At 42.1% G+C, this 72,089-nt stretch overlaps 1 protein-coding gene across 1 annotated transcript; it reads right to left on the bottom strand.

Annotated features, from left to right (window-relative positions):
- Positions 1 to 28,087: 28,087 nt before the first annotated feature.
- Positions 28,088 to 63,265, bottom strand: LOC122129286 (guanylate-binding protein 1-like). Its single transcript, XM_042704301.1, has 10 exons — positions 63,034 to 63,265; positions 62,297 to 62,374; positions 60,565 to 60,614; positions 60,079 to 60,188; positions 48,495 to 48,685; positions 47,692 to 47,934; positions 46,148 to 46,428; positions 45,469 to 45,681; positions 45,256 to 45,358; positions 28,088 to 28,542 (listed from the first exon to the last, which is right to left on the bottom strand). Exons 1-10 carry the CDS (start codon positions 63,224 to 63,226, stop codon positions 28,169 to 28,171), a joined length of 1,836 nt encoding a protein of 611 aa, XP_042560235.1. The 5' UTR covers positions 63,227 to 63,265; the 3' UTR covers positions 28,088 to 28,168.
- Positions 63,266 to 72,089: the final 8,824 nt, after the last annotated feature.

Raw genomic sequence — 72,089 nt, 5'->3', positions numbered from 1 at the left:
GAGAAATAATTATTGATAACAAGAAGGGAACTTTAGCCAATACAGCCATTCATTACTGGTTGTTACTTTTAATAAATTGTTTATTTTAGACTTAAACAATTGTCTTGCCTGTTATTGTTCCAATATCAACTGAAAGGCATTTTCCGCCAACCAAGTACTCTGATTGCCTTCACTTGTCTAGTTGTTTTCATGAAGATTGTAATACGTTAGTATTGTAATACCATACTAAGACTGTAGCATACTGGTACAGCTAGAGTTTCCCATTATTATAGTAATTTAATTATGAAATATGAAATACTAAAATGAATGTTTATTACATTTTATTTAAACTAATGTAACAACCCCGGTTTCATCTACATCGTAGAGAGTACGAGGCCAGACCAATGAACTGACGGACCTCCTGGACGGACGTTGGTGTAAGCCAATCCTACACTTTCTGTATTTTAGCAGGGTCTGTGGTCACCCCTTGTTCAGATGCAATGTGGCCTAGATAGGCCACCTGACGACCGAAAAGGCAGCATTTCGCCGGCTTCAATTTTAAAGGCCCCGTCACACCAGAGATTTAGGTGAACACACTCAGTGAAATCTAGGTCTCTCTCCTCTGGTGTACATCATTGAAAGAATAAACCTGGACTTGGTTATTCATCACAATCTGACTGAGTCTCCGATACATTTGGGATATAGAAATAATTCCTTTCACCACCTTGCTTATTTAGACCCCAAGATACATCACTCTTTTTACTTTCATGTTTGAAAAGACACCCATTAATATAGGACAGTTCTAATATCAACAATATAACATTTTATTTTCATTTGCTTTGTTTGTTGTCTAACTTTGACTTCTAACCTGCTTATCGCGGGTACAGTTGAGACATTGTGTCTCAACTGTACCCCGCTGACTACCTCACGCTTTTCGCTAGATTATGCAATGACCTTGCATGACATGATAGCATGGAATATGTAGACTTATAGTGCACAGAATAACGTTTGCAATGATGTAAGTTGCGTTTGTTGATCACGTATGGTTAATAACATATTAATTGTAGAAGGAACATGATAAAATCAAGATCTTCCCTTGGTGAAAAAACTTTCGCCGATATCTTCATACGAGAGATGGGTTAGGTGCTCAAATTTCCCTGGATCAAAGAGGACGTAAGTAGGCATGTCCAAACTAAAAATCACGTCTCAGGATTGCTGCGCACATCATTTATTTCAGGTGTATCAACTGTACTCAGTCTACCCTACCCACATGCATGGACGTTCGGGTGACTTTTGTTAGACGTTAGTCACCCGCTGCGTGTGCTAGGGGTCCGGTCAGTGGTCGTTGACAGGTCGCCAGTGAGTTGTTCACTGCAAGGCAACCGATTAATAACAACCAAGTAACGCTAGGGTAACGACTGACTAACGATAACCAAACGCGTGCAACGTTAGTAAGACGCTCCACGAACGTTCTCCAGCGTTTAAATTAAACGTTGAAGAATGCTGGTCTCCATGAGAACTTTTGTGCATGTTCAAAAATGTATTTTCGGACCAGCGATCTCTGCCGATCACCGCCGATTTCCCGACGATTACAGCGTTCACCAGCTTTCACACAACGCTGTTCATAGGTGCGCAGCTGTTGGGCTAGCTGAAGCTGTTCGTCTTGGCTAAGCTCAGCTGCACTCTGGTCCGACAGCTCTTGCAGGTGCTGGGGAACAATGGGATGTTCCGACGGTTTGGCACTGGCTGTGATGTTGGCAGGTGCCAGGACTTCAACAGGCTGGAGAAAACCTGCGATAGCTCCCCTTCTGATGGTTACGGCTGAGTTTCCAGGATTAAAGATGCGGAGGGGCACACCTTTGGAGGGTTGGACTTCCACCAGAACACGGGCAACTAGCACCCTATGTTTCTCTACAAAGCCCTTGGTGGGCTCAACATGAATTTGCCTGTGAGATGGTCTTTAAAGCGAGTGTTGCCTCTGACTACGTACACCAATCCAGCCTCAACCACCACCGTCTTGGCCACTCTCACCACACATGTCCTTGACAGGCCCATGCTGTGAAAGTATGTGTAAGGCTGGTGACATGTGACACTGCCCGCTTGGTGGTTTCATAACGGCGGGCAATGTCATAGGCTTGGGATAGTGTGTGTGGCTGCTTCTCCAATAACTTCTGCACAATCTGTGTATCCCCTATAGCGTGAGTGAAAACTCCTACACCTATGGCATCTTGCTCTTTTTCAGTCATGTCACTGACCAGGCCACAGACACTTGGAGAGAATCACCTGGTTTGAGACACTGCAGCGGCATGCTCTGAGGATGGGCCATAGGCAATTTCAACTTCCTCCACCAGGCGGCTGTAATCCCACTGAGTTGACCGTGGGTTCCTGTGGACAATGGCCCCTGCTGCACCCACTAGGCAGAACTTTAACTGAATGCCCTTGGTCTCTTCAGTCCAGCGGTTCGCCTTTGCACAGCTCTCTTTCCCTGGAGTCAAATTCATCCTCACTCTCAGAAGAAGCATATGGAACAGGGCCGGCGCGCACGTGACTTATGTGACTTATATGGGGAGAGGGGGCTGTAATGGATGAGCACAGTTAACATTCTTGAGTGAATTGCCATACGGGGTGTGCGACTGGTGGCCATTGGGATGTGGGAGATGACAGGAGACAGGAGTGCTATGAATGAAACTCCCTGAGTGAGTTGAGGCAAAGGGGTTTGTGCTGAGAGTTGCAACAGTGGCAATTAATGGCACTGCCGGTGTGTAACCACCATGATGATTCATGTGAACATGGTTCTTTACATCTCACATCAGTCCCATAGTCTCTTTCCACATCAGCTTTAAACGGGTTAGTGTATGATAACTTCAATGGCCTAATGGGTATATAACATGTTTCACTTGCATTTCTTGTAAATGCATCAGTCTGTCCATCGCATGAGAAAAGGTTGAGCCCCTCATATTAATTTCTCAAGTGCAAACAGTCAGTTTTTAATTCAACTTCCTCCATTGCAGAGAATGATATAGGATGGGTAGACACTTTTACACTTTCCCGTGTAAACTTTGTTTATGTTCAGTCAGAGGCACTGACCGGGGGCCGCCATCTTGGCCAACGTTCTAACGTTGTATGGGGAAAAGGCACAGTCAGGGGCGAATCTAGGTTCCCACTTTTGGGGGGGCTAAGCCCCTAGATAAAACCTATTATTTTTCCTGTGACCCAGCCAAACTAGGGGGGTTTGGGGGCACGCTCCCCCAAGAATAAAAAAAAAATCCTTTTAAATAGTGTCCTCTTGTTGGTTTTAGGAAGAGATATTAACAAATTTAGATTTAAAATATGGCACAACAATACACATATTGAAGACATCTGCTGAAATAGGTGCTAATTATACTGTAGCATGGTAGGGATTTGCAGCTCAAGTGAGTAGGTTAACGTTGTAGGCTAGAGTTCACTAGCTAGTTATAGCTGGCGGAGCTACTGAGTAGGGTAGGTAGCATACCCACAGGATCAATGAACCGGCATGATAAAAGAGAGACACGACATCTACAATTAACTCGTGATGATTTAACCATTTCGTTTCTTTTACTATTTTAAACTTCATGTGCTATACCTTTATATCCAGCAGCTGATTATGGCAGCTTTCACCAACTTGGGTCAGACAGTCGCTCCAAGTCTGTTTACTAGACGTTATCACCGTCTGTCTGCACGTTCACGAGGCTCACTCACTCACTCACGACCAAACAGAGCCATGCGCTTGCCACCACAGTCTCAAACAGTCGGGATTCCTGTGCTACTCGAGACTATTTTATTTCTAACTCTAAAAATTAAACAAAAGAAGTTCACTAAATCGGTTGTTAGGTGTGAATTTGACGATCTCAAAATAAAATCAAAAAATATTTTTAAAATAGGGCTAGATACGCCACTGGGCACAGTTATGCTAACTGCTCCGGTTTATCTCATCAGTTGTTTTCACAGTGTGCTCAACAAGAGATATAGTATTAATTGTATTTTTCGGTCTCTTCGTATTGGCCAGTGTTAACCTTTCCTGCTCTGTCTGTCTCTGATCGTAGTCAGGGATTACAGGGGACACTTTGTTTACTGCTCCAGAGCCGAAGCGTTGTGTAGTCTTAACTCTCTTTTCTGTCCGCAGTTGATGAGTAAATAAATAAACTAGATTCTTTCTGAGGATTTATTAGCCACACTGATTGCACAGAGTTCGACTTACATCAACATAACTTTACATCAGCTCTATCCGTATGCATCTCTTAAAGGAGCCGCACCATTATACAACACTAAGCTAAATGTGGTCATCTTTTTGGTCCAAACAGATTGCAAATATTCTCTAATTTAGGGACCGATTATTGGAATTGTTAATTAATGGAAACTTTAAATCAATGAACCAGTATAGTTGTGTAGGTTACTCCTCACTCTAATCCTTAAGGGATTTTACACAAGCCCAAGCAAGTAAACACCCTGGCAAAAATGAAAATGTTAAAAAAAACCTAGCCTATGTGTTTATTAAATTGCAACCTACCTTCGGTAAAGAGCTTGCTGACGGAAGATTATCACACTACTGCTGTGAAGTCGTCAAAGAAAGTTGGGATAACTGCAAACCTTTAAAGAAAACGAATGGTTATAAAACTCATTGTTACTGTCAACGACCAAATTTCCATGCCTCAATGATACAAAGTGACGATACAAAATCATGAACGACGTTACCATATTAGGAACCCTTCTCTCTTTTCCCACGATATAACTTAGATACCGTATCGGTTAACTACAAAGTTTGGTTGCGTTAACTTACGTTTTTAATACAACCTTAGCAACAAACGACACGGAGATAAGTTAAAACTTTTAAAGAAAACGAATGGGAATTAAACTGCGCTCTTTATAAAAAGCATTAATACTGTCAACGACCACATTTACGTGCTTCAAACTATGCCTCTGACATACAAAGTGATGATACAGAATCACGAACGACGTTAGTGTATTAGGAACCTTCTCTCATTTCCCACCACAGAACTTAGCTACCCCATAGACCTAAAGCCTGTAGGTTAACTACACCGTTTGGTTGCTTTGACTTACTTCGTTAATACAAACGACACGGAGAACGCAGCAGAGCACTCAGTCAGTGCGAAACCTCCACCCCCGTTTAGTTCATCTTATTGGGAGGACGCTTTTGCACGTAGTCTAAACCTCAACATATTTCACGAAGAGACCTGACTTCTCGGAAACCATCTAGCTTTCACTTACGACATACACATGTCACGTACTTACATCCGCTGGAAAATCACCAAACCTTGTATGCTACCCGACGACCCCATAAACAAAAGCTACACGTGTAGACACATTTACACTTTCCCGTGTAAACTTTATTACGTCCAGTCACTAGGCACTGACCGAGGGCCGCAATCTTTGCCAACATTCTAACGTTGTATCAAAATAATTTGATTTTATGAATGAAATGTATTTATAATAAATATATTTCAAGTACATGATTTAATTTCTTTCAAAATACAGCATCTTTCCATCTATAGTGATCTAAAATTAGTCTACTGATATGCTGATCATTGATGGTGTGCCGTCTGTAGTTATTCCTCGGAGCGACTTCCATGGCAGACCGGCATAGTCAATTGCGTCACACAGTTGCTCAAATACATCCTTAGCTGTGGTACGGCCTTGCATTCCAAACTTCAAACTGGTTGTTAACACCGCAAGACAAAAATCGCAAGCTGAGCATCATCATTTATGTCAATGCTCTCGTCCAGAGCCAAAGAATATGCACTGAAACTTTTGCCTTTGACACACAGCTATACAGGACTATACATTATCCCGTACATATCAAGTGGCGGGCAGCACAAGATCAATTGGTGGGCCGAATCTGGCTTTGAGACCCCTGCTTTAAAGTTAGGCTCATCTAACTCATCTAAGTAAGGTCAAAGTTAGGCTACACTTAAAGCTAATTAAAACAGGCACCTTTGACAAAATTCCAGGCTGCAATACACATAACCCAGTTTAAATAGCAAGTGAAAGAATAGGCCTGATTGCAGTTTCTGATAACCGCCACTAGATGTCCTGATGGCCTTTTGAAGTCACATTATGTGACAATTTTGCCTTAAAATTCAAAATCATTTTGGTGGTACACTGACGGTAATGCTGAGAATGGCGCCTGTGCCACTTTGTCAATCTCTCGCCAAATAAGCCTGGGAAGTATGTATGTATGTCTGTATGTATGTGTATATGTGTGTGTTTATTTATATCAGTATAGCATGTATGCACCTATGAATGTATGTATGAATGTATGTGAATGGACACTAACAAGGCCACCAGCCTGTCCTTGAAGATCCCCTCCCTTACCTCTGCATCTTCAAGTACATACAAATGAGAATAGTCTGGATTGCCGTACTTGCACAGACGGCAGTGCCAAACGACGCTCACTAAACGAGCGCAGCATCCTGGTGTAGTCCTTTTATTTATTTTATGACATCACGATGCCTCGTAAAATCATGACTATAAATGTGAACGTAATTGTTAATGATACAAATAGTCTCATATTTATTATTATTATAATTATTTAAATCCGAGGATGTCTGTAGAGTTGATGTGAAAGCAATCACCAACAATTTCAAGCCCCAAAGCCCCAAAATGGAGTTTTTGTCTTGGAGCTCCCCCTAAAGGTTTGGAGGTATTTAAAGTTTTCTCCGAATATTCAAAGATTTTACAGAAATATGACTGCATAGTTTTATTCATTGTGATATCGGAGATGAATGCTAACATAACCAAAAGAATGACAACATTTAGTTTAGATGAAATACTGATCGCGTTTTCAGCCTATATACATTGTTTTCCAAGTTTTTGAATGTGGAGTAATACAATATTGTTGACAACACCAAAAAGCTACATATTCATAATTTACATTGGAACGTGTAATTTATTACAAGCTAGCAAAGTTAGGTTTCCAAGGTTGTAAACTTCTAAGGCTTACTTTGCGTGTGATTGACTAAGACTAACGTGTGAAATCCTTGGCCTGTCAAAAACGTATTTGCATGCTAGTCTACTAAAACTACATATCTCCGTGAGACAGGATGGATGACACTGATAAGGCTACAGCCTATTCTTTCATAAATTACATTGGCAGGGATGTACATCACAATACATCAATTTTCGTTGTTTTATCGACATAGAACAGATCACAATAGCTAACGTCAAAGACAGTAGAAACTGTTTATTATAACACTGTATTAGCTAAATTCGAAAGGATAATTCATGCATGGCTAATGGTGTATGAGGTTTGGATGTCAACAACAGTTTTTTTCTAGGGGGAGGGGAGGTAGAGGCAGAGGCAGAGGCGTTAGGGTCAGAGATATTGACCCAGATGACCTGATAAGGCTACAGGAGCTAAAGGAAAGAAGAACAGCTGAATTACAGGTTTGATTATTTGTCAACAATCCTCCATGGAAATATTTATCAGTTGCCAAAAGTAAGTAATAAAATAACAAAAAAAGGCTTATGTTATAGACAAAGGTTTGTTCCCTGACCAACCCACAAAAAGATGTGCTATTGGACAACTTAATATCCAGACTACCAGGCCTGATGTTTGACATCTTGACCTTGTTAGAGGTTCCCGAAAGACCTGATGTGCCAGATGGAGGACTTTTACATTGGTGCACCTGCAGTAATCGCGGGAAGATGACAACAGACCGAGAAAGGCTCTGCTGCCGCCAGGCCCCTGAAAACTGCGTCAGCAGCATGGCACATATGCAGCTCTATATTCTTGACCAGGGCGCTTTACGGCTGGCACGGGCTGCATGGAACGATGTGTTTGCTGTTGATGGAACGAGGGGTGGAGCAGCGACAGTACAGACATGCGGCATACCGCCAATTTGTACTGTGGCAGCATGGCCGCTTGGGTGAAGGCAATAGGGTCATTATTCGATTATTCGTGTTTGGAAAATAAGGACTGCATTTCCTGACCCCTTGGGTCAATATGTTGGCTTCAGGGTGCGCCGTGTGATCTAAATGTGTCAAAATAGTTTTGTTATTTATGTTCAATGTCAAAAAACATGTACAGTTTGATGTTCGATGTTCATCGTTTTTTATTTACATATAAATTAAAACATTTCTTTTTACCCCTCTTGAATTATTTGCAAATTATTTACATACACAGCTATGAAAGAATGGAATAGTTTAGCATTCACTTTGGGCACCACCCTCTTCCCGTGAAACTTGAGCCGCGATAAGTTCATATGTGGTTGGAGGCTGCGTTGCGGCAAGCAAACCCAAGCGCCTGGGATCATCAGGCCTTAGACCCTGTATTCTGGAAAGGTCCATTCCACTTCCCAGCCTCTCGGCAAGGATGGCCTTCTGCAGGTCTGGAATGTAGTGGTAGCCTTTGCTCTCCTTCAACACATATACACTCCAGCGCTTGGACTTCTTGTTGAAGTACCGACTGTACCTAGTAAAGTAAGTGCACAATTCCAGAACTGTTTAGGTAAGAACTAATTAATTATTTTTGGTAGTACACTCCTGTTATAACAAAGCTTACATTCGGTTTCCATCCCTACCATGTGCAGGAATGCGGTGGTTGTGATAGTTGTAATCAATTGCTGCAAGCAATGTCCGGGTTTTGTAAACAGGGGGGCTGTAGGCAAACCGCTTTCCTGCATACATGAGTATATGGTTTTGAAAATTCTCCAAATCTGAAGTTGTCCCGAAAAACACATACATAACCCGAAAGGCCCAGTCAGTGACACACTTCTTACCACTAGATGCTACTCCAGGAAAAGTATCAGATGAGGCTTCATTTCAATTTCTAATGTGCTTAGCAGTCAGGCCTAAGCAGCTGATTTTGCACACAAAACAAACATGGAAAATCAGCCAGAGTTATACAATACTTTACGGTGTGCATCATCCAGTTATTTCAGAATTATTGTATTTGTAATGGTTCTACAAGACAGACAAATAAGTTCAGAAATATGATCAAAGTGCTCGTGTGTAGGTATGTGCAAATTTATGACAAATACTAGCATTTGCATAACTATAGGGGCATACCTGAAATTGAGTTAATTCACAGTAACAGAAACCACCCGAGCATAATGTTTTTAATTACCTTGCTTTATCCACGGCTTTACTTGGCTACTGTCATCCAATGGATCATGATCACAGCAACCACTTGCCCACATATGTTGATTGCGGACATGATGCAAGACACCATGCCACATCATCTGCAAAAACAGAACATTATATACTCAATATATACACATAGTATACCGTACTGGATAACAGTCAGTATAGTGACCATTTATCCTGAGTGTCCCTTTGTTTGTCACGTTGGTGGCGTTGACTGGGGGTTCTTTGACGCTTGTGTTGTGAAAATAAATGAAATCCAAAGCGGTCCAAGTACAGTTCCAAGTGGTTGGTTTATTAACAAAATGGATGGTACAACTTGTGGGTAGTAAATAAAGTTTCAGAGCACAAAAAGCAGCGAGGGTTATCCTCCAGCAAACTAATCAATCAGCAAGGTCAAAAGCTGTGTGCTCCTAGTCAGCCGCACCTCCCACAGGTCACCCTCCTATTTATTTGCCTTTTGACCTGTAGAGGGCACAAATTCTCAGACAATAGAAATAAATGCAAGCATTAAAATAACGTATAAAATAAATACAGAAATGGCTCCTACAGTCAGAAACCTCACTTTTCAGCATGGCAAACAAAATAAAACAGCATTATTGTTTTGGCTTACGGCTACATTTCCTCCCAACATACCTTGAACTGTTCCTCGGTTTTTGCTTGCTTGCAGCAATACCAAAAGTGGTTCACAATGTGTTTCACCCAAGCCATGATAGCAGTCTGGTCCTTCACTGTGCCAGCCTGATTTCAAGATACAAGAGTGTTAAACAGGCACTGCCTATGTGCAGCTGTGAAAGGTTATTATTCTTGCTAAGACTGTAAGGTGTACTCATGTGAAAATCCAAACATTTGAAGAACATTGAGATTACAATTCATCTTATTTGAGAGTGTAAAATAGGTTTGGTAAATGGCATACCCGTCATAGCTTTTTGCCCAAATTCTTTGGAGCATGCCAGATGTCCAGAGAATGTTGCAGTCCCCAAGCCTTATATTTGCCACGCTCTGGATCTGTAACAAACAGTATAGCCTTTACAATCACACAACAACCAAGACAAAATCAGAAATCAAAATAATACATCCGTTTTCCTTACTAAGCAATGCAGTTATTTGAGGGTGGGCATCTGTGACCACTTCTTTTACAGGAATCTCCTGGAGTAGTACGTCCATGGTCCTTATGAAGCACTCCTTCTCCATAATGATAGATAGATAGATAGATGGATACTTTATTAATCAATCACAAACATACATAGATAAATCACAATAAAAAACAAGACACATAGGGAGAACATGTTCACATGGGGAGTGGGGTGTATACAGATACAGGATAGATCTGGCCCTATATTACAATGTGCATTGATTGTGACAGTGTTGATGTCAACGAGGAAAGTAGTGCAAAGAGTGCAGAGAGATAGTGTTCATGTGCTTGTGTGGATAGTGCAAAGATAGAGTACTTGTGCTTGTGTGTGAGGATAGTGCAAAGTGATATAAATAGTAAAGTCTGTGCAAGGGGCTTCTATAGCCAGTAAAAAGAGGGACAGTGGGATGGAATATAATGAGGTGAGAAGAGGAGGGGAGACTGAGGTAGACTCAGGCAGAGAAGTCCATCTCCCTCCCCCTCCCCTTCTGCGTGGCGTTATAAAGCTGTATGGCCCTGGGGACAAAGGACTTCCTCAGCCTGACCAAATTTCTGTCCTTTTCCCGCTTGTCAACAGTCACTATATGCACAATGTCCCTTGATTCCTGCTCAATGGTTGTGTATGTGCAGTACTGTGCACAGTGGCCTGTAGAATGAAGAGTACAGATGTCAATGTGTGAACTGTCTGCATCCTGAAATTCTAACCCACATAGAAACAAACATACCTGGGGAATCCATTCTGCCATCTCCTAATAAAGAAAAATAGACATTGAAATATTAGAGTTGAATGTAGCATATAGTATTCTTGACTTTCATAGCAGACCACAGACATGTCAATGTAATCGTGGATAACTAAGTTATAAAACATTTCCTCACCTAGGACAACAACGCAACCCTTTTTAATGTCACTAAGGCTGAAGATGTATAAACAACTTCACTGTAATTGTTTCTCCATCTCTTTTTTCACATTGCAGTTTTGCCCATTTGCCCACGTCAGCTCTGTTCCTTTCCCAGAACTGTTTGACAGGTTCAACCCAGTATGTGTCCTGTATTTTGAAAAAAGTGGATTGAGCCACTGTTACGAAAGCTGAGAAGGGCCCTCCATCAGACGTAGCAGTGCTTTTATATCCACACCTGGTGCCAGGTGTGGATAATCACCGCTCATTATGCTCCGTTGCAGGTCCACAGCCTGCTGCCTCCATATGGCCAGTATAGGGACTGCAGGCAGGGTGCGCAGGGGCACAGGGGGTCGTAACACCTCCCTTCCCATTTTCATGAACTGGAAAAGGAGTGCAATTTTTCGATAATTGTTTGTGGACAGCATGAAGTCTCCACCCTGCATGCCAAACTTCAACAGGGGCTGTGAATTCCACTTCCACAAACTGTGTCCAAATGAGCAAAACTGCAATGTAAAAAAAAGAGATGGAGAAACAATTACAGTGAAGTTGTTTATACATCTTCAGCCTTAGTGACATCAAACCTGTAGAAGAACTTTTATTTAGTTATTGTTCTACCCAACCTAGATCTTTTTCAGTCACACCATAAAGTACTCATATGCATTAGCATTCTAATTGTCAACATCAACAGCTTGGTTCCATCGGCAATAGCTGTACCATTTGTATGCATGTTCTTCACACCTTTACAGACTAGAACCATTATTTCCAGATCTTCCCCAGTCTCCACTCAAATATATGCTAATTGTGCATTCAGCTCTAACACCTGTGACATCAACTTGAATTGTTTGCACATGATTTCAGGGGGGCAGCCTATTGAGAGCAAAACACACAGAGCATGTGAAGTAATTAGGCTTATCTTACCCATTCCAATGCCACTCCAGTGCCCCGAGGTTTCAGGGTAACCTGAAATGGCGATTTACCAGGGCATGCTGCCCCAGTTACTCTGTCTGAGTAATTGCACATCTGCATTGGTAACTGCATGTACATGGCCAGTCTATGCAGATGGTCATTGAAGGTAATACTGGTACTTTTCCCCACCAAGTCTTCCTCGCAGAGAACTTTTTGTTGTTCTGGAGTTTCTTGTATGTCCTCACCTGGAGGATTGGGTGTTGCCACATCAAGCACGGCTTCATCCATGCTTATCTCCAGGTGTTGGTTGATGTTGGCAGTCATAGCTGGGGCACTGCAAAGCAGCAAGATATGTACATCGAATCAATTTGAAGATAAAAAAGGAACAACTGAATCATGTTCTCCTAAAACGTTGTCTTCTCTTGACAGACCAAAATATTTGTGATTGTAACCACCCTTCAACATAGCAGTAGTTCAACCTGAAATGCAACTAGAAAATGAAACATACCATAGATGAAGAAAAGGACTCTAGTCTTCATCAGAGCTGTCCCGATCTTCTTCCAAGCCCTTCTGACTAGGATCCTCCCAGCAATCATCCATGTCAATACTGTAAATAAAAAATATTTACAAAATATACACACAACACCATAAACTGGAAGTACAAAAGAACACAAACTAAGATGGTTTCATGTGCAAAACTTACATGCTATTCCTCATATAATTCGCCTCCTCCTCATCCAGAGAGTCATGCTGCTCCTCTTCAGCAATGCTCAGGGAGTACATGCTGTGAGTAGAAAACGAATCTAAATAGATATATTCATCAACAAAACAATGCATTACGGTCACAGTTGTAAGACGAACTCACCTGGATTCTAACGCACCAACCTCTTCGGTTTCTTTGCCCAACGGTTGAACACCTTGTATAGAAAATTCTTAAGTCAGTCACAACTTACAATGTCCTGCATGGCTGGTTTAGAAACGCAGTTATAAGATACATACCCATCTCGGTCGGACTCTTCTGAAATACTAGATACAGGTGTGAGGTCCATATGAATTGATAGCCAAAGACTGGTGTTTAAGTATAGGAAACATACGATCTTTAATTTACATAAATAAACTATTCAGAGACACGTCGGCTCACCAACAGTACAAAACAATATGCGAGACACAAACAGTACAAAGCAAAATGCGGCATACAAACAGTGGCGTACACGATGCCCAGCTTCTCCACTACGTCACCCAACACGACTCCAAGGCAGAACACCACGGCACTGTGTAAGCTTGGATCTCCAACACAACAAACAAATCACTCAGCTGGATGTCGATGGCAAGGGACTCGAGCACACAAAAGACAAAAGGCAGCTCTACCGATAGCTTACCTGACGGGGCTATATCCAGGTGAACTAATTCAGTATGTTTGCAGCTACAGCTTTATATATGTTTTCACAAATCACGGCACTCAAGTCAGGTAACACACAAGTAGCATACTAAGCTAACGAAACATGAACCACAGACCAGCTGGCTGTAAGGGAATGCTAACAGACAAAGTCAACTATCGCTAAATTCCTTGGAAATATCTGGAATATCCTGAGACTTGGAATATCCTGAGTGGAGTTTGGATGGCAAGTTAGCCAGATAGCGATCACAATAACATTACAAAGAAGTGTACGCGAGGTTATTACTAGCTACTCGATTATTACGAGCTCATTACTTAGGGTGACCAGACGTCCTCTTACCCGGACATGTCCTCTTTTCAAGACCTAAAAAATGCGTCCGGCAGGGATTCCAAAAACGTCCGGGATTTTGCCTCGTCGGATATTTGTGTTTCTCTGGGTCTTTCACAAACTAGTTATTACGTCCTTACATCTTCTTGCGCGAGCTCTGACTGTAGAGAGAACTGACATTGGTCGACCGCCTTCCCAGTGTTGCCAGATAGGAAAATTATCCTCCAAATGCGATAATTTTGTGCCTTTGATACTGTGATGTATGTAGCGTCAATTACGTGATGTCTTGCATTTGGTTGGTGACGTGATTGAGTGATTGAGGATGTGAGACACCTGGACAGAAACTTTAAGAATGGCATGGTGCGTAACCAGTGGCATATCTATTAGGCCGTAAGGTGAACACTGTTTTCGTTTCAACCCGCTCCACAGTCGCGCATCTACACAATATTTAGCTCATAAAAAAGAACGAGTCGTGCTTAGCTACCAAAAAAAAGTTCGTCGCTGACTTTCCAGACAATTTTTGGTGCGTCTATGTTTTATGCCGAACTAGTTTCTTCAGAGCGCACAAGGATCTTGCTTTACGTAAGTATTTCTATGTATGTGAGAAAAAAACCTCCTTCCTTGTATCAATAAAAGGCAGTAATTGTACTTATACCAATGACCATTTGTTTCCTTCGTTCATTCATTCATTCACAAATGAAAACAACACTGATGAACCATAAAAACAATCTTTATGAAAAATATGAAATATGATATATAAAACTGTACAAAACTAAATAAGAAATAACAGATTAAGGACACTCAGTCCTCACTGTCAGTGTCAGGACGGTTATCTTCCAGTTCCTCAGTTTCTTTTGTGTTGGCACAATTACAGCAACGACATAAGTCTGTGCAACACAATCCTGCAGAAAAACAGGAACATCTGCCTGTCTCACAGGCACCTTTGCAGCCGCAGTCAGGGGCAGGGTTTCTGGTCATCCAGGTGATGTGCAAGGTCCCATCCTCTATTTGCTAACCATATCCAGCAGGTGATGGAGCACTTATATTTTGTTTGAGACAGGACCTCATTATTGCAGCCTAGTAGTTTCCCCTTTTGCAATGCTGATGGAGGGCATCAGCAGTAGGGGGAATGCATAATTCTGGCAAGGCTGATGATGCTATACAGAAAGCCTTGTACCTAGCTTCATTTACATTATCGGCAGCTGGCTGATCATATAAGTGGCATACATACTGGCAAAGAAGTGCAAATGTTGACTGCTCCAAGTTAAAGTTAGTACCTAAACTTGTAAAAGCCTTTAGGTACTCATCTTTCTCACATGCAACAGAAAATGTCTTTCTTTTTCCTTTGCCTCCACTTGTGGAGTCACACCCAGAGAATGTGTGAATTCCGATCAAGGCTGAACACACACTGGTTCCGAGAGCTGATGACACCTTGGTAATGTCAATGATACGTGTCCTGTTGCCAGTCCCTGTGAAAACATATAAACTGCATGGCAAATCTGTCTGCACACTTACAGCAATGACTGCCACATCAGTGTCAGAGCTCTTGATAATGTCAATTCAATTCAATTCAATTTTATTTATATAGCGCCATAACAATACAATTGACTCTAGGCGCTTTACAGAGCCCAGAGCCTGAACCCCCTTAGTGCAAGCACATTGGCAACACGGGCAAGAAAAAACTCCCTGTTAGTCAGGAAGGAACCTTAAGCAGAACCACGGCACATAAGGGGGGACCCATCTGCTTGAGGTCGGCCGGGTGGAGATAGGAAGGGGGGATGGGGGAGGGTTGTGTGGCAGAAGGGGATGGGAAACAACAGGTGTTGTACATATCCTGCATTTGGTAGGTGTACATAATATATATACAGACATCCGGTGGTAAATACATGATACAAACAAGACCAATTTAGTGGGTATACACTGTGCTGATAGGGTTACTATTACAGGGGTAAGGGGAGTAGGAACAGAGAAACATGTCGATGGGGGCAATAATATATATTGTATATAAATGCTAGCATAGGGTATGAGGTAGAGTAAGTGTACGGCAGTGCGGTGGCGGTGGCGGTGGGTGCAATTGGCAGAGGGTTTCTACGGGTAGACCGGGTGGAGAGATTACAGCAGCGTCCCATAGCGAAGATAGTCTGGATTAGGAGAGAAAGAAAAAGAACAGAGTGAGTGGGTAGAGTTTGGCTGTCCATATGCGTAGTTGAGGAGTAGTGGGGGTGAGGAGCAATGTTTCCACTTCCATCAGCAATTGGAACATGCTACAAGGTAGAGAGAACATTTTTGTTAGTAGACATTTATTTCAGAAACAGATAAGGAGATACCTTTGGGTAGTAGATTTACAGTAGGCAATATGGCCATTTTATCAGTATTATTATAAGCATGAGCAATGTGATATGAGAGGAGAGGGAGGGAGAGAGAGAGCGAGAGAGAGAGAGAGAGAGAGGGAGAGGGGCTGCCTGGCTAGGTGTAAGGGAATATTATTTAATATATTATTTAGATTTTAGTCCAGTTTAGTTGATTAGGGGGGTATTACATGTGTTTAGATTTGTTTGGTTTATGTAATTTTGTCTTACACTAGCATCTGTTTACCTATCTACCAAGTGGTCAATGGAAAGCATCACAGGATTGAGAGAACTAAGAGGTGCGCCACCGGGTCTGGCAGGACAGCCTCCCTGCCGTGTCTGGCATTGTCTCTCTCACCCGCTCAGCCCCCAGGCCCAACTAAGCAGGACAGGGGCAGAGCGGGTGTGTATCTATTATTTTTTTTTTTTTTTAAAGTCCACCAATGGGTTTCTGATGTTCTTAATTGTCCCTTAAGGGTTGGCCTAGATTCTAGGTGTATGTTTCGGTTTTTTGACCTTTAAGTACACCTTTCTAAAGTGCCCTCAATGTAGGTTTTGGTTTAATTTTGTCTCACACTAGCATCTGTTTACCTATCTACCAAGTGGCCCTATGGAAAAGCATCACAGGAGTGAGGGATGAGAGGCGCGTCACCAAAATGGGCAGGGTAACCTCCATGCCGGGATTGGCCTTGTTGTCTCTCCCCCCTGCTCAGCCCCTAGGCTTAGTTGACGCAATTACTTATGGCTATAGGATGCACTGAAGAGGAATGTCTTTAGTCTCGATTTGAATATCGGTAGGGTGTCTGCATCTTGAATGGAGGCAGGGAGATTGTTCCAGAGGAGGGGGGCTCGGTAGCTGAAGGCTCTGCCTCCTACTGTGGTTTTTGATATTCTTGGAATTACAAGGAGGCCAGCACTCTGGGAACGGAGCGGTCTTGGAGGGCAGTAGGGGACAACTAATTCCTTAAGGTAGTTTGGAGCCAGGTCATTTAGGGCTTTGTATGTTAGCAGGAGTACTTTGAAATCAATTCTACTTTTGACAGGGAGCCAATGCAGAGAGGCAAGTACAGGTGAGATGTGCTCATATTTTTTAGTTCTGGTGAGTGTACGGGCAGCAGCGTTCTGTATAAGTTGAAGGCTCTTTATTGAGTTGATGCTGCATCCGGACAGGAGAGCATTGCAGTAATCTAGTCGGGAAGTAATAAATGCGTGGATTCGTTTTTCTGCATCTTGGAGGGATAGGACTTTTCTAATTTTGGCAATATTGCGTAAATGAAAAAATTATGTCTTTGAGATCTGTTTTATGTGTGAGTCAAGTAGGAGGTCTTGGTTGATAGTTACCCCAAGGTTTTTGATGCTAGTATTGGGTGTTGGGATGCCATCGAGTGTGGATAGATGGCTAGATAGTGTCATTCTCAATTGATCGGGGCCTACAAGCATAACCTCAGTTTTATCAGAGTTGAGGAGCAGGAAGTTGTTAGCCATCCAAGATTTTACATCTTGCAGGCAAGTTTCTATCTTGGGTAAATGTACAATTTCATCAGGTTTCATGGATAGGTAGAGTTGGGTGTCATCAGCATAGCAGTGGAAGTTAATGCCATGGTTCCTTATGACAGCACCTAAGGGTAGCATGTAAAGGGAAAAGAGCAGTGGTCCGAGGACAGAGCCTTGGGGAACACAGTAGCTTACTCTAGTGTGATTGGATGACTTCTCATGGACCTGAACGAATTGATGGCGATCAGAGAGGTAAGATCTAAACCAGGATAGGGCACAGCCTTTGATGCCAACATGATGTTCAAGTCTCTGTAATAGGATATGGTGGTCTATAGTGTCGAAGGCGGCACTAAGGTCTAGGAGAACTAGTATTGAGGTGCACCCATGATCGGATGCGATTAGTAGGTCATTCAGGACTTTGACTAAGGCCGTTTCAGTGCTGTGGTGGGCTCTAAAGCCAGATTGGAGGGTTTCTTCGATTTTGTTTTGGTGTAGAAAGGAAGTAAGTTGCTTAGCTACTATTTTTTCAAGTATTTCCAATATGTCCAAGCATGTTATAACAAGATTGCTAATATTGCTAACGAGATGTTGTCAGGGAAAAACCCTAAACTGTTAGTTAGCAGATTAAAGACACCACAACAAGTAAAGTTGAACGGACTGTTTACGCCAGGCCATCGGCGGAGGGAGCCGCTTAACCAAGCTCTCCCTGCCGTCTCCTGCTCAAACAAATCCCTTTATTCGAAAACAATGTTTACATAGTATGACAGTCAGGAAATGGGAGTGCCGTTAGCTAAATTTGACTTCTGCCCAGCAACAAGACATTTCACTACCCCCAAATCCTTCTTATCTTAAATAAACATATACGTGAGGTATCTGGGTTCACTCTTGGCTCTGCTAAGTGTCTTCCAAAGTCCAACCTATATGGAAAAGGCAGGACACACAGCATTTTGGAACAAGCCTTTTAGTTAAAACATTCATGATAAAATATACTAATACTTTCTTTAACAGATGTCTTCATGGCGGCTAAAACTAGCAAAATCTATTGAAATTTGCTTTCCTCGTGTATGACAAACTAGCGAGTCAACAACTTTGCTAACACAGTCAAACATCAAGCAAGAGCAGGACAGCAAATAAACTATTTACTAATCCAGCAGAAAGATGGCTAGCTCTGAATCGAACTTATATCCAAATGTGTCTTTCAGCTCTTGCCAACGAGTAAAAGCTGTTCCAATTGTGACCCTAGTTCGATCTCTTGCTCTGTCGGCCTCTCTTTTTCTCTTCCTTGCTTCATCAGACATCATCTTCTTCTGTTTCTTTGGTGCGTTCTCCATGATGAATACTGATGAGACTGCGCTAGCTTCGCCCTTATACCTGCGAGGGTGGACTGGCTCTATATGTCATTGCGTAATCACTGCCAGAAAGCAGGTCGAAATACATCCGCCCAGGACCGAGCACCATAGAATCCTACATAGCGCAGTTATTTCCCTACAGACCCCCGATGGCAATGGCGGAGAGGCAATTTTTTTCAAGCTGTTATTTTAAGGTACAATTGCTACATAATGCCACTTTAAAGTAGCATAACGGAACAATTGCTAATCGCTAACGATATGCTAGTGGCTAAAACTAACAAAATCTCTTGAAATGTGCTGACTTTGACATTATGACAAACTAGTTAGTCAACAACTGTCCTAACACAGTCAAACATCAAGCAAGTGCAACACAAGACAAAGCAAGACGGCAAATAAGCTACTTACTAGTTCGGCAGACAGTAAAAAACGGGCGGCTTCAGGCAAACCTACATAACCTAGTCATTTGCCTACGGACCCTGGTATGGCAATGGCACGGAGGCGATTCTCCATATTAAAAGTCATTGTAGCGCCCCAATTTTTTTAAAGCTGTTATTTTAAGGTAAAACTGCTTATCCTAACCCTAATCCTGAAGTAAAATTACTGCATAATGCCACTTTAACACTTCTAACACAGAGAGTTTTCTTAAATGCGATTCCTCAAAAAACCTACGGGGCCATCTTGTGGTTTTTTAAGGAATCGCATTTGAGAAAACTCTGGCCGATTTACGACTGCTATTTCGTGTTCTGAAAGTCTTCTGAAGTTCAGAACAAATCCCAGATGAGAAAACTTTCATGATTGCAAATGTTTTCCTAAATCCACCGGAAGAGGAGTTCAGAAGAAATTCCTTCTTAAATTCTTCTCAACTGCATTCGAGAATGAGGCCCAATGTTTGTCAAAGAAAGATAGAAAGGGATTTGGATATTTTACCCTCCACAGTGCATAACATAATTAAAAGATTATCTTAAAGATTATCTAATTAAAAGGAATCTGGAGGAATTTCAGTTCGTAAAGGGCAAGGGCGCAAGTCTAAGCTGAATAATCGCCAATGCCTCAGAGGCACTGCATCAAGAACCGTCATTAGCCTAAATGAGGCCCTTGGTGTCAGATAGGACAGCCTTTTTTTTACCTCTTTTAAGTGTTGTGAAAAGGAATGGCAACATTACAAAGTGCTAAATGCTTTACCGTCCCAACTTTTTAAATTGAATTAAGTGTTTATTTTGAAAAAAATATTAAATTCATGAGGTAAAACATCAAATAATGTGCTTTTGTATTGTTTTCAATGTAATACAGGTCAAAGAGAATTTACAAGTGCTGCACTTCTGATTAATTTAACACTCTCATCAGTTGTCTCCGGTGTTAACACCTCACTGGAGACATGCCACGTACCAGCCTGCTTCAAGACCTCTAGCATCATCCCCGTCACCAAAAAACAAAGATCACAGGACTCAATGATTACAGACCCATTGCCCTGACCTCTGTGGTGATGAAGTCATTTGAGCGCCTTGTGCTGTTCCACCCCAAAGCCATCACTGACCCTCTCCTGGACCCCCTGCAGTTTGCCTACAAAGCCAACAGGTCTGTAGACGATGCAGTAAACATGGCCCTTCACTTAATCCTCCAGCTCCTGGACTCCTCAGGAACCTACGCCAGGATCCTGTTTGTGGACTTCAGCTCTGCCGTCAACACCATCATTCCGGCTCTGCTACAGGACAAGCTCTCCCAGCTGAGTGTGTCTGACTCCAGTGGCGATTTTAGCCTGAAATTTCTGGTGGGGCAATTTTGTATGACTTCATGTCACCGTCAAAAAAATAGAGGTAGCTGATTATTATAAGCAGTAGACCAGTAAGATATGTTATGGGCTGCATTTTGAGTGCCAGCAGGGAGCAGAAATCCTATTTCAAATACATTTCACATGCTTCAGCGCGACACAAAGATGTTGCCTATAATACAGCATTAAAGTAAATGATTGCAACAAAGTAAAAAGATTAGACAGACACATAGCTCAAATAACTTGACTAATTTATTAAGCTTGTGGCACACGTGTGGCATACAATATGAAGCGAAAGGCACAACTTAAACAAATAACAGCAACAAAACATGCTGCTAAATGAACAAAACTTTGTAAAAAAGACGATGTCCTTGCAGATTGCATTGATACATCCATCAGCTCCAAAAAAAAAAAAGGTCTGACTCACCAATGCAGATCACTTAAATAGGAAGTTGGCGCGGTGGTTCTTTGCTTGAGCAAATCTCTCGATGACTTTGCTGTTAAAATCCACCAGTCCATGAACAAACGGGTTTTCAATGGAAAGCATGGAGAGGGCGTTCAGTCTCTGCTGTCCCATCGTGTTTCTTGTAAATGTCTCAATCCTTTTGTGTGGCCCCAAACGTTTAATTTGTAATTTATCTTCCAACTACAAAGTACTAAATTGCACCCTCAACAACTAGTCTAAATTATTCATTGTAGGCTGAATTAAAACACTTCCAAAATACTCGAAAACTAGCGATAGCTAACTAGCAGTAACGTTACTGGCATTGATCTGTCTGATTTTGATCTGACTGTATGTTTTTTTTTCTTAGTCACGGGGTACAGGTCGAGACGGTTTTCGCATTATTTCGCATTATTCCAGTCTAGTTGCCAGGCAGATTTCGTAGGGCACATCTGAAAGTGCCCCACCGCTCAATGTTAACTTTGGCCTGTGTGGTTCACGCTCATTGGGGTTTCCATGATAACGGTGGGGCAGCGTGGGTCGTTGCCCCACCGGAAAGGGGGGGACAGCGGAGAGCAGCATTTCACAGAGCAAGCACACAGACAGAAAAACACACAAATCAAATTACTCCAAAACAAGACTATAATGCTTGTGAGTCAAGTTTATTCACACACATATTCACGCTACTTTGCATTAAAAAATATATATATATATTTTTCCGCGAAGTACGAATGCATTGAGCTTTCTGCACAACAGCGCTATCTGGATCTGGTGGGGCAGTGCCCCACCTGCCCCTAATATAGAAACGCCACTGTCTGACTTCACCTGCAGGTGGATCACAGACTTCCTGTCTGACAGGAGGCAACACGTGAGGCTGGGGAAGCATGTCTCTGACTCCCGGACCATAAGCACCTGTTCCTCTCAAGGCTGCGTTCTTTCCCCTCTACTCTTCTCCCTGTATACCAACAGCTGCACCTCCAGTCACCAGTCCGTCAAACTCCTTAAGTTCGCGGACGACACCATCCTTATTGGGCTCATCTCTGGTGGGGATGAATCCGCCTACAGGTGGGAGATTGATCATCTGGTGACCTGGTGTGGACAGAACAACCTGGAGCTCAACGCTCTGAAAACAGTGGAGCTCCCTCACCAGAAAAGCTCAACAGAGGATGTACTTCCTGCGGCAGCCGAAGAAGTTCAACCTGTCAAAGACAATGATGGTGCACTTCTACACCTGCATCATTGAGTCCATCCTCACCTCCTCCATCACCATCTGGTACGCTGCTGCCACTGCCAATGACAAAGGCAGACTGCAGCGTATCATTCGTTCTGCTGAGAAGGTGATTGGCTGCAATCTGCCATCTCTACAGGACCTGTACGCCTCCAGAACCCTGAGGCGTGCAGGTAAGATTGTGGCCGAACCCTCCCACCCTGGACACAAACTCTTTGAGGTACTTCCCTCCGGCAGAAGGCTGCGGTCCATCAGGACCAAACCTCACGCCACAAGACCAGCTTCTTCCCGGCTGCAGTTGGCCTAATCAACAAGGCCCGAGACCCCCCCCCCCCGACATGGACCATGACATCCCGCCCCCACGCCTCAAGATCTGACTCATGTGTTACGTTAACACACAGTACATTACCTTGCACATTGCACCCTTGTTTTGCACATTACTGCATAGACTGCACAGCTCCTCCACTTCATATTCTGTAAATATCTTTTAATATTTAATTGTATTATCTTTTTAAATATTTCAATAGTTTCTAATATATTTCAGTTCTTATTATGCTTTATGTTTATTGTCTGCACCAATATGCAAAAACAAATTCCTGGTAGGCGTAAACTTACTTGGCAATAAAAACAATTCTGATTCTGATTTTGATTTCTAGGGCTGGCATCACCACCAATATATGTCCAAAGGTGGTAAGTATGAATATTAAATTATGTTGTTGTTATACAGTGTGGTTATACATATTTGTTCACATTACTTATGTACCTGTTGTTAAAATGAATTGTGTTGTGCTTCAACTTAACAGCAAGAACAGCCATGGCATGGAACAAAAGAGAGGTGGACAACATGGACAAAATGTTGTCCAAAATATACGCAAAGGTAGATACCAGGGGCGAATCTAGGTTCCCACTTTTGGGGGGGCTAAGCCCCTAGATAAAACCTATAATTTTTCCTGTGACCCAGCAAAACTAGGGGGGTTTGGGGGCATGCTCCCCCCTGCGAATGTTTTGAAAAAATCATTTTAAATAGTGTCCTCTTGGGTGGGTTTTAGGAAGAGAAATTAACAAATTTAGATTTAAAATATGGCACAACAATACACATATTGAAGACATCTGCTGAGATAGGTGCTAATTATACTGTAGCATGGTAGGGATTTGCAGCTCAAGTGAGTAGGTTAACGTTGTAGGCTAGAGTTCACTAGCTAGTTATAGCTGGCGGAGCTACTGAGTAGGGTAGGTAGCATACCCACAGGATCAATGAACCGGCATGATAAAAGAGAGACACGACATCTACAATTAACTTGTGATGATTTAACCATTTCGTTTCTTTTACTATTTTAAACTTCATGTGCTATACCTTTATATCCAGCAGCTGATTATGGCAGCTTTCACCAACTTGGGTCGGACAGTCGCTCCAAGTCTGTTTACTAGACGTTATCACCGTCTGTCTGCACGCTCACGAGGCTCACTCACTCACTCACGACCAAACAGAGCCATGCGCTTGCCACCACAGTCTCAAACAGGCGGGATTCCTGTGCTACTCGAGACTATTTTATTTCTAACTCTTTAAATTAAACAAAAGAAGTTCACTTTAAACCTCTTGGGGTTTTAGCCTCAAAAATACTGTGTTGAATGATCTTTGAACTGCTGTTTGTGACAATGTCACTCATAATCATGTTTTAAAACTGTACAGAGAGTGGCAGAGGAGGAGAACATGCTGGAAGGACACAAGACTCAGTTGAACATAGATGACGCTTCTCTGCATCAGAAGTGCAGCACTGGTGTGGAGGTAAAGTCTTGTGTGTTTTCTGCATCAGTAGGTTGTAGAAATACAGCACTGTGAGAGTAGCGCAAATATTGTAGCCATGTTCTGGAATTATGTGGAGTGGGAACACACATAACACGAGTCAAAGATCTGGAGAGGGAACACATTAGTCATACCAATAACATTCATCATTACACATTATTACTATATCTAGTCATACCAATACCATTCATTATTACATATTATTACTACATTTAGTCATACCAATACCATTCATTATTACATATTATTACTATATCTAGTCATACCAATACCATTCATTATTACATATTATTACTACATTTAGTCATACCAATACCATTCATTTGTCAAATTGAATTAAATTGACATAATTGTCAAAGAAAAAACTCTGCCTAGCTAAGTGCTCAATGGACAACAGCACCAAACTATTGTGACTTACTGTCCAGGTAGAGAGGTACCTTACAGACAGTAGTAACACTGTGTGTGTGTGTGTGTGTGAGTGTGTGTGTGTGTGTGTGTGTGTGTGTGTGTGTGTGTGTTATGACTATATTGGGGAACTATGCCAGCTACGAATGACATGGCAAGTAGCCTATTGGACATTGCCTGACGAGCAACCACCAGCAGTGGGTGATGGTGTCATGGAGCTACTCCCTGCTTAAACCCTCAGCCCTGTCATGCTCCCTCTGGGCCTGCTCCTCTCTCAGCTGCCTGATCTGCTCCTGCAGCTCCTTCTCCTGCTGATGGAAGCCCTGGGTGAGCAAGAGTTGCTGCTCGGCCATCTTGCTCTCCTCTGCAGCTCGTCCGTCAGCAGTGCACACTCCTGCTTCTGCTTCTCCTGAGGATGAGAGGGGAGGGGGGTGACATTACTTGTGAAAAGGGGGAAATAAAAGTGAAAGTCCTGGAAGAAAACTTGCTTCCTTCTGCTCTGAAAATGTTCCCCAACTCTGAGGAGTGGTTTTTCCAGCAAGGATGAAATGTTACACCCAGGACGCTGCGCTCGTCTAGTGAGCGTCGTTTGGCACTGCCGTCTGTGCAAGCACAGCAATCCAGACTTTTCTCATTTGTAGTTCCACGTTGGTGGAACGAACTGCCTAGTACTACCAGAGCAGGGGCGTCCCTCTCTACCTTTAAGAAGCTTTTGAAGACCCAACTCCACCTCCATTCCTAACTGGCACCTTGACTAGCGCTTAACTTGCACTTCAGCAGTTACATTCCTGCACTTCTTTTTCCTTTCTAGGTCGTTTTTCTATTTCTTATGTAAAGTAGTATTTATTGTCACACCAGGTTTTTTATTGCTCTTAGCTTGACTGTTCTCTCCCTTGTATGTCGCTTTGGACAAAAGCGTCTGCTACATGACAATTTTTTCGCGAAAATAGGAATTGCAACTTTCAGACGGTATTTTGCCCTGTAAGGCTTAATTTCTTTCAAATAAACACAACAACGATTGCAACGCTGAACAAACATTAATTAAAGAACAAAATCACTGAGAAAATTTTACATCTGTGCTGAACTCCGCTCCGGCCACGCCCCCCTGTTCAACGGTTGATGCACACACACACCTCCACTACACATTCACTCGCTCATCTTCCCAATCGCCTGCAAATAATGTTTTTTTTGTCTTCTGTTCTGTTGAAGGCTGGCAAACAACAATCTAAGAAGGTCTGGGTCATTTGTGGCACATATTATTCACTCATTTTAAGCCATCAATCTACCTCAGGGTGAACTAAATTAGCCGAAACGGAATAAAAAGAAATTCACCATAATGTGAAATGGAAAATATTTTTTTTTAAACGGAAAAACATTGATGTTTCGACTGAATGGCAATAACAAGGAATGTCACACGTCACTGGCTAGCTAGCGTTAACTAACTAGCAAGATTACATACAATCCATTCACTAAAGTTGACAATACAACACCAGTACCAGTCACCAGTATTCCTCACTTGTTGACAAGTGGCCGTGTTTGTCTTCCTTAATGGGTGTGCTATGCAACGAGTAAGATATTTGTAGTGTTGTTGCACTAACTATTGGCTTTATCTGTGCACCCCTGGTGTAATTTATGACTGGCTGGCCCTCATTATTTTAATCATGTCTTTTTTGTATAATGTATAATAAATGGACATATAGTTTTCTTATCTGGGATTCATTCTTGGCTAAGAACAGGATTTAAGGATTTACCTTTCTCCTTGGCACGTTTCTCTTCTTCTTCCTTTCTTTTCTTCCTAAATTAGAAATATATTGTGCAAATGGATGGCTATTGCCTCTTCATTATTTTTTTCGTCGAAGTTGCTTGGACACACACACACTAACCATACGCCTCAATGTGCTAGCATGTTCTGACAACACCAAAGAGGTTCGTAGCCTACGCCTTCCTCTTTCAATGTTTAAATCATTTTACCCTAATGTTAGATTTATTTATTTAATGTCAAAATATTAGTTTGGAGATATAGAAGGGGGCGCAAAAAACTCTGCCCAGCAAAAAAAAATTATTATACATTTTCTTTTCTGGGCGCAGTTTTTGGCGCCCTCCTCTGAGGGGCGCCCTAGGCAACCGCCTATGACGCCTGTAGGAAAGGCCCTGAGCCTAGTAATCCTGCCCTACCATAATGTATGTAGGCTATAAATTGAAATGCATATCTATCACAATAGCCGTAGGTTACCTGTTGCATGGTTGCTGACACACCACTGAGGGCAGAGATGCTGATCCCAGCTGAACTGCTGCACTGCTGACTCCGTGGGCTGGCGACTAGTTGACGGGCTAGTTAAAAAGCCAAAATAGTCTAATTTAGGCAGCTTTGCTGCCTTCTCCTCCTGTTCTTTTTTCTCTTGCACTCTTGTGCTTAAAAGGCATTGTTACGAGTAAAGTTGTGCTGTGCTCAATGAACTAGGTTATCAGACCTTCAAATTGGTTTAACTATAGCGTATTGTATTGTCACATGATCAAATAGACTTGACATTGGACAACAACATACATATTACCCAGCAATCATCATTGCTAATCACAAAAATACCAAAGTATTCATTGAATAGTTTTTTGATAGTTTCTATAGTGTATGTAGGATAAGCATATGATTGTTATAAATTGCTACTTTCCCCAAAAAATTGTAAAAACCACGATAGATAAGTTTGCCTTTTCAAGAGTATATATAGCATTAGACAATGCCATTCAAACATATCAGCTCGTCTTTAAACACAAGCATATAGGGGGAGGCGAAAATTTGACGCAGTACTGAGAGGGCCTGTCGAGAGACGTACGTGTGTCTTTGGGCCCGGCTACGTGCCCCGACACCCCACAGGCCCAGTTGCAGCCGCACATGCTGCACCTCCTATTCTATAATATTTGTATTGAGAACAACAGATGATCTTTGCTGTGATGACCTTCTTTCCTAAATTAGTTAGATTGTACTTTCAACAGATCTCCTTACTGCAGCTTCATTGTTCTACCTCAGTTGAGAGTCATTTGTGATAAGAGTGTCTGAACAAATTCAGGAAGGTAAATTCAGATATTAATAGATTATTCTAATTCCTTTGATTCCCATGACACCACAAACACATATATACATATAAACAAAAATATGTAATATAAATAAAACTATTAAATCAAATCAACTGTTTTATTTCCTTTTTACAGACAGCACTGCAAAGAAAAATGGAACAACAAAAAAGATAAAGTAATATGAAGTGCTCCTCTAAACCACAACACTTTTGTTTCACAGCAGAGAAAGCAGAAAAAAAAATAATAATCGTGTAATGGCAAATACTTTCCTGTCTTAATTTTCACTGTAACTTTTATAACAAGGCACACTAGAAAGAACATGTATGAATCTGACGCTACACTACATCTAATGGCATCACTTCCTAATAAAAACACACGTGGCATTCCAAGCATTCTACCCATTCTACTGACCCCGCTGCCATAGTGATCCTCTGCAGATAAGCCTGCCCTGCCCTGCCCTGCCCTGCCCTGCCTTGCATTGCATTGGCACTAGGACACTCAGTGAATAAACATTTTATGCAGGAGGGAGTTGATGTCACCACCAATCTTGGTCATAGGCTTGTTTTTCTTTGGGTAAGCCTTTTTAATCTTATCAAATTCATTCTTGAGTTCCTTGATCTCCTGGCCCATGATCTCAACCTGGTCCTTGAAGCCCTTCTCCAGCATCTCCTTCTGCTCCTTCATTTTGCTCTCCAGGGCTTGCTCAAACTCCTTGCGCAGGAGCTTCTTCTCCTCCTCCATCTTCTCCTCCAGGCGCCTTATGCGCTCCTCCTTGCTGCGACGCTCGTCCTCCAGGGCGCACTGCAGGTCCTGAGACCGCTGCTGTTCGGCCTTGACGACCTGCTCCTGCACCTTCGCCTGCTCAAGGGCCTCTGGGGGGAATTAAGGGGCAGGGTAAGAAAGGAAAGGGTCACATGAGAAGTGTGTTGGCGAGAAACTGTTGTTCAATTGTGATCATATATGATATGGATGAGTATTTATGTGTGTATGTATGTTTGTATGTTCATATATAACTGCATCTATGAGTTAATGTATAGCCTTGTGAGACCAGAAGTGACGTTTGTGCAAAACATAATGAGACTTCCCACTCTGGAGCTAACTTGTTCCAAATATGGACTAGACACACGTTGACAATGGACACGACATGATGTATGTCTGATCTCGTCAGAAGAAGAATCCCCAGGCTGTATGCTTGTAACTCTTGTGAAGTTCGCAATATACAAAGACATAAAGATCCACTGCTGTGTGTGTGTCCGTTTGTGTAGTCAAGATACTACAATGACAATGTGCTTCGTCATGAGTGACCGAATGTAAAAACATCTATCTACTATTAAATGTGCCACATGTAAGAATTCTAGCTTAAAACAGCAGAATATGAAGAATGTCAATGATATAATGTCAGACACCTGTGTACTGTGTTGCCTTGATATCTAATAAAGTTAGCATGCTAACCAGCTAGCGTCTGTCCAGCCTCTCTCAAAATACAACCTCGTACATCAAGAGGAGTGAAAACAGCAGAGGTGCCCACATTGTGAGGAATATAATTTAGCTTAAAACACCAGAGGCTGAAATGGTGTGTATTCTTTCTAACTACAGCACGTAAATCCATTTTCAGAGTTTAATTGAATAATTTAACTTACAAATGAAGCCCCGGAAGTAAGCATGGCTATTCTGTAATTAGTAGCAATGGCATGTATTAACTTTAATGGTTAGCATATCCGCTAGCTCAAAAGCTTGATTTCTGAAATGAAGAGGGTGTATTTTAGGGCAGTGGTTCTCAAAGTGGGGTCCGCAACGCATTGCCTGGGGGAAAAAGTTTGCTACAAAATATAAACTTATGAATCGGTAGCCTATGTAGAGAAAAATGCTACAGATCAGTATTGTTTGCTCAAGCGCATTGTGCTCATTACGCCTGCCCACTAACGGTGGACCTATAGACTGTGTTGTAACATTACGTCAATCTGTCAAAATCCTTTCCTCAGGGCTGAATATGTGAGAAATCGTTGGTGATTGCGCTCACATCAATTCTACAGACATCCTCGGATTTAAATAATTATAATAATAAATACGAGAATATTTGTATCATTAACAATTACATTTTACATTTATAGTCATGATTCAGAGACATCGTGGTGTCCTAAAATAAATTAAAGCACTTCACGAACACTGCAAATGGCAGTGAATAAATAAATGAGCGTTAAACTCAAATCGCGTGGATATAGCCATATTGGAATAGAATGGACAAATCTACATTCTGCAACATTACCTCCACCTCTGAAGTTAGGTCTGCGTTTACTCGACCGGTGCTCGCTTTCCGCATGACATGATTTTGATCAGTCTGAAGTTGCTTTCGCGTTGCCTGTGGAGTCTGTGGATTGTGCACACGTCTCTTCAGCTGCATGCTCTCATAAGGAGAGGCGTTTCTGTATGAAAATTCAGGTGCACGAGAATGCACGTTTAATTTAAGAATCAGTGCACAGCTACGGACACTTTGGCGGTTTAAGAACACATTTCCAGGCATTCATGAATCCGGCAAAGATCTTTTCTTAGGTTGGTCTAATTGCAATTAGTATTTTCCTAAAATGTAATTCTTTACATTTGTCACAGGGTGAATTTGTAGTGAGTTGGGCCCAGCTGTTGCCCATACCAGTGATTGGCATTGGCAGTGATTGAGACACAGCTGTTGCCCATTTCATTGATTGGTAGAACATGATGGGGTAGGGTTGAATCCTCTTTTAAAAGGCCCTGTGTGTGGTGTGTGGGAGGTTGGTGGAGTTAGGTGCAGGTTGGCACGCTGTCCGTCTGAATCTGTGCTGGGTTTATGTGGCCTGCCTGTGGGCCCGCCTGCCTGCCTGTGGGCCCGCCTGCCTGCCTGTGGGCCCGCCTGCCTGCCTGTGGGCCCGCCTGCCTGCCTGTGGGCCCGCCTGCCTGCCTGTGGGCCCGCCTGCCTGCCTGTGGGCCCGCCTGCCTGTTTCACGGGAGAGAGTGGTGGCTGTATTCAACAACTGGGCAGATTGGCGACGACAGGGCTATACATGCACAACTGGAGCTAAGCTTCAAACCATAAGGAATGCGTCCCTTCTACTCTGCTGGTGTCTAGTCTCTTTTTGTTTTGCCTCTCGTTGCAATCATCACTGAAGGCTGTGCCCTCCTCAGGCTTCTCTGCTGTGCTGTCCACCGGATCTACTGCCGGATTCCTTCTTCCCTGGTCGCTGATGCGGAACAGTGGGTGACGTCCCGGGGAGTGGCAACGCGGGGAGCCACTAATGGACATTTTATTTTTTTTGGTTTTCTTTTATTTGTGAGGATTCGAGGGTCGATCCCCACTCTTTGAACTTTCTTGTTGTCTGTCTTGTGTGTTGTCTCGTTGCCCCTCCTGTATTCCTATTGCCATTGGGGGTCCCAAGTTAAAGGGGTGTGGGTTGGGCTAGTTTCCAGAGTGGGTCTTGGTGATAGTTTGCACTGCCAAGTATTTTAGAGTGCAGTGGAGTGCCTTTTTACTTTTTCTTCGCAGTGCCCTAGGTAGACTGTCTGCATTGCCTGGTTGTTTGAGATTGTAAATGTTTACCACGTGTGTTGTGTGACTTGTTCTGCTTGGCTCCCAAGCTGATGTCCACCCCCATTGACAAAGGGAGGGGGGTTCTTTGCCCCAACAGCTCTGAGTAGGGGAGGGGTGTGGGAGACCCTATATATGTGGCTCAGTGCGGTCATTAATAAATACTAGTGCTGTCAGTTTAACGCGTTATTAACGGCGTTAACGCAAACCCATTTTAATGCCGTTAATTTTTTTATTGCGAGATTAACGCGATTTTTTTCTTTTTTTTTTCTTTATTAACATTTTTTTTGGCCTCGCAAACTGTGTAGTAGGTTAACGTTACGGTTTGAGTGAATGGTGAGCGCGATACGGCGAAATGGATGATAAAAAGCTTCTGAATGGAAAGTTTACTTTTAAAAGTTGTGTTGTGCAAAAGAAGCAAGCTTCACTGTTGTCTGATAATGTCAACAGGCAGCTGGCTGAAAGCAAAGAAGTAGTAGGCTTACCTTTTATTGGTAACCTAACTGTTACAGTTCATTGTTTCTGAAATAAGAGGCCTGACTGCTATGTTCCCAGCAAACTTGGAAAAAAGAAAATATTAAGCCATGGTTTAACTGCACTATAGGCTGAGTCCTTGTTTACCTGAAATGTGCACTTTATAATTTTATTTTGTACCGCCCTGTTTGGCAATGTTGGTTTTCAATAAAATAAAACATTTGCATAAAGCAAGCCAATCCACTTTTCCATGTTGATAAGGGCATTCAAATAAAAATAAAATGATGGAAAAAATAAATAAACGAAGGGACATTTAGAATAGATAAAAATTTGTGATTAATCGCGATTCATTTTGAGTTAACTATGACATAAATGCGATTAATCGCGATTAAATATTTTAATCATTTGACAGCACTAATAAATACACTTAATTTATTAATAAGAACACTCTCCAGGGGGGGCGTGATGTCACAGACGGAGAAAAAAATAAACGACCACCGACCTGTCACTGGTTAGTGAAAGCTCCCTCGAAATGCAAGGGGCTGGACTGACACAAACAAATCAAATACTGGGCCTCATTTATAAAATGTTGCATAGAAACCATCCTACATTTGATCTAAGACATTTTCTGAAATGATCGTAAGTGTGATTCACAGAAACGAACGTACGCACAAAAAAACACGTGTACGCCAATCCGTCGGTTATAAATCACAAATGGTCGTGGAATTGTGCGCAACTGAATCTCCGCCCTCAAAACGCCCCGACTTAATCGAATTAGCATATTCTAAATGCACAAACAGAGCGCATCCTCAATGCACAAACTCTCTGTAACAATGGCAAGCAAGAAAGAAACATGTAAAAAGAAGAATTATAGTGAGGCTGAAATCGACGTTCTGCTGATGGAAGAGCAGATGCGGGCCAAAACATTGTTCGAAAGCCTGTCTGGTGGCGAAAGCAAAGTATGTGACGTGGTAGAAGACACGTCTCCGAAGCACCAGCGGCCGCACCTGCGGCACGAGCAGCACCAGAAGCCGCATCTGCGGCAGCAGCACCTGCTGCACCAGCATCGGGGCCTCGTCGGCCATCACCAGCTTCCTCTTCTCATTCACTGTTGTAACTAAATGTATAGTTTACATTTGACTGAGTTAATTATTTGACTACTGATTTAAGTGAAGTTAAGCTGAAATGAATTTGTATTGGATGTATTTAAATATGCATAATTGCCTTAGTTAATGTGATTTGAATGATTGTTTCATTAATACTGTTGTTTGATAATGCGGTAAGTTAAGGTGTGTTACTACATTTCCCATAGTGCACAGCGAGTTGCACGTCTAGTCAACGGTTTCAACGGTGTGCCTGTACTGTGTGAGTGAAAAAGTGACGAGAGATTCTGCGAGTAAAAGTTCTTCGGTTTTGTACCCAGTTGTGGACCTCCATTTATTTCCTGCTGGCTAGTTAGATTAAATACAACATTCACAAAGGGACTTGAATGAGTCTGTTAGTGAGGTTGTTGCCGAACTCTGTCCGCTATTGAGGGTTCTTTGAACAAACGTGCCTAAATAAAACATTCTGAAGAAAATGTGAACATGTGTGCATTTATTCTTATACTTCTTGGTATAGTTGGTGAATCAGCTCCCGTCTTCTCAGCGCAGTGATGTGCGTGTTCCAGCCAGCTGGGATGGGAGGGTGGTCATCTTGGTCCATGCGCATTTCGTCTTCCCCTAGCTCTATGTCATGGCTTAGACAGATGTTGTGTAGCACACAACAGGCTAGGATGATCTGGCAAACCTTTTCGGGGTCATATAGCAGTCTCCCTCCCGATGCATCCAAACATCGCCACCTTCCCTTCAACATGCCTATGCTGCGCTCCACTACCGACCACGCACGGGCATGTGCTGTATTGAAGTGGGCTTCCTAGGCTGTCTGAGTGTGCGCAATCGGGGTGAGAAGCCATTGGGAACCCTGTTTTACGCAGAAAATCCTCTTTCACATTTCGTTCTTGGCAAGCGGTACCTGCTTATCAGCCATACATCATCCTGCGCAATTACGAAAAACCCTTTCTCTCCTTATTGCGCGGTTGGCAATATCCTCTAACAACGCCAATGCACCCATATCTCCTACTGAAAACTGTCACTATCAGGCTTTTTATAGGTTATAAATTGAGCGAAATGTTTTACATGTGTGGAATTAAAATGAATACCTATTAGACGTGAATTTCATTCATGTATGAATTATTCAAATTGTTTAATTGATTTTATTGAGCGAAACATTCATTTGGCCTTTTACCATTAACCCTAATGGTGACGGTGGTGGTGGTGACGATGATGATGATGATGATGAAACTGCGTGTCCGCGCTGGGTGAGTTTCGAATTCCTGCAGTACTCCAGTATTTCCACAAGGAAATGTACTTACACGAACTACAACCAGACATAGAGATACGTCCTTTTCTACGTCTAAGACGTTTTTTATAAATCTGTACTTAAACGTGGATTTGATCGCACGAACACTCAAATCTGTGCGTAAGTATGTTTTATAAATTAGGCGCACTGTTTTGTTCCTGATTCACCAATCAAAACGGAGTCTTATCATTTGAACGCGAGTTGCACCTACGCTTCCGAGTATAAAAGTAACTGTAGGCATGGTAAGCGCTCACCCTCACGGAGACGACACTCTGCAGAGTTTGTTCGATTTCTCTTGTTTGCTTTATCATTGAGATATTCATTGCTTTATAAACAGTCTTTTTAAAGACTCACTCCTTCTTTAGTAATACCTTACTGCACTTGCAGTAGGTCTATTCGTAGCCTATTCTAAGGAGTAATTTGCTCCACAGTCTTTTTAAAAAGCTTGTAGCCCCGAGAGCTAGCCTTCTAGCTCGCTAACTTCATCCAACTGCAGCTAGCCCTTTTCTCCTTAACACCTACCTTTACATTTTTTGATCATCCACCGTGTTGCAACAAATACAACACCAGCACTTGAATACTATTCTGTGCTGTCCCTGTCTACATTGTGTACAGTTCGTTTTGTTAGGAACCATTGCCTAGCACAGCCTTTTTCATTAATCGTGTGCAAGTCGTTCACAGCAACACTTCACACACACTGTATCAGCAAACAAACACAACTATGGACAAGTTTCTGATTTCGTAAAAGTCAGGCAACCGATGCGCCAGTTGCGAAGAAGCCAAAGCTTCGCAAATATGACGAGAGCTATTTGCAGTTCGGTTTTACCGTCACTGGCATGACAAAGCAACGTCCTCAGTGTGTTTTGTGTGCCGAGGTGCTGGCAAATGACAGCATGAAGTGCAAGTTAATCATGACTAATGACATGACATGACTAATCAAGTTAATCATCATCAAATTAAAAAGGCACCTCAACACCAAACACCCTGACTTGAAAGAGAAGCCTGTGGACTTCTTTAAATGTAAACCTGATGGCCTCCAGCAACAAAAAAACACCATATCCAAGCATAGCACTGTCTCCAAGCAGTGTCTGGAGGCATCGTATGTAGTTGCTGATAGAATTGCTAAGCTTGGCAGACCCCATACAATTGCCGAAACACTGATTTTGCCGGCCGCGCAAGACATGTGTAGAATAATGATAGGAGAGAGTGCAGCTGCTAAACTCAGCGCAATACCTATGTCAAATTACACTGTATCACGCCGAATATCAAAAATGTCCAGCGATATCAAAGAGCAGCTAATTGACTACATTCAAATCAGTCCTTACTATGCACTGCAGCTGGACGAATCCACTGACATCGCTGGACAGGCCCAGCTTCGTCAGGTATGTGCGGGAAAAGGAAATTGAGGAGGACATCCTGTTTTGCCGGCCTCTTCAGACCCGTACAACCGGGGAGGCAATCTTTAATGTCCTTGACTCGTTCATCCAATACAATGGCCTCTGCACAGATGGAGCGCGGTCGATGACGATGGCGTGAGCATGGCCTTGTAGCGCGTCCAGCAAGATGCTCCACTTGTGCAATGGACACACTGCATGGTCCATCGCGAGGCACTTGCTGCCAAGAAAATGCCACCGTTCTTTGAGTCAGTGCTTCACCAGGCCGTGAAAATTATTAACCATATTTAGGCTCGTCCACTTAACTCCCGTTTGTTTGGGGTCCTCTGCCAGGAGATGGGGTCAGGGCACGAACAGCTGTTGCTGCACACTGAAGTTCGCTGGCTCTCCAGGGGGCGGGTGTTACAACGGCTGTATGATCTGCGAGAGGAGGTAAAGTTGTTTTTGACCGAAAGTCAAACAGATCTGGCGAAGCACCTGGATGATACCATGTGGCTTGGCTCTCTCTCATATTTGGTGGATATTTTTGACCGGCTGAATGGCCTAAACCTGTCTTTGCAAGGCGAACCAATCTAACATTCTGCTCCCCGCTGATAGAGTGAATGCCTTCACACAAAGAATTGCTCTCTGGCATGGCCGCATCAGTTCTGGAAACTGCAACATGTTTCCCAGCCTTGCAGACTTCATTGCCGATGCACGTGGCACTGATTTCTCCTCTCTCCTCCAATCAGCTGCTGATCACCTTTCAGCGCTAAAGAATCAGTTTGGGTCCTATTTCAAAGAGGACTACCGTTCATTCGCCTGGGTTCGAGATCCATTTCTCTGCTCAGCAGACGAGCTGTCAATAGACATGCAAGAGCAGCTTATTGAGCTGAAGAGTGACAGCAGACTTAAGCATCTGTTTACCACCTCTTCTCTTTTGTCATTCTGGGTAGCAATGATGGCGGAATACCCTCAGCTTTGCGACATAGAAAAATGCTCCTCCTTTTCGTGTCGACATATTTGTGCGAGGCAGGCATTTTCAAAACTGACTGCGCTCAAATCTAAATACCGCAACCGCGCACAGATAGAGGATGACCTGAGGATATGTTTGTCAAACATTGCCCCAAGATTTGAAGACCTTTGCAAGGCAGAGCAGGCTCATGTCTCACATTGACAGACCTTTAAGATATTTTTTGAGAGGCCCATAATAATAACAGTATCCTAATAATAGCAATAATAACACTTATTATTAGTGCTGTCAAACGATTAAAATATTTAATCGCGATTAATCACATTTATGTCATAGTTAACTCAAAATTAATCGCGATTAAGCACATTTTTTTATCTATTCTAAATGTCCCTTCGTTTATTTATTTTTTCCATCATTTTATTTTTATTTGAATGCCCTTATCAACATGGAAAAGTGGATTGGCTTGCTTTATGCAAATGTTTTATTTTATTGAAAACCAACATTGCCAAACAGGGTGGTACAAAATAAAATTATAAAGTGCACATTTCAGGTAAACAAGGACTCAGCCTATAGTGCAGTTAAACCATGGCTTAATATTTTCTTTTTTCCAAGTTTGCTGGGAACATAGCAGTCAGGCCTCTTATTTCAGAAACAATGAACTGTAACAGTTAGGTTACCAATAAAAGGTAAGCCTACTACTTCTTTGCTTTCAGCCAGCTGCCTGTTGACATTATCAGACAACAGTGAAGCTTGCTTCTTTTGCACAACACAACTTTTAAAAGTAAACTTTCCATTCAGAAGCTTTTTATCATCCATTTCGCCGTATCGCGCTCACCATTCACTCAAACCATAACGTTAGCCTACTACACAGTTTGCGAGGACAAAAAGAATGTTAATAATTTTTTTTTTTTTTAAATCGCTTTAATCTCGCGTTAAAAAAATTAACGGCGTTAAAATGGGTTTGCGTTAACGCCGTTAATAACGTGTTAAACTGACAGCACTACTTATTATTATTATGATTATATCATTATAATAATAATTGCAGCGGGGCAAACTCATCAGGGATGAAAAATGTGACAACAATGCCAACCCCTTCGGAGGGTCCGCGGCATGCTCCCCGGGAATATATTTTATATATAAGAACATTTTGCACATTTTAAAGTTCAATGCATCAATCTGGTGCACTTTGACATCAAATTATGAGGCTAGATCTATGAAAAGCTAGCCTACGTTAGATACGTTAGCATAAACGTTCTTGCAGCGTACCAACGTCACACGTTACCGTAAATGCCGAAAGACATGTCTTGTAATACACCTGTCTATTACGGCATTGAGGCAGCTACTTTCCATTTCGAACAGACCGAAGACTCGAAATAAAAAGCGTGCCTGTCATGGTCACATGGGTTGGCCAAACGAACAAGCTTGTAAAAAATATTCATGACAGCTTGCGTTCGCATATTACTTGGAGGACACCCCCGACCCCCCCCCCCCCCTCCTAATTTTTTATTGCAGATCTGCATGAATCACACAAATTACCTACCACGCCGAAAGGTGACAAGTTTGCACCCCTGTAATTGGTCGATAATCATTAATCATAATAATAATACAATGATGGTGATAATAATGATCATTATTATAATAAGAAAGCATGCAGGCTCACATAGCTGCTAATATGAAAAGCAGCTAAAGAAAGAGGAATTAGTTTGTAGGTTCATGCGGATTGCCTGAAACCGCACGTGTTGGTGGCAGCCAGTGTTCATTTTGGGAGCTATTTTAGATTTAGTCTTAGTCGAAAATGCATATTAGTTTTAGTCTCATTTAGTATATTTTATCCTTCTTAGTTTTAGTCTAGTTTTCGTTGATGAAAACTCAGAACATTTTAGTCTAGTTTTAGTCGACGAAAACTTTAAGTGTTACGACCCTGGCGGATCTAGGTCCCGCCTTGTGATATTGCATGCCTGTTCTCTACAGCAGGTAATTGGAAGCAGGTGTATCAGTGATTCGATGGGCTACAAAAGCCCTGATCAGACGGGAGTTGGGAGAGCTTTGGATTTTGGTTATCGTTGGTGTTTGGATAGTAATTGGATTTGGGATACTCGTTGGATAGTCGTTGGATTTTGGATCGTCGTCGCCGTTTGTTTTGGATTACCATTTAACTGACTTTACATCTTTGGTTTCTATTCACAACACTGACATTCACCACACGTTTTGCTTATAATTAATAGATAAATATAAACCTTGTATCATTAAATAAATTCCTTCTATTATAATTATTATAAATTCTGCGTGGCCTCCCCTTTATGTTTCATGCATTTCAGCTGTGCACGTAACATAAGGCAATACTTAATTAACAGTATTTTCATTAAAATATAAGAGAATATCAAGTCTAGATTTTGAAGATTCAAATGATGTGATAGCACAATACAACTACTATGCCTACTTGGCCTTAGAGTTAAATCAACCACATATCCTCCATATGAATTGCTGTGTAATCTGATTACCAACAGATTTAGCTAGACGGATAGTTTTGACAGTTGAAAGTGGTGCCAATGATAATAACAATTGCCCAATTAGACAAGGATATGTAAACCAATCACATATTCATTTATTTTTTCATGATTAATGTCATGATTGGCCTGTCCTATAGTCCATTCTACAATTGAGTTTACTAGCTAGCTGTCGATATCTAGTATAATTTAGCTATGCTACCTCATCGACATCGAGATAATTTGTCAAGGCTAACGGGAGGCTTCAATCGAAAATGACTAGCTAGCTATCCAAGCTGACACAACCTATACACTTGACTGCCCCTTTGAAGTTAACTTAACGTTGGATAACATATTGTAGGTGAAATTGGTACGAATTGGACGAATTCCAGTGTACCTACATCCCCCTGTGGTCACGGGATTGCACCGGATGTGTGATCCAGTGAGCACAACTGTACATAGTCCATGTGTGGGAAAAGTTCATTGGTCAGACAGTCAAAGTTGTAACATCAGTACTGGGCATTTGTTGATACTATCTATCCTGGCTAAGCAGGTACAAAATCATTAAGTTACAAAAGACAAGGTCCAAATAAACAGTAATGACAATGACATAGCATACAACAAATAAACCAGTGGGTCATCTACTCATCAGGGTTAGTGAGAATAGGAAATGTTAGTGATGTCAACTTGTTAGGCTGAGATGCAGAGATAGTGGCACCTGATACAATGATAAAGCCATTGCTGGAGAATCCAAGAGTGTGTTTGTTGGACCACTCAATAGATTGGATGACAATACTGACTAGTAGATGGCTAGTGACTGACTAGTCTTGGCAGCCTTTGCTGTTTTTGTCCTTCAGGCAGATTCTGCTGCGGAAGGGTGTCATCATATTCTCAAAATCTTAAAGCTCAAATGGCTGTATCATGGTTTTGTGTAGCAGTATGGTAATGTCCTAACCTTGTGTTGGAAGTGGACATGTGCATGGCTAGCTTTGTCTGGGATGTATGAAGCTAGTGTGCTACTGCAAATGAAGTACCTGTTCAGACTAATGGAAGTTGCTGCTGTTGCTAACAAATCCAAGTTGGCCCATACAACTACAAGAAAAGTGAGATCCCTGAGCCAGCAGTTGTCTTACTGTCAGTGCAGGGTGGCTTGTGTTGTTTGGCTCAACAGACAGTTATTAACGAACTCTAGAGTTCATGCGCTTGGAGTGTCGCCTGACTCGTGGCTCAGGGCTGTAACGCTCTGGGTAACCATAGTCAGAGGGGCAGTCAGAGGCACTATCACTGTCTGGGGCCTTGTGGCCATGGTCTGAGAGACGGTCGGTGTAACGGTAGTCATCATCCGACGAATCTAGGGGCAGGTCATGTTTCTGGGCCATTATTTCTGAATATGGCCTTCTACTGCTTCTAGGGGATGTATTCCCATTACGACGCTGATGATGGACATGGCGGTTACGCTCAGTGTCCCTATGAGGCCGTTTGTCACCCCCCTTTGATCTGTAGTGAGGGTGAACTTGTGAGGCAGTGAATTTGGGAGACGCTCTGGTATCTCAGGCAGGCTCAGTTGTTTTTCCCCTTTCTTTGGAATTGACAACAGTTTCCCAAGCCATCTGTGTCATCTTCCTGATCTCATTCAGTGAGGGGTTACCTTGATGCGTCCTGAGGGAAACGTGAGTGCGCACACATGGATGCAGGTTTCGCAAGAACAGAGACTTGAAAGTGGAACTTTCTTCTAAGCCTGGTGCATTCTTGCCCTGGAAGTATGCATGTCTCAAACGTTTATAAAAATCCCTAGGGTGTTCTCGACGGGAGTGTTTAATTTGGGAGGCAGCAACCAATGATGCGATCTCGTCAGCGGGAGAAGAGTATTCTTCTTTTAAAGCATGACAGAGCTCTGCGTAATCATCTCTGATACGGGGAGGTTGTGCCTGAATAAACTTGTGGACTGCTTTAGAGCTAGTTTTCCACATGAGTTTAATTTTCTCCCTTTGGTTTGCGTTGGGTAGGTCAGTCATGTTGATGTCTAGTTCCCTAACGTAATCGTCAATGTCTTGATCACGGTTGTCTGGGTCAAACATTTCAATGTCCTTAGCTATGAGCTCAAGCACTTCTAGACGGGGACTCTGTGAGGTCTTTTCCGAAAAGGGCGAGATTAATCTAGCATGGGAACGGACATGTCTATCACATGTTAATGTGCTTCTCTCTGGGTGAGAGGCAGATGCTGGACAGCGGTGCTCACTCTCGTGGCTGTATGGAGAGGAGGCTGAACAGTCTGGACATGACCTAGTCCTGCCTTCGGAGGGAAGGGCACGGACGAATGTGTTATGGATCAGAGGCTGAGAATAAGTATGGGCAGTATGTCTACTGGAGGATAAACTACCTGTTTCTTCAGTGTCTGTTAGGGGCAGATGGGAAGTCATATGGCTGTTACCTCGGTCTCTCAGTGGAGGTGGAGGAGCTGACTTCAATCCCAAGGACTGAGGGTCAGTTGGGAAGTGTTCCCATCTGAATGAAGGAGGGGTAGACCTTTCATCAAGGGAGGAGTGTGAATCAGAGTAGCCTGACTCACATCGGCTGAACGACTGTGGTGGGGCAGGGTGTTCTGACCTAACCTTCAGTAGCTCCTCCTTGTGTGAACAGAGTTCTAACTCTGTTGAGTGTAGGTCTCCTAGGTAGCGCATAGCTTTCTTGCTAGTTGTCTGTACCTCGTGGAGGAGACTAGCATTCTGCGCTTTAAGGTATTCTACCTCCCTATCTAATGCCGCGATGCTCTGAAAGGCAAGGCTGGTTTGCCTGTGAAAGTTCAGTAGCAAGCACGTTAACAATGGGTCTTTGGATGCAGTCTGTGCATCATACCTGTTACTTAGTAGAGAGTCTATCTCCCTCCTGCATTCACTGAAACTCAAACTGTTAATGAGTTCAGCGTAGCCGGGTTTCAGGCTTTGCGCTACGGAAGAGATAAACTGCTCTACACAGGGGTTATCCATCGTTATGTTTAGCTGTAGGGGTAAGCTAGGTAAAGTAGGACTGAACTTAGGTGTTTGGCTATGGTGTTGGAGTGGCAGACACCTTGCAGTGTGACGTGGGCAGTACACTGGCCTAACCTAAAAGTGTAGTAACCTACGCTATGAGGGGTAGCTTCCTGTGAATGAGGTATAGCTACAGCACCATCTAGTGGCTCTAGTGGGCATAAAAGTTTGGGCACACTAACTGAGATGCGGGGCAGTAACAGTCAGGGAGTTACCTTGGCTAGACTCAAGCTGGAACACGTGGTGGTAACAGCTAGGTGCACAAGTTGTTTCACAGGGCCGGTAGCACGCTGTGGCTCTCTCTCAGTCTCTATTCCTTTCACTGGCTGGAATGCAAGGCAGTAACAGTCAGGTACAAGCTCTCTTTCACAGGGCCGGTGGCACGCTGTGACTTAATTCAAAAGGGAAGCAGAAGATTTAGCACAGTTAATTCTGACAGCTTGACAACATTGCATTGAATACGTGGTATTCAAATGCTGGACAGAAATTCACAATTCCTACAGAGTAGGTTTAACCTGAATGGCTAGCAGCAACAGCAAGTTCTAAGAATTTCACTGTTTGGAAAAAGTGACGGTTCACTAATTAAATATCAAATAGCTTGTAAGCTCAATTTGATATATAAAGCTTTGCACTTATTTGTAAGTACAGCTAGTGCCTAGTCCTATGACAGACTAGTGGCAGTGAGTGTTATGACTATTTGCCTAGTCTAACACTAGAATATAAAATTCTGAATTTGGCCTGAAATTAAGCTGACATTAATATTGCACAAATATGAATGATTGCCAACAGTACTATCCTCACACGGGCTGCACCAAATTATGTAGGTGAAATTGGTACCAGCCTCACATGGGAGTACCAGACTATGTAGGTAACTTACCCTGTGAGTAGGAGCCGGGTGAATGTGGGTGCAATTGTATGTAAACTGTGATACCGTCTTTGCGAGGGCCACACATGACACACTGGTGCTGTCCTTGCAACAGCAACAATATGTTGGTAGTCTCACCCGATTGGACAGGCATCAACCATTCAACACAAAGGCAGATCAATTAAGTTGAACACCTAGGGGGCGCCACACAAAGTGTAGTGTCCTCCACGTGGTCAAAATAATGATAATCCACAAATCAGTCTCGTTAAATATATCAGTCTCATAAAATATATTATACTATCAATTTGTAACTCTGATTAATAATTAAATTAATAACTACAACCAAAGTTACCTTACTAATAGTATAGTTGAAGGTCATTAGAATTCTGAATAGAAGAGGTTGGCAACGTCCATTCTTGTGTAACATTAAATAAACCAGCGTATATAAATCAAAGTATTTATTCACACAATGATAAGAAAATAACACACAATATGTAATCTAGCTAAATGTGACTAACCAATGAATTGAAGGAATGTGGGGATGTGTGTGAGCTGGTGAGCTCGGGGTTGCGCTGTTAGGAGCGCGCCAGAAAGAATGTGTGTGGGTGTGTGTTCCTTTGTCTGATCACCGTAGTTCCGCGTGCATGTGTGTGCACGCACGCGAACATACATGTGATGTGAACAAGGACGAGCCTATATGCAGCGCGAAGTTCGAGTATTCTCTTCGCGTGTGAGGCTATGTGAAGGCCAATGTATGTGTAATCGTGCGCGATTAAGATGCCATGTTAGGAAAGAGGGAAATGGTTAGTGATGCATGCAAGACCCGATGTGTCTGAGAAGCAATCCTAACGATAACCCTTAGATGGTGTGGCGAAGCCAACTACCAGCTAACAATGAACATATATATAAACAGTTACGTTCAGTAAACAAAACACATGAACAATGGCATGTAAACAGTCTTATGCTTAGCCAGGTTGTGAATAGCTAGGATAGCTAAATGCCCAGTTAATGTCAGAGTTACCAGTCCTTTGGGAAAAGCTGGTCCGACGTGGATGAGGCAGAAAAGAGATGATGCCGTCCGTAAATGGAGAAAGTTGTCCTTGCTGTGATGTCTGTGTCCCTGCAGTTTAGATCGGAGGATTTGATCGCTCAGAACGTTGCAGTCTGCCTTTTGTTCCCGTTGTGTGGAGTTAGCTAGCAGGTCTGTTGTTAGCTGCTTTCGCTAAACTTACTGCGTCTCACTGAGCAGTTCGTTGACTGAGAGATCTTAGGCGTGTGTCGGCCGTAAGACGTGAGAACAAAGAGAGTAGTTCTTCACCGTGTGACGGTGTGCTCCAAGCGGTGTTGGAGATGAGGAGAGGAAGAGAGGTCTTGGCCAGGTGGGCGCCGACAGAGAGAGAGTCACATCTGGGGAGATGCGGCTATTATCCACGCTCAGGTGGGCGTGGTTAAGAAAAGCATCAGGTTACATTTTTATGACAGGTAAAACCTGACGTAGTTTCCGGGGGAACCCATAGACAAGTTACTGATTAAAGTCAACCACAATGGACGAATTCCAGTGTACCTACAATATTCCAATAACTAGTTAACATTAGCTAATTATCATTGACAGTTACTAGCTAATTTACCGTGGCATAACGGGCATTTACCGTGGCATTGCAGGGATGTGCGCTTTCAGGTGCCTCTTGACGTTTGTTGTGTTCTTCCCACCTATTTTGAAGCCACAAGGTTTCTCTCCCGTTATTGTGGTGCATTGTGTTTTATTTTCTGTCAAGTTATAATTAAAGAGTGTCAAGATATCTATTCTTCTTTTTCTTCCATTAATAATAATAATAATTTATTTTATTTGTAATGCATTAATTACATTACCATTACCGAGTGCTTGAACTTGAGCTATCATATAACGTTTGTTAGGGCGTCACTTGCATGTCTGGGCATCTCAGGTAATGGAGGACATTTACGTTACATCCACTCATTTAGCAGACGCTTTTATCCAAAGCGATGTAGAAAGGAAAGAACAATCAAGCCGTGAGCAATAGAGACCTAGTGTAACAATAAATACTACTTTACATAAGAAATAAAAAGTGCAGGAATGTAACTGATGTTAGTGCGAGTTAAGTACTAGTTAGAGGAGATAGCATTAGAGGAAGGACAAGGAGAGGTAGAGGAATGGAGAGGAAGTGGAAGTTAGGAAAGGAGGTGCTCTCTGAAGAGTTGAGTCTTCAAGAGCTTCTTCCGTAAAGGGAGAGTGGGTAGGTGTGGAGAAACATAGTGGTACAATCTGATTGGGGTGGTGAGCATGAAATCATTTAGCGCACTAGCCAGACTTATATATATCTTCTTTAACTGAACTAGGTAAAGTCAAAATTCAGATAAACAAAAAATCAGACGTATAGAGTTCGACCCTGTGTTGGTGGCAGCCATCTTACCTGCCATCTTCTTGTCAGACTCTGTGAGTGTCTCGTCAGCCTTCAAGATGAAGTTGGCCTCAGCGTTCCTCTCCTGGAGAAACTTCTGCAACACCTCTTCCCCCTGAAGACGAGAGAAAAAACAGTTAGAGAGGAGGAGGTAGGGTGGACACACACACACACACACACACACACACACACACACAGACACACACAAACTGCCCTGGCGCTCACCTTCATGCCCTTCTTGTCATGTTGCCGGTACTTGGCCACCATGGCGTCTCGGTCACGGCAGTAGATCTCATACCCGCCTGCCCTGGCATAACTGCCCTGCTGAATGTTGGATGCCATCGGTGCATACAGATCCAAGAGAAGCTTCTGACACAGCATCTCAGAAGCCTCCATGTTCTGAGTGATCAGCTGCTCATAGAGCTTAGACACCATGTCCTGTCAGAGGGGAAGCCATAGCACACATTTTAGCCAAAGCAACATGAACTACAAATACGACATTATGAGTTCCTGGAGCAGAGTTCCAATTGGACAAGAAAGAGTAGGTATGTAACGCGCAGAATTTAAAAGAAAGTCAGTCTCCAAACTGGAGAACCATATTCTAATACTACATGTTTTGAACACTACACCCCTTCCAACATGACAACTCTGCAACTTGGGTATCATAGAGTTTCATAGAGTTTCCCAGACGGATATCCGACATGAGAAGGTCTTTTTTGTTTTTGCTTGGTCACTTGAACTCAAGAAGCTCAACCAGAAGAGTAAGGTGCAAACAACATACATGTAAACTATTATCAGTCTTTGGATAAAATTATAGGATGAATGTATGAATACAGGTAAATGTAAGAACTTCAATGTCAACTATTCATCATCACTGTAGGTCTGAAAACTATTCCAAACTCACCCCCAGCTGTGTCATGTATTTCCCCTTCTCATCCTTGAAGGAACATTTGAGGAATTCCTGCATTGCCAGGCCGTCGAGGCGATTATGTTCTGCCGAGACAGTTTCAACATCCATGGGAAAGGTCTTACTTAAATCCCCCATGCCCTGCTCATAGAGCGAGAAGCCCTTATTCACGGCCGACTGGTTTTCGATCTCTGCCATGGCAACCACAGCATTCTCCAGACAGGGAACGTTGCCACTGTTGATGGTGTCCACGTAGATCTTCACAAGATGGCTGAACCCTGGAGACAATGAGTGAAAGGCAAGGGGGTGTATGTCTGTGGTCACTCAGTCTAGCTCTCAACTCATAGGTATGGAATCGGAGTATAAGGAAAAACACATTATTTGAAATTCCCCTTTAGTATGGTATTAACATTTCAAGCTTTAAGTGTAAAGGTTTTTAGGTATTTGCACTTAAGACGTGTACAATCAGTCCCAGTACAGATACATGTGGTTTCTTTGATGTACTTATGATAGGGTTCGGACCTGAACAACCTTAACATTAGAACTATGTTGTATATGTACTGTATGTATAGTATTGTGTGCATTAAAACCTTTTATTATATGGCAACGACAGTACGAGCATTCGGATTGGCTAATGGGTAGTCATGCAAGCCGCGTATTTGACCTCCTCGCCGGTCTGCCGGTCTGATAAGTATTCTTATTGCCCTCCTCTGACGTCATCTTAAAAATTAGCGATATTGATAGACATAAAAAAAAAAAAAAAAAAGCCAAAGGAAATTCAGAAGCAGCGAAAATGTGCCAAAGAAAAAAAAAAGGCATCAAAAGCCATGAGGAAATTCAGAAGCATCGAAAATGTGTTATTGAAAGTGATGAAGACGACTAGACTACTATAGTTTGAATCACCTGTGTTGTTACTTAACTGTAAATAGGGGTTATGCGCAACATTCTTCCTCTAGACTCTTCTTCTTAAAAAGCCATTTTAGCTGAACCGTTTTCTATTTATCATTGTAACTTGAAGTTAGCAAGTAAGTGGTTGCTAGGCAACGCCTGAAACAAACTGCGTTGTGAGAAGACTTGAGAGCTGAACAAAATGACATGTTTTCTATTTACAATTACCATTTCTTTTCATTTACAAAATGAAAGGAGCTAAAAATGCCATATAATAAACAACTTACTAACCTCGACCTTTCGGTCATGCAGGGAAATATCAGACTGAGGCTTTGCCGTATCAACCTCTCTATCGCTCGGTCGATACGTTACAGCCTCAGTCTGATATTTCCCGGCATGACCTCACTCTCGGTTAGTAAGTAGTTAGAATTACTCTTTAATTACTTTAATTGCTGTGTGAGTCTGCAAAGATACCAGCTGCTAGATCAGGCCATGACCGCCATCCATTCATCCATCCATCCATCCACCCATCCATCCACCCATCCATACATTCATACGATCCGTTCCCTTTTCAATTTTTTTCCTCTGCATCTATCAATTTATTCCTTCTTCTTTGAACACAACGGCGATACAAAAGAAGCTCTTTCACTCACGGCTGCCGTTGACCTCGTGGCCACCCTGTACCGTCTTCACACGGCTCTCTGCAAAGACGTAACTGCAGAAGCGGCCAGTGACACTATGGAAGTCTGGGAAAAGGTCGGCTTCAGCCATGGAGTCCAGTTGCGCCATGTTGCATGCAATCGTTGGGAATGGGAAGGTGAAGCACTTCCGGGTCGGGAAGAAGTTCCGGATGCACAGTCTCGGTTGGTTGTAGGTCATCACTGGAGTAGCCTGACCTGTGAATGCAAATCAAAATGCTGACTGATACTGAAGCTAATTACTCTCAACCTTGTCTAAACTTTACATTTCAACTATGTGTACTTACATTTATAAATGTATAACTTTAAACTAATATCTAAATTGTATACCTGTACAACAAGGGTAGGATATTATGCTACTACCTAAACTGAAAATTGCATAGGTACAGTGTATATACTAACTAATGAGTTCAATTTGTATTTTCTGTTAGTGATTGTGCAGATTTATGCTAATTAATGAGTTCAATTCTTTATGATCTGTAAGTTGTGTTAGTGATTGTGCACATCTGCTGTATTCTGCTTTATACTGTGATGTTATGTTTGCAAACTCAGTCAATTAATAGTTAACAGGGTTTGTATAAAAAAAACCTCCACTTCCAAATACCATAATAACAAAAACAACAATACCACTACTACTACTTATAATAATAATAATAATAATAATAATAATAATAATAATAATAATAATAACAACAACAACAACAACAACAATATTTTATTAGAGAACAAGCTATTTTTTACTATTCATTGAGACTAACCTTTCTTCAGCTTCAGGGCAAAGTCCAGGTACTCGTCCTCGCTCACATTCCGACCATCGATCTTCCTCTCCAGAGTGAAGTCCCGAACGGCCCAAACGAAGCTGGGGAAGAAGCGGACGAACTCACAGTCCTCCTCATCGCCGCCCGCTTCTGACTTTATCCGGATGCTTCCAGTCAACTCAGCCACATAGCTGTGATTGGCTAAGGAAAAGTGACTGCAGTACTGCTTTTTACGTTTAAAGTTCAAAATCTCATTCATATTGTTATGTCTATGATTGCATTTCCAAGGTTGAATGTGTGTGTGTAATAGGGACATACACAACACATATAAAAGGCTATAAAAAGTGTGTGTGTGTACGCTGAAGAATATTGCTGTTTTTCATATACTTTCCAAGTAGTTGCCATGAACTCTTCCCAAATTAGAATGCATCAGATTCACGCCACTTTCATTAACAGAACGTTCCTATCGGCAGACCTTCACACCTTTCATATCTTGATGGACCCCATACTTTCCCCTTCCTAACACACCCCACCTTATACCTTGACCTTGGGTCTTACACATTGACCTTGGGTCTACCCTAGTTGTGTATTCTACCTTCCTTTAACCAAAATGTAACTTGAATGCTAGAACCATAAAGAGAAGGATATCATACAGAACATGATGCAGAAGACAGAGCTAGGTGGGTTTGATGTGTGAAGACACCGACTGCTACGTGTGGTAACAGAACAGAGCAAGGAGTGATGCTGGGACATTGACAAAACATCACCGCCACATCAAGACTAGGCCAACACAGAAGAGACACTGCATTAAGGACAAAGGACCTCCTTCTTGAACATTTTCTTAAGCGTCTTCTTAAATATCTCCGTAAGACCAACCCTAAAGCAGCTTGCACACTGCCCCCAAAAAAGCCAACATTCTCCAACTAACGCCAACATTCTAAAGTTGGCAATTGTTGGCAGTAGTTGGTACCTGTCTTTAGAATGTCCAGTAAACCAACTGCCAGCTCCACACTGCTCAGACAGTAACAGACTTTTTCCAACTAGCTACTTATTTTTTCAATTGTGTGTTAAATTATTTTAAGATGGATGAGGTTGATACCTAGATTAACGTTTGCTTGTCAAAACATATTTGGAAAACAAGTAATTTGTATAGAACAATAGACCATTATACAGTCGTATGAAAAAGTTCGGCCACCCCTGATAATTTCCATTATTTGTATGTATTAATTGTTGGGCGTTTGGATCAGCAACTTCTTTGTCATATATATAATACTTCATGGACAAAGTACTATTTCAGCAGTTAAATAAGGTTTATTGGATAAACAGAAAATATGCCATATGCATCTTAACAGAATTAGACAGGTGCATACATTTGGACACCCACATCAATATTTACTACAGCCTCCTTTTGTGAAAGTAACAGCCTCTATACCCTTCCTATTGCCTCTGATGAGTGTCTGGTTTCTGGATGAAGGTATTTTGGACCATTCCTCCTTACAAAACATCTCCAGTTCAGTTAGGTTTGATGGCTGCCTAGCGTGGACAAGTCAAGTCATGGACACGCTTCAAGTCATCCCATAGATTTTCAATAATATTCAAGTCTGGGGACTGGGATGGCCATTCCAGGAGATTATACTTGTTCCACTGCATAAATGCCTTGGTAGATTTGGAGCAATTTTTTGGGCCGTTTTCTTGCTGGAACACCCAACTCCCGCGTAACTTCAACTTTGTGACATATTCTTGAACATTATTTTCAAGAGTTTGCTGATATTGGGTTGAATCCACGCGACCCTCAACTTTTTAACAAGATTCCCAGTACCTGCACTAGCCTCACAGGCCCACAGCATGATGGACCCCCCCACCAAATTTTACTGTGGGCAGCAAGTGTTTTTCTTGGAATGCTGTGTTCTTTTGCCGCCATGCATAACGCCTCTTGTTGTGACCAAATAGCTCAATCTTTGTCTCATCAGTCCACAGCACTTTGTTTTAAAATGAATCTAGCTTGTTCAAATGTGCTTTTGTATAGCTCAAGGGAGCTTGTTTGTGGCGTGTGTCCAGAAATGGCTTCTTCCACATCACTCTCTCATACAGCTGTTCTTTGTGCAAGGTGCGCTGAATTGTTGAGCGATGCACTTTGGAGGTGGTCTGAGGGTAGTCTTTGACCATTCTGACCATCCTTTGCCTTTGCCTCCGATATTTTTCTTGTCCTGCCACTTCTGGCCTTAACAAGAACTGTGCCTGTGGCCTTCCATCTCTTGATTACATTCCTCACAGTGGAAACTGACAACTGAAACCTCTGGGATAACTTTTTGTAGCCTTCCCCTACAACACAAAGCTAAACAATCTTCGTTTTCAGATCATTTGACAGTTGTTTGAGGCCCCCATGATGCCACTCTTTAGAGGAGATTCAAAGAGAAGCACAACGTGCAATTGGCTACCAGACTAATTATGTGTTGCAATTATTCAGTATTGAGTAGTTACAGGTATTCAAATAAGCAAAATGATTAGGGAGCCTAAATATTTGCACAGCCTATTTTTCACATTTGATTTCATTTCACACAACTAAACACTGCTACACTAAATATCTTTGTCTGGAAAAAAACACAGTACTCAGTGTTAACTAGAAAATGAACAATATGCCACTGTGATCTTTTTTTGGTGAAGACGGTAAATTATCATGCAGCCTCAGAGGGGTGCCAAAACTTTTTCATACAAGATATAGACTCCTGAGTGCGCACTGACAGATCTCGCGGCCTTTCAGGCGTGAATGGATAAATGCTTCGATTTAGGCTCATGACTAGTGTCATGTACCATACTGTTAAATCGCAGTGAACTGCGATAAGGAACATATTGTTACTGTTAGTATTATTATTATTCTTGTACCATGGGAGTCAATGGCAGCCCCTAGAACCATATGGTAACTTTTTGTGAAATTTGGCACACTCATTAAGGACAGTCCCTTCTTTATTCACACCAAGTTTCATGTCTCCCATTAGACCACTCTAGCGCCACCAACAGGTCAAATTTAAACTTGTGTTAACACACGCAACTTTTGAACCGTATGACCGATTTTCAAAAATGAGGTACCATTGGATTCCCTGGATCAAGACGAATTAAACACATCCTATGGCGTCAATTTCCGGTTATATAGATTTTCTGCAATTTCCGGTTTTATCAAAAACCTTTGAAAGGCTTCGCCTCCTACAATTTTTCCTCCAAAATTCTTCTTCAAAATCACCAGAGATGATCCTCAGACCAAGCCTCACAAAAGTAATTTTTTTGATCCTCACAACCATTTGTCCGGTACAGCCACTCATTCAGCAGAAAAGCTGCCAAACAGGAAGGGAAGTCATATCTCAGCAAATCTTTGAGATATCAACACCAAACTTGGTATGTCACGTGGAAGACACTACAACATGTTCCCATGTGCAAAAGCAACTTCATATCTTCAAAAATTATTGATATAAAGCAAATTGGATTTATCGCTAACGCTAAAATAATGCTTTACACATCCGCCGGTCAAAAAGTGATACTCTGATTCAATCACAAGTTCATATGAAGACTCTTCATATGACAGAGAATGTTTAGTACACAAATAAAGAAAACGTTGACTGTAAGATGAAAAGAAGATTTTTTGTGAATATTTTAAATATGCATGCTTTGCTAATTTCTAGGGCTTTTTCCCCAAATCCTCTGTCCCTCTAGTCCTAACCGCGCGTGCTGCAAATTCTCACACACACAAAAGGACAGGGTCCCTTGACACGCGCAAGCTTGTCAAACACACACTACATTTAAGGAAATTGTGGGATGACCAAACCCCCACTCACTCCTTAGCTTGAAGCCAAGGCCCTTGTGGATCTTGACAGTATTGCATTTCAAATTTAATATCCCATTGGTAAGTCTGCAGCATGGATTTTTCTATACAGTGACAAATTGTGAAGAATATACATTTTTCCCTGGTTCGCAATGTTTGGAGGAATCCGCCATTGCTGCTCCACTGCTATGCTGATGACACCCAACTCTACCTATCCATGAAACCTGATGAAATTGTACATTTACCCAAGATAGAAACTTGCCTGCAAGATGTAAAATCTTGGATGGCTAACAACTTCCTGCTCCTCAACTCTGATAAAACTGAGGTTATGCTTGTAGGCCCCGATCAATTGAGAATGACACTATCTAGCCATCTATCCACACTCGATGGCATCCCAACACCCAATACTAGCATCAAAAACCTTGGGGTAACTATCAACCAAGACCTCCTACTTGACTCACACATAAAACAGATCTCAAAGACATCATTTTTTCATTCACGCAATATTGCCAAAATCAAGTCCTATCCTATTAAGTCCTATCCCTCCAAGATGCAGAAAAACTAATCCACGCATTTATTACTTCCCGACTAGATTACTGCAATGCTCTCCTGTCCGGATGCAGCATCAACTCAATAAAGAGCCTCCAACTTATACAGAACGCTGCTGCCCGTACACTCACCAGAACTAAAAAATATGAGCACATCTCACCTGTACTTGCCTCTCTGCATTGGCTCCCTGTCAAAAGTAGAATTGATTTCAAAGTACTCCTGCTAACATACAAAGCCCTAAATGACCTGGCTCCAAACTACCTTAAGGAATTAGTTGTCCCCTACTGCCCTCCAAGACCGCTCCGTTCCCAGAGTGCTGGCCTCCTTGTAATTCCAAGAATATCAAAAACCACAGTAGGAGGCAGAGCCTTTAGCTACCGAGCCCCCCTCCTCTGGAACAATCTCCCTGCCTCCATCAGAGATGCAGACACCCTACCGATATTCAAATCGAGACTAAAGACATTCCTCTTCAGTGCATCCTATAGCCATAAGTAACTGCGTCAACTAAGCCTAGGGGCTGAGCAGGGGGGGGGGGACAACAAGGCCAATCCCGGCATGGAGGTTGCCCTGCCCATTTTGGTGGCGCGCCTCTCATCCCTCACTCCTGTGATGCTTTTCCATAGGGCCACTTGGTAGATAGGTAAACAGATGCTAGTGTGAGACAAAATTAAACCAAAACCTACATTGAGGGCACTTTAGAAAGGTATACTTAAAGGTAAAAAAAACGAAACATACACCTAGAATCTAGGCCAACCCTTAAGGGACAATTAAGAACATCAGAAACCCATTGGTGGACTTAAAAAAATAAAAAAATAAAAAAAAATAGATACACACCCGCTCTGCCCCTGTCCTGCTTAGTTGGGCCTGGGGGCTGAGCGAGGGGTGAGAGAGACAATGCCAGACACGGCAGGGAGGCTGTCCTGCCAGACCCGGTGGCGCACCTCTTAGTTCTCTCAATCCTGTGATGCTTTCCATGGACCACTTGGTAGATAGGTAAACAGATGCTAGTGTAAGACAAAATTACATAAACCAAACAAATCTAAACACATGTAACACAAGTAATCAACTAAACTGGACTAAAATCTAAATAATATATTAAATAATATTCCCTTACACCTAGCCAGGCAGCCCCTCTCCCTCTCTCTCTCGCTCTCTCTCTCCCTCCCTCTCCTCTCATATCACATTGCTAATGCTTATAATAATACTGATAAAATGGCCATATTGCCTACTGTAAATCTACTACCCAAAGGTATCTCCTTATCTGTTTCTGAAATAAATGTCTACTAACAAAAATGTTCTCTCTCCCTTGTAGCATGTTCCAATTGCTGATGGAAGTGGAAACATTGCTCCTCACCCCCACTACTCCTCAACTACGCATATGGACAGCCAAACTCTACCCATTCACTGTTCTTTTTCTTTCTCTCCTAATCCAGACTATCTTCGCTATGGGACGCTGCTGTAGTCTCTCCACCCGGTCTACCCGTAGAAACCCTCTGACAATTGCACCCACCGCCACCGCACTGCCGTACACTTACTCTACCTCATACCCTATGCTAGCATTTATATACAATATATCACATCGCCACCATCAACATGTTTCTCTGCTCCTACTCCCCTTACCCCTGTATCAGCAAACCTTTGAGCACAGTGTATACCCACTAAACTGGTCTTGTTTGTATCATGTATTTACCACCGGATGTCTGTATGTATATTATGTACACCTACCAAATGCAGGATATGTACAACACCTGTTTCCCATCCCCTTCTGCCACACAACCCTCCCCCATCCCCCCTTCCTATCTCCACCCGGCCGACCTCAAGCAGATGGGTCCCCCTTATGTGTCGTGGTTCTGCTTAAGGTTCCTTCCTGACTAACAGGGAGTTTTTTCTTGCCCGTGTTGCCAATGTGCTTGCACTAAGGGGGTTCAGGCTCTGGGCTCTGTAAAGCGCCTAGAGACAATTGTATTGTTATGGCGCTATATAAATAAAATTGAATTGAATTGAATTGCTTGCAGCTATATTTATTATTATTATTATTATTATTATTATTATTATAATAATAATAATAATAATAATAGTGTCAATTCTATTCCACTATGGCTATGCGATTGAGATTTTTGCTTATTTATTAATTCACAGCCATTTTCAGTGTTCGTGTAGTGCTTTTAGGACATCACAATGCCTCGTACAATCATGACTATAAATGTTAAACTTAATTGTTAATGATACAAATATTCTTGTATGTATTATTATTATTGTAATTAATTAAATATGTAGAATTGATGTGAATGCAATCACCAACGATTTCTCACAAATTCAGTCCTTAAGAACATAAACATTGCATCCGGCGCCGACGTGAGTGGCAGCCTTTCCACGTAGCTCCGTTGTCTCGAGTCTTTTTTTAGCTTTTTAAAGTTTGTTTGTCCTTGTTTACACTTTGCTTTTCATAGGCACTGTGTAGATATCTTTATATCCTATGGATACACTTACGAATCGACTGCAACAGGGCAGTCAGTACGTTGTTTACACGAGGGATCAGCTGTTCGCACTGCGGACAAGAAATCATGCCGGCAAAGTTTACCCCATACCGGAGGAGCTGGTGAGACGCTACCGTGGGAGCAGAGCTGGGGCGTTGGTGAAGGCTAGGCGCCTGCAGAAGCGGTGGAGGTTTAAACCAGCTATTCCTTCGTTTGTGATGGGGAATGTAAACTCGTTGGCCAACAAGACAGATGAGCTGGCAGCCTTGGTGATGAACGTGAAGTTGTACAGAGAGTGCAGCTTACTGTGCCTCACGGAAACCTGGCTAACCAGCAACATTCCGGACCTCAACGTGGAGCTACCCGGCTTTACTACGGTGAGAGCGGACAGAGACCTTAAGCTAAGTGGCAAACGGAAAGGTGGGGGGCTTGCACTTTATGTCAACATTAGGTGGTGCAACCCAGAGCATGTGACTGTTATCGCTGGGCTCCAAACTCAACATCCTGAAGCCTTCATTGCAATTTCGGGGGACTTTAATCATGTAACCCTGGACTCAACTCTGCCTGCTTTTCACCAGTTTGTGTCTTGCCCAACAAGAAAGAACAGGACAATTGACCTAATGTATGCTAACGTGAGGGATGCATACAAAGCCACACCACTTCCTCCCTTAGGGAAATCAGATCACAATTTGGTTTTCCTACAACCCAAATACACACCAAAAGTGCGCAGGCAACCAACCACCACGCGCTCCTTCAGGAAATGGACTCCTGAGGCAGAGGATGCCCTCAGGGACTGCTTTGAGTCAACTGACTGGAGTGTGCTGCAGGACTCTTTTGGAGAGGACATTGATGGGGTCACACACTGCACTACTGACTACCTGAACTTCTGTATGGACATTGTCGCTCCCACTAAAACAGTGCGCTGCTTCCCTAACAACAAGCCCTGGATTACCTCTAATGTTAAACATCTCCTCAACATGAAAAAGAGGGCATTCAAAGAGGGGGACCAGGCAGAGCGGAAGCGCGTACAGGGAGAGCTGAAGACCATGCTGAGAGAGGCAAAGGACTCATACAGAAGGAAGGTGGAGCAGAAGCTGCAGGAAAACAACATGAGAGAGGTGTGGGATGGAATGAAAACCATCACAGGCTGCAAGAAGAGCAGCAGCACTGTTGAGGGGGATGTGGTGAGGGCAAACCAGTTTAACCACTTCTACAACAGGTTTGACAACACAGCTCCAGGTGTTAATGACTGTCTAACACCTATTCCTGCATCCCCCCCATCAGCTGCTAACTGCTCTCTGCATGCCACAACCACCCCACCCCTCCCCCCTGCTCTGACCACAGCCAGTGTGGCCCCACTCCCTCCAGCTTCCAGCCCTCTGCCACTCTACACAGCTGCACCCCTCCCCCAGGCGACCACACAGAGCCCCCCCTCCCCCCCACCATCACGGCGGATCAGGTCACAGGAGAGCTGAGGAGACTGCGCCCCAGGAAAGCAGCCGGCCCCGATGGAGTCTGTCCAAGACTCCTCAAGGCATGCGCTGTGGAACTGGGTGAGCCTCTGCAGCATCTCTTCAACCTGAGCCTCCAACTAGGGAAGGTGCCTACTCTGTGGAAAACTTCCTGCCTCATCCCCATCCCGAAGAAGCCGCACCCCAGTGAGCTGAATGACTTCAGGCCAGTCGCTCTTACATCACACATATCTAAGACCATGGAACGACTGCTGCTTCACAACCTCAGACCTTAGGTACGCCATGCACTTGACCCGCTGCAGTTTGCCTACCAGGAGAAGGTGGGCGTGGAAGATGCCATCGTCTACCTAATGCACAGGGCACACTCTTATCTGGACAAGGGGAAAGGTGCTGTGAGAATCATGTTCTTTGATTTCTCCAGTGCCTTCAACACCATCCAGCCCCTCCGACTGAGTGACAAGCTCGTGCAGATGGGTGTGAACGCCCACCTGGTATCCTGGATCACTGACTACCTGACGGAGAGACCACAGTTTGTCAGGCTGAAAGATTGCGTATCTGAGACTGTGTTGTGCAGCACCGGCGCTCCACAGGGGACTGTGCTCTCACCTGTCCTGTTTACCCTGTACACATCAGACTTCACCTACAACACGGAGTCGTGCCACATCCAGAAGTTCTCTGATGACTCTGCTGTTGTGGGTTGTATCAGGGATGGACAGGAGGGTGAGTACAGGAGCCTGGTGGACAACTTTGTGCAGTGGTGTAGGAATAACCACCTGCAGCTGAACGCCACCAAGACCAAGGAGATGGTGGTGGATTTTAGGAGGTCTCAGCCTCCTCTGCTACCAGTCTCCATCGGGGGTGTCAGTGTGGAGGTGGTCAAAACCTACAAGTACTTAGGAGTTCATCTGGACAGTAAACTGGACTGGTCAGCCAACATAGATGCCATCTATAAGAAGGGTCAGAGCCGGCTCTACTTCCTGAGGAGGCTGAGGTCTTTCAATGTCTGCAACAAACTCCTGCGCATGTTTTACCAGTCTGTTGTTGCCAGTGTCCTTTTTTATGCTGTGGTGTGCTGGGGAGGCAGCATGAAGAAGAGGGATGCAGGGCGACTAGACAGGCTGGTGAGAAGGGCAGGAGCTGTTGTTGGCATGGAACTGGACTGCCTAACATCAGTGGCGGAGAAAAGGACATTGAGTAGGCTGCTGACCATCTTGGACAATGACCACCACCCACTTCACAGTACTATTAACGGACAGAGGAGCATTTTCAGTGGCAGACTCCTGTCACTGTCATGCTCATCGGACAGGCTGAGAAAGTCCTTTGTCCCCAGGGCCATCCAGCTTTTTAATGCCACACAGAAGGGGAGGGGGAGGGAGATGGACTTCACTGCATGAGTCTTCCTCAGTCTCCCCTCCTCTTCTCAGCTCTTAATTTTTCCATCCCACTGTCCATCTTTTTATCTTTTTACTCTTTTACTGGCTATACTAGCCCATTGCACAGTCTTTACTATTTATATCACTTTGCACTATCCTCACACACACAAGCACAAGTACTCTATCTTTGCACTATCCACACAAGCACATGAACACTATCTCTCTGCACTCTTTGCACTACTTTCCTTGTGGACATCAACACTGACACAATCAATGCACACTGTAATATCTGTATAATATCTGTATACACCCCACTCCCTGTGAACATGTTTTTCCCTATGTGTATTGTTTTTCTACTGTGATTTGTGTATGTATGTTTGTGAGTTAAGTTAAGTGTATAAGCTACTGGATGACCTAAATTTCCTTCAGGATTAATAAAGTATCCATCTATCTATCTATCTATCTAAACACTCCAATCTGGCCTATCTACGACTACTTTTCCGCATTCTTAAATCCTGAGAACGAATCCCAGATAAGAAAACTTTCATGAATGTCAGAATTGTCCCAGGAACTTTTTCTTAACTGCGTTCGAGAATGAGGTCCAATTTATCCTAATCATCCCTCCTTCTCTGTCGTGTGGAAACAGTGTAACTGACTAGCAAGCTAGTTATCAAGCTAGCCAGCTAGTAGGCTATCCAGCCACTTATCTTTACATCAGAGCTATCATTCCATTAAAGTAAGCCCAGGGTTAAATATCTAACGTACCAGGAACAACTAACCCAATACAAGAACCTCCAAACTTTTCTTTTAGCCAACTAAACGGCTGCACAATGTCATAGTCCTGCTTTTTTCAAACTATCAGAGACGACAAAAAACTATCTGAATGGCCACCACCAGTGAAATTGTATCCTCATTTGCATTGGATTAAACTTTTCCAGACTTTTTGGTTTGCTACACCCAATTCGCTCATCTACATTACAATTGCCTGTCTCCAACAGAAATGAATGGGATACAGAAATTCACTTTGCTGTCATGTGTCAGTACACAAAAAAATATTTTTTGTTGAAAACTTCACTGATATGGGTTGGTAGTATTCTTTTCTCAATGGAGTTTTACATGTCTCCAACAGGAACGACATTAGGGGCATAGGTTTTCACTTTTACCTCCCTATGCTTACCGCTCATTCACGCTCATCCACTGACAAACTGTGTCATTAGCTAGTTGTGAGGCATACTAACTTTGCAACTGTCAGTGGTATTGCCAGAGAATGTGTGGGATATGACGAGGGAGAAAATTCAAGTGCTGTTACTCCGTACAATTGTCTTACAGTTTCGCAAATAAACAAGCAATCAAGCCTCCATCACTCAACTAATATTAGCTATGGTGACCGATGGTAACTTACTAGCTCTAATGTTTCATATGAAAAAAAACAGGAATTGTGACATGAATGTAGTCAGGTTTATTTGGGCTTAAAGGTGAAATGCTGGGAGGTATTTATTATTATTATTTAAAAAAAATGCATTTCATGTGAAAATGATCACCCTACCAACCATGAAGACACAGATCAGACTCCATTGTACTCAGTCTGTATAACGGTCAGCTGAGAATCAAAACCTAAGAACCAAAAAATGTGGCCAAAGCTGCTGCTTCCTCTGAGTAATGTAGTTGAAGGATTAATGTTTGGATTTCCGCTTACTTATTATTATTAAATCTTTTTATTTGAAGTAAAAAATGCCGATATCAATAATTCAGCCATTAGCTTCTATCCACAGGTGATATCGGCATCACTGTTTATGTGTTACGAGGGAAAGGGAAAGTGTGTGTGTCTGTGTGCATATCTGTGTGTGTGTGTGTATTGGAGGTGTGTGTGTGTGAGAGAGAGACAGACGGACAGGATACTGGAGTTTCTCTATAGCCTGGTTATCGATGGTGCCTCTGCTGTTGTACACCAGGGTGCTACTGAGCAGCACGGCCAGACAGAAGATCCAGGCATCATTCTTCGGGTCGCCCTACCATGAGATTTCATGTAATTTTAATGAGGGGCATTCAGCTGGTTGTACATTATTTTTTTTAAAGTGCAGTTCACAGTATTTGCATATAATTCACTTGAATAATGTTGCTGAGGACGGCATTCTGAAATGTCTTTCTCTCTACCTCCATACATGACAACGAGTCATAAGGTTTTCTTTGTTTGACAAAATATATATGATTGAAATATACAGTGAATCGATTACAAAATATTGAGCTGGTTGATCAAACAAACATTCCCAGGGTTCAGAATTGTACTTTAATCTAGTCAGGATTCAGTTTAACTTCTTCCTAACATTGCAGTAAACAGCGTATGAGTATAAAAATATGTAAATAGTGAAATGTTGGTGTCCTCACCTTGTCGACATCACCCAGTCCTTCAGTGTCTAGCAGCAACAGCGTATGTCCTGAAACAGAGGTCATTCCATTGTCACTGACACAGCCTTCACTTCCTGTCTTACACAAGGTAACCATAGTAACATCAGTAACAATTAGGGCTGTGAAATGATTACAATTTTTAATCAGATTAATCACAGGTTTCTGTGGATTAATCATGATTAATCACATATTACCAATTTTCTCTGTATATTTTTGTGAGAACAAAAACATTTATGACAAAGGACGGATATATACATTTAACACGTTTTCTTTTTTTATTAATGAAAAAAAAAACAATGGTGCTGCAACTCAGCAGGTCTTTAGCAGTTATCTTTGCTATTCCATATGGAACATTAATATAATCTTCATTCTAAACAGAATTTGGGCTTCTTAGCCATTGTATGGTTGAATAAAAAAAAATTATTTTCTTTTTAAATCAAACAGAAATGATTTGGACTTCTTAGCCATTGTTTTTATAGGATGTTTGAACATGTTTCTCTTTTTTGTCAAACAACCATTAACCACACCATGACACAATCTAATGCCTCTAAATGCCCTTTTACAGTAGTCTAGCCGCGGCTATCATATTACGCGCTCTTTCCCTATAGTGGTCGTTTTGTCTTCAATTGCCCAGTTGCTTGCAACAGTTTGGAACTGTTGTGCACATGCCTCTGCAAAGTGGCGCTCTTCTGTTTCCATGCACGTTAGTGTAAACGACTTTAACTTCCATTTGTCGGTGATTAGATGAGCAGAGACACCCAGGTAGTTATCGTTACTCACAGAAGTCCAGTGATCCCCTGTCAGCGCCTGGTGTTTCGTAGCAGCCAAGTCATTTTACTTTTTTTTCTTTTCAGCTTCATACAGCTCGTGGATTTTTGTCATTATTGTATGTCTTCGCGGTGCTTTGATGCTCGAGTCCCCCGTTGCCACTCGCAAAACTTCGGTGAACTCCTCGTCCTCTACAATATTAATCGGTCTACAGCTTTTTGCAATCCATTTGGCAACTGTGCTAGTAAACTTTGCAAAGGCAGACTTAATGAGGGGCCTACGTTGTTCAGTGAGGGTGGTTTGGCGCATTCCACTTTAACTCCCCTCGCCGACAACCGCATGCATCGCATTGAGGTAGTACTTAAGGCTGGTATTGCTACGGTGAAACGATAACGTCTTTCCGCAGAGTGTGCATATCACTTTGGTTTTATTGAATGTTCCTTCTTTGATTTTTTTTAAACACGAACTTCCCATTACAGGGGCGAGCCGGTAACTAATGCAGATTGGGCGGAATTGTGGGTATATTGGAAGCTCATTTTGCGCATGCGTTAAATGCGTTAAAGAAATGAACTAATTAATCCTGTAATTTAATCATAACGCGTTAACGCGTTATTTTTCACAGCTCTAGTAACAATATAAATTGTAGTTACATAGTGGCTCACCACTACAGATTCTAGAGTGCTTTATTAACCATGGTTACGACACTCTTCCAGACACACATGAACAGTCACAGAGTTTCCATTGAGATCCTAAGTAGTGTCACACTGACAAATAACATCCTCTACTACTATGGTTGGGTACACAAGGATCTTTCTTCTCATTCTTATTACAGATGAAGTACAATTTACTATTTAGAAAAGTCCAAGTAAATTAAATGACCAATGAACAACATACAAACATACAAACAAATACATGACTTAAAAAAAGATATATATTTGATCACCTGTCTTAGAGGGGTGAGGCACACACCACATCCAGATGCCTTTGGTCTTAGACTCAAGGGTGCTGCCCAGAGCAAAGCCTGAAATAAACAACTTATATTTGAAAACATTAACAATATCGTCATAGCAACAAAGGCGCTAGACCCTACTGTGATGGTGTGTTTGATTTTATTTATGTATCATTGGGCCCACAAACCGTGGCTACAGATGGATTTGAATTATTTTGAAATTATCACTTAAATGAGTGGCCTCAGGAGGCACTATATACACATCACACGTAGAGATTGAAGTAGTGTACTGACAGAGCCACAATATAGGGGTGACAGTGGTACAGAAGGTAGAGGAGTCGTTTTAGTAATTGGAAGGTTGCTAGATCGATTCCCCATTCCTCCTTACCGAACACTGAACCCCTAACTGCTCCTGATGTAAAAATGCAGTTTCCTTGTACGTCGCTTTGGATAAAAGTCTGCTAAATGTAAATGTATATACAGATTAGTGAGTAAACATCGGCATGCATGTATGCTTTAATGCGTGTGGGTGTTTTTGTATGTAAGTATGCATTCATGACCTTAGATCAAGTGTGTGTGTGTGTGTAAACTTGTGCCTATGTCTATATGCCTTGTGGGCTACACCTTAGTGTATTGTTTGTGATTGTGTGTAAACTTGTAGCCTATGTGCCCTGTAGCCTCTTTGTGTGTGTGTTAGTTTGTGTGTGTGTGTGTGTGTACGTGTGGTTTACCTGACTGTTTCCCAGCTAGACGATTCATGAGGTAAGACTTGCCAGTGCGGTACAACCCCACCACAGCCACCACCACCAAAGGCTGCTGGATCCCCCTGAGGATGTTCAGGGCTGATTCCACAGTCCGCAGTCCCTCCTCTGCATTCTCAATCAAGCACACAGGTGCTGGCATGCGGGGTGGACCTCCAGACATGGCTGGTTGTAAGATGGCAGGACAACCTACAAAATTAACACCACACACAAATCTTGATTAAATTACTGTATATATTTTTGTTCTTCCATCATTTTATTGTGTGAATCTCTCATGAAAAAGACGATCCGATTCGTATCTCGATACATGGGCACGATACGATACAAGAAAAGATGCATGTTGATAAAAAACGATTCAGTACAATCCAGCACGAATCGATGCGATTCAATGCAGTTCAATAATTGAAAACACTGCGTTGTGAGAAAACAATGGACCTCATTCTCGAACATTTTCTTAAGTGTCTCCTTAAATATCTTCTTACCAACTTCGAAAGACCAACCTAATAAAATATCTCCGCCGGATTCATGAACGCCTGGAAATGTGTTCTTAAACCGCCAAAGTTTTCTTAGCTGTGCACTGATTCTTTAATTGAACACGCTTTCTCATGCACTATTCTCTCCCTTGTACGTCGCTTTGGACAAAAGCGTCTGCTAAATGACTAAATGTAATGCACCTGGACTTGCATACAGAAACGCCCCGCCAGCTCCTTATAAGGGCATGCAATTACAATGTGTGCACACTCCACAGGCAATGCGAAAGCAACTTCAGACTGATCAAAATCATGTCAAAGCGAGCACTGGTAAACCCAGACCTATTTTCACCGTTCACATACTGTATATGCAATATTGTACAATGACTGCGAAGATCTAAATTCAGATTCCCCCAGATTGGCTGCTGGTTGCTGTTGTCACTACCCGATCCTAGTCGCTACCCAATCACAACGACAGATCATGTCAGATTGCCAGTTTCAATAATGGAAGACAGAAACATTTTTGCCGAAACATGACCGTTTACTTAAAAACGAGAGAGATGGTGTCACTTTGGACTAAAAAGACGAGGTGGAGGATCACACTGTCTTTCCCCAGTTACATTTTGTAGTGCTTATTTATTTACTTACTGCCATTTGCAGTGTTCGTATAGTGCTTTTATTTATGTTAGGACATCACGATGGCTCGGTCAGCACAACAGCAGTAAAATGAAGACTGCTCAAATAGTCTGAGACAATTAGCTTAAAAAGGGTGAAAGTAAATACAACACAGACATATTGGTATTATTTGAATCATCACTTTGTATATATTGAGAAATATCAGAGGCCTTATAGTAATCTCAATACAGTATAGCATAAGAATAGACACTGTCCATAAGGGTGAAGATATATTGATGCATGTTAAATCCCATTTAGAGGGTAGAGGCTTGTAGAAAATAAATAGTTTAGACCACCTAATCAGTTTTCAGACTTGTGTTATAGCTCATACATGTGAAACAAGGGAAGTGCCCTGAAATGTTCTGTATTGTGATGTAGTAATTGTTTAATACGCTTTTACAAGTTACTGAATGCCTTCATTTTCCTTGGGATCAATAAAGTATCTATCTATCTATCTATCTATCTATCTATCTATCTATCTACTTTGGTGAAGGTCTTTTCATTGGTTGTTGAGATATGGGACAGTATTATATTTATGTCAACATAGGCTTTTGAAGCGTTGATTTCATTGTGAGGAGCACTTAAACCATTGTCCTACATGGCCCTGTTCATATTCTACTGTATCCTGGTAGATGGGAGACTCTTTTACACAGGTGCATCGCAAAAATATATGTGTATAGTCATCATGACAGAGCATGAGAGGACAGCTGTGCTCACTGAATGCCATGACAGGAGCAACCACAATGGGGTCAGGGGCACCCACAACCGTGAGGTTGCCAGTTATTGCCATAACACAGGATGTGGAGGCCTGGGTAATAATTATTCTGGAATATGATATTCCATACAAAGTTTTCGCTGCTTTTGACCCATCTGAGAAGTTGGTGTCACACACACACACACTCACACTGATAGTTGTAAGCTCACAGGTGCAGACATTGGGATACAACCCTGTCCTTTATCAATTCGCTTTTATGTAAACTGGTTTCTGATATAGGTCAGGTGCTGTCATGTCAGGTCAATGACCCCATCAAGACTGTGGCACCCATCCTCCACCCAATAAAGGTAACATTTTGCTGCCATTAACTTGAGAGTAATATGCACAGTCCTGCATAGAAAATGATTGTGTGTGATGCCAAAGTGATTATGCTACACAAGGACATGCACAAGTGCCTCTTCATTGACCTATGGACTACTGAAATCACAGGTGAAAGACTGCTCGACAGTGTTGGGGTTGGACCTGATGGGCCCCCTCACTGAGACTGAGAACAGCAATTGATATATAATGACCTTAACTGACCTCTTTGTCTGTGGTTGTGGTTGTTGCTTCTCTACCGTCAAAGTCAGGCGTTGATGCGTTGAACAATTTTTCCATTTCATAGTCTATTTCATATCTATTCAATAGTAAAACAATCCATAAAACACTTGCATTTGGTCTGTAGCCCTATCACCAAGTGTGTTTGACCAATTCAGTGCCAGTTTTATGCCCACCGATGTTTGCCCTTTCCCTTAAAGTGTTGAATGAAACTATACACCCTACTTGAACACTTGATGCACTTTCTTAAGTTATAGAGGAGGCATTACTGACTTGTGATAAAGCAATGATTTGCCAATGTTGAGACCAGGTCATCAAAAGTGGCTCCCTTTGGCCAAAGGACACATTTTCTTTCATACAAAAACTTCCAATTAATTCCCAGCCCATTCTGAGGCATATATATGAATGTATTTTAGCCATGTATTATACTAGTTTAAAGTGCCACAGAGTAGTGTGTGGCACATAGCCTAGTCTGCAGCAGTCTGCGTGTTCTTTTTGTGGTTGCATGTAGTCATGCCCACCCAAAGATGTATGTTCAATAATGGCAAAGGCATACTGAGTAATCATACAAAAACAACTGAAAGTCTTATAATGGTCATAATGTCCTTAGGTAAAAAAGAAAAGCAATTCGTAGATCATTCCATGCACTTGACCTGAAGGACATTTCACTCTTTCATCCTTGGAAAACAGCCAATGTAAATAAAGAGGACAAACAAGCCTGGAAAGATTGCACACTACCATGTCATAAGCACTGCCTCACACAGACCATCATTCCCACACAGTGCTACTGTGCTTTTACCATCTCTCGAACCCTTGAATAATAGCGATAGACAGCATTTGTTTTTGAATCCCAGTGTTATGTCAGTTTGATAATAAGGCTCCCAAAAGAAAACAGTCCATGAATTGCCCAACTAAAAATGTTTAGAATGAAACTTCCAATTTCTATCTGTAAACAATATCCAAACATTTAAACGTACAATACACATGTGTGCCCACCAGTTCATACATGTTGAAAAACTACTGACCCCTCCTGTTTTCATTGGCAAAATGGCTACATACATGCCATACTTTCATCAGGATAACTCATTTGATCATGTAACGTGACCAACCAGATATCCTTCTTTAGTGTCCTTTACATGGTGGTGTACAGCATGAGGTGGAATGACAAGCACAAGGTGGCAAGGTTTACGTTTCAAATCCACCAAGCTTAATGATGTTAAGCTTCATGTTTATTGAATTATTATTGAAACAGTGCATTCATTACTACTAACAGTAATACAAAATATTTTTTGGAAGAACACTGTTCATTAACAAATATTCTTGGGAATAACATGATCAGAGTAATAGCCCAGACAAACAATAATAAAGATCACACTTATTATGCTTGGACCCAAACCAGAACTGTCCAAGTGGTAGAAGTCACTGAACTATTCTGCTCTCCGGCAATCGTGGTAAAGGGAACATAATTAAATATTACATTAAATATACCCACATTATGCGTTAAGACAAGCCCCATATGTTGACGTTGAGCCTTATGCTGTAAACCGTTTACAACATTATTAAATATTACGTTAAATAAACCCACATTATGCGTTAAGACAAGCCCGATATGTTGATGTTGAGCCTTATGCTGCAAACCGTTTGTGTCTGAGCATGCGCGACTTGGATCGGGTAGTGACTAGGATCGGATAGTGACAGCTGTCATGGAATGATCACATTAAGAATATGTTGATACGTCATCACGTGATACTTGCGGTCGCGGTTGTATGAACCAGGAGTTGACTAACGTTAAAATAACGGTCAGTGTGGACATGCATGCGTCATTTCATTGTAAGGGTTATTAACACTCATTACAGTTGCTGGTGCCCATAATACACATAATATGTATATTCTGGTAATCTGCCATCTGATTTCGAATCTGAATCACATCACCAGTCTACAACAAAGGCTAAGCGTGGTCATCTTTTTTGGTCCAAACAGTTTGCAAATATTCTCCAATATAGGGACCGATTATTGGAATTATTTAATAATGGAAATTTTAAAGAAATGTACCAGTATAGTTGTGTAGGTTACTACTCACATGGTTTAATCGTTAAAGGATTTTACCCAAGCCAGAGCAAGTTAACACCCCGGCAAAAATGAAAATGTAAAAAAAACGTAGCCTATGTATTTATAAAATTGCAACCTACCTTCGGTAAAGAGCTTGCTGACGGAAGATTCACACACTACTGCTGTGAAGTCGTCAAATAATGTTGAGATAAGTGCAAACCTTTAAAGAAAACGAATGGTTATACAACAAAGTGTTACTGTCAACGACCTCATGCCTCAAACGATGCCTCTATAATACAAAGTGATGATACAAAATCACGAACGACGTTATTAAGAAACCTTCTCTCATGCACGATATAACTTAGATAGGCTACCCTATCGGTTAACTACAAAGTTTGGTTGCGTTAACTTACGTCTTTAATACAACCTTAGCAACAAACGTTAAGTGCAAACCTTTAAAGAAAACGAATGGAAATTAAACTGCGCTGGTTATAAAAAACGGTATTATTGGTTGCATTAACTTACGTCTTTAATACAAACGACACGGTGAACACAGCAGAAAACTCAGTCAGTGCGAAACCTCCACCCCCTTTAGGTTATCTTATAGGGAGGACGCTTTTGCACGTAGTCTAGACCTCAAAATATTACACGAAGAGACCTGACTTCTCGGAAACCGTCTAGCTTTCACTGGCGACATACACATGTCACGTACATACATCCGCTGGAAAATCACCAAACCTTGCAGGCACGTGCACAGACATTTTGGGGGGCAGGTGCTCAAACAAAAAAAAAGGGCACCCATCGCCAAAATTATTAATTAAAATAAAAATAATAAATACATAAATAAATAAAATACACAGTAGGATATTCCAACTTGAATATTTATTTTTGTTAACAAACTAACTCAAATTATCTCCTGAACATAACTCAGTTCTACACTCTGTCTGTCCTTCCTCATCCATGATGGGCTCCTCTGAACCAGGTAGGGTTACTGATTCTCCCTCATTTGTTTTAGGCTACTAGTTGATGGCCTGATGTCCTTCTGCTTTTGGAGTCTCTCTTTTCTTGGCATTATGCTGCAAATTTTGTAAATGAGATAAATCAATGTTGTGCATAATGATCAAGAGTGACTTTCAGTATCTCTGTAAAGCTGACACACATTTTTTTTTACTGTTTTCTGACTGATTTGAAGCATATGCAGCATTACACTAATAATATACCATAATATACTTCACCAGACTGTCATGTAGCTCAACTTAAGACCTACCTTTCATTTCAATAATTACGATTTTAAATGAAACAAAACTAGTGAACTTGTCTAATTTGTAGAACCGTAAAACTGCCTTTAAATTCTCTGCCTGCCTGTCTGCCTGCATCTCTCTCCCTCTCTCTCTTCATTAAACATGACAAACGTCAGTAAACAGCTGGACAAGGCTTTGAAATCACGGATTTCGTGAGTTTTGTGTTTGTTTATTTTTTTAGGAAACGTCGGACCAGTTGCGACGTAATGTTTTTAGCGGCGCTAATGTTGTGGTTAATTTATCACCAAACAACGTCGGGGGATAGCACAAACACCGTCATTACCTGTTTTTCTGTTGCTGCGGGTCAGAGAAAGAGTAGGCTGCAGCCGTTTGGCCTGGCGCTCAGCACTGCATGAGCACTAAGTGGAGGAGGAGGAGGAGGGGCGCGTGGGGCTTGTGAGCGCCGCGAAGCATGTCGGGGCGAAATTCTCACAAGAACTCAAATAATTGCCCCGTCATATATCAAAACACATTTGGGGGGAATTGATGACAGAGAGAGTAATGTTCTTTCCTAAATATTGATGAATGAAGAAAAAATTTGGCTCCAGCAGAAGGGGCACGTTTCTCATCCAGGGCAAAAGGGCAGGTGCTTGAGCACCACCAGGGGGGTCTATCTGTGCACGTGCCTGAAACATTGTATGCTACCCGAAGACCCCATAAACATAAGCTACACAAAGGGACAATGGCTCAAGGCTTTTAAGTTTAGGCTCATCTGACTGGTGGGCGAAAGTAAGGTCAAAGTTTGGCTACACTTAATTCAGCAAATTAAACAGGTACCTACCTTTGACAGAAGTCCGAGCTGCAATACACATACTCCAGCTTAAATGTCAACCGAAAGATCAGGTCCGTTTGCAGTTGCATGAACCTGCAAATTCTGATACCCGCCACCAGATGTCCTATGGGACACGTTCAATTTGACCTTTTGATGCAACTGTAACCGGTGGTAACTTCTGCGTTGTGTTTTTTTTCTACTTGTGACCCGTGGACAACAGTTGCTGAGATGTATCTATTTTTATTTTCACACCAACAGAAACAGTTAGGTAAATCTCCAGCTTGCTAGCTTCACTATGAATGCTCATTCCAAGCATATACCAAACAGGCCAAGAGGAAGAGACATGTAATATATACATTAAGAAAAATAAGTCAAAACTTTATCACACCTGTTTAAGCACACCAACAGAAACAGTTAGGCAAATCTCCAGCTTGCTAGCTTCACTATGAATGCTAGCCCCCACATGTAACAAAAGGAAAAACATATAAACAATATGTCAGAGGGATATATCATATAAATAATTCAGATATATAATACATATAATAATAATAAGTTATAAGAAGATATATAATAACATAGATGCCTATTTTTAAAGGCAATATTTATTAGATTATCTATCCCACTAAAACTCAACCACCTACCTCATTCCAAGCATATACCAAACAGGAAAGAGGAAGGGGGGAGAGAGGAACTTAACAGGGGGAGACAGCGGGGCTTCCAGAGACCCCCAATACCAGTGTGCTTGTGATATCAAAATAAAAGATTAAAAAGAAACTGAAATACAGGTAACAGATTATCTTGTGCAATTATTTAAACCTGCTTTTCTAACCTGTTACACAACATTATGTAAACATTTTGCCTAAAAATAACTGCTTCAAAATCATTTTGGTGGTAATTTGGTGGTTTTGGTGTAAAACAGAGAATGGCGCCTGTGCCACTTCGTCAATCTTACGTCAAATAAGCCTTGGAAGTATGTATGTATGCATCTATAAATGTATGTGTGTCTGTAGGTTTGTATGTACCGGTATATGTGTGTGTGTGTGTGTGTGTGTGTGTGTATATCAGTATAGTATGTATGCATCTATGAATGTATGTATGAATGTATGTGACATATATGTGTGTGCTTGTATGTATGCAGGTACACTTATGTGTGAAACTTTTTAATGTCCTGTTAGCCAGAGGTGTAAAAAGTACTGAAATGTTGTACTCAAGTAAAAGTACAATTACTTTGATGAAATTTTACTTAAGTACAAGTAAAATTACCCATCTAAAAATCTACTCAAGTAAAAGTAAAAAGTAGTTAATTTAAAATGTACTTTAAGTAAAAGTTACTTAGTTACTTTCAACAACTTGATGGGGGCCGCTCCTATATAGTGCAAAAAAGGACAAGGGGTCATAAATCCAATACAAAAACTAGTTATTTTTTATTAAAGGAGAATCTTTAGAAATATAAGTGCAATGACATTAAACATGTCAAACATTAAACATGTCAACACAACATTTAAGAACTTTTGGGAGGACATGTCAAGACATGACAGCTAAAATAAAAAGTTAAAATACCGCTGCCCCACTTAAACTTTGGTTACTTTACTTGTGTCCACCTTTAGAGCATTAGTCTACAAACTTCTTGTTGAGTTTGAGCAGCAGCTGATTTTCAAGATGAGTAGAGTTCATCCGGGCTAGCTTTGCATTGAACAGCAATCCAGCACAGCTGAAGAGTCGCTCGCACGCGGCCGAGGCAGGTAGGCCAGTATTGAGTTTCAGGGACAGTTTTTTGATATTCTGAAAGGCGTTCAGCAGATCCATATTGACTGAGACACAGGCTAGGTACCCTTCTAACTCGACTGTACCTTCTGGACTTCATTGAGGAAAATAAATCATCTTCATCTGATGAATGTTGTCCAACTTGCTCCAGCCTCCAACATCCGGTCAAGGTGTTGTCTGACATAGACTAGACCTGTAGAATGACAAACAACATTTCTGACAATTAAGTATTGAGCTGCCATCAAGATTCAAGAGTGCATCATAACACAGAAATAGCTATAAATAGCTACTTGAGATGACAGACCTACAGTATACAGAATTATAGCATTATTTTCTATTTCTACATGCATCACAATTCATAATCCTCAATTCTTGCTAACCGGGACCCCTTAGCATGAACATGAAAGACGTGCACGTTGCAAAGCCACCACTTATCGTTATCAATATCTGACTAAACATCGTGATAAATTGCAGATAACGACATACACATTGACTTGTCCAACTGTCTGAAAATCACATTCACATTGTTCTGTTTCAAGGCATGGGAGGCAGCCAAATGATTAGCCTAATATCAGTTTATGTGGTGTATTTCATTGCTGATGACTGATCTGCAGTTTTTAACACAATATGAGAGACTGAACATAATAATTATATGACCTGAAACGAATGGAAGACAGGAATGG

This window comes from Clupea harengus, unplaced genomic scaffold (assembly GCF_900700415.2).
Source record: "Clupea harengus unplaced genomic scaffold, Ch_v2.0.2, whole genome shotgun sequence".
Lineage (NCBI taxonomy): Eukaryota > Metazoa > Chordata > Actinopteri > Clupeiformes > Clupeidae > Clupea > Clupea harengus.
This window is presented reverse-complemented; position numbering and strand designations above follow the sequence as displayed.

What these genes read in the sequence shown, in the direction of transcription:
- LOC122129286 (XM_042704301.1), bottom strand. Translation starts at nt 63,226, where the DNA reads ATGTCTGGAGGTCCACCCCGCATGCCAGCACCTGTGTGCTTGATTGAG. An exon ending in AATACATGACACAGCTGGGG is followed by an intron (nt 45,682 to 46,147) that starts GTGAGTTTGGAA and finishes CCCCTCTGACAG; the next exon opens with GACATGGTGTCTAAGCTCTA. An exon ending in ATGACAAGAAGGGCATGAAG is followed by an intron (nt 45,359 to 45,468) that starts GTGAGCGCCAGG and finishes TCTCGTCTTCAG; the next exon opens with GGGGAAGAGGTGTTGCAGAA.